The sequence below is a fragment of the Dromaius novaehollandiae genome, chromosome 1 (assembly GCF_036370855.1).
Source record: "Dromaius novaehollandiae isolate bDroNov1 chromosome 1, bDroNov1.hap1, whole genome shotgun sequence".
Taxonomy (NCBI): domain Eukaryota; kingdom Metazoa; phylum Chordata; class Aves; order Casuariiformes; family Dromaiidae; genus Dromaius; species Dromaius novaehollandiae.
In genome coordinates, this window is record NC_088098.1 from 79,638,002 (window position 1) to 79,709,814 (window position 71,813).

A 71,813-nucleotide genomic window follows, 5' to 3' on the forward strand; every position below is an offset into this window, starting at 1 on the left:
ATGTTTGGTCTAAGTCTAGGCTCCCTCTGCCATTGATCACAAAGGAAACCTGAATAAAACCCTTTGACTGGATTTCTAACTTTGATGGCTAAATTTGTCCAAAATGAACGTTGCCATTTCTTTATGCATTTTCAAAACAAGACTCTGACTTTTGATTGCAAAATGGAATATTTTATTTAACACTGACCTAGAAAACAAGCAAAGGTGTTAAATAACCTCAGCACAAAGTCACATACTGTAAAGTGAAAGACTGAGATTGCTTCACCTGGTTATAACAAGAATCCTATGCTTCCTATTCTGCACTACAATAAGTGATTGTTGAGCTGGGGAGGGTTGGGGTTTAGTTGGCTATGTGACCCTCCTCTTTCTTTTCATACTTTGCTCCCATGTGAGCATTTAGTTTTCTAAAGGAAGGCTCTTTATTTTCTTTCCCTTATTTAGATCCTCTATCGTTTTATAATCTTCTTTGGTGTGCTCATTGCCAATTTGTGGTATCTTCCTGTTTCTGGATATCTCTCCCACACCCCTCAGCACAGGCATGCAGACACCGCATCCTGTTCCATCAAAGAAACCATACAAGTCTAATCTTTGTCACAGAGCTAAACCATCCCTCCTTGTAATCCCTGGATAGTCACACCTTTCAGCAGCATCTTGGTTGCATCTCCTAATCTCACGCTCCCCTCCATGTGAGAAAGGGTTTTTTTCTGCTAAAAAGAATGCAGAACATGCAACAATGAAAATTTCTCACCCCAGTTGCTCTGCAAAGTATCCTAATGCAGCCATGTAGATTCCCTTTACTTTCTCCCTCTCCCCTCAACTTTAATTCTACCTTTGGGTCACCGCCTAGAGGGTCCAAAGTCTATCAGTTTTGATATCTCTGTACTGTCCTAGCCTTGAAATATCACCTTACATTACCTTAGCCCTCAGTCCCGCCTAATGCCCCCAGCACAGCGTCTCAAGCCTCTCTTTGGCAGATAATATTTTAAAAGTTGGTATTGTATTACATAATTCACAAAAGAAACCAGAAATATACTTGCTGTCTACTGCAGGACTGCCAAGATAGTAACCTGGGATCCAAGAAATCTGTATGCAGTCTGATCGATTTAAGCTCTGTCCCTGAAATTCAGATCAGATGTCCCTCCTGCGTTACTCATCTACCCTGGGAGCACTTGTCTCAGTAGATTAGTACAAATGGGCTGTTCTAGGCTTTTCTGGCAATAGGAGTAAACTACAACCTCCCTCAAAATCCACAGGCCTAGGCTATGTTTTATAGTGGATTTTGCAACTAGGCAAATTGGAGATGAGCTGCACAAACCATTTCCTGGCAGAACTGGATGGCTGCTAGGGCCCTTTGTTTTTCATATCATTACTCTGAAAGGTCTTAGTGAGGACAGCACATGGTGTTCCTTCCTCCTTCACACACTTCCACCAAGGGTGTAGTGTGTGGAGCATAGCCTCAGTTCAGAATCACTCAGCAGGAGAGCCTACACATTGCTGCTCCTACCACGAGAGCTCTTTTCATGTGCCCCAGTAGCTTCCTCTTAAAACCATGGGACTGAGACTCACCAACACATTCCCAACAGACTTGCCAACAGTCATGACAACAGACAATGGGGTAGCACACTCAGGGTTCATTTCAGCATTTGTAACATAAGGGCAAGTTAGTCAGAAGAAACCCTTTTCCTTTGTGAGCAGAGTCAGCCAGCATTCACCTGCTCACAGGATTACTGGGTGGGAGGTAAACGCTTTGCTGATCTTTTTGGATGCACAGCACAAAACAGCTCATAAAAATCTTGTGGGATGAATATGGGGGTGGCCTAGTATCTGTTTCACTGGGGCAGGGTGCCAGGATATATTATATAAAGTGTTGATTTTTCCCACCTGTCAAATTGGACATAGGAGAGCAGTCATTTTCCACTCCTCCTTTTTGGCAACAGGCCCAGCCTTACACTCCTACATATAAGCTGGACCCCTTGTTCCAGGACAGCTGCCCATGGGATCAGCAAAAAACAGAAACTACGCTAGTGCTAAGGATGGTGGCAGATCTCTTCTCAAGGATCAAGGGTATCCACCTCCTCTTGTTCATCCCATGCCTTTGTTCTGGCCAACCTGCACCTCCATTGCTGCGTTTCTCCAGCTTCCTGGGTCCTTCCAACATGGTCTACCTCCGCTGGGACCATGATGAACAGGAGATGATGACCTTTGAGCTGCAGGTCCATACGACTGGCTGGGTGGCATTTGGGTTCAGCCCTCATGGAGAGTTACCTGGATCTGACGTTGTGATTGGAGGTGTCTTCCCTAATGGCAGCATCTATTTTTCTGTAAGTTCAAAAGGCTTCCTCTGCTTCCCCATTTGCCAATGTCATGCTCTAAGTATATTGGCTTAAAAGCAGATAGGCTCAACTGGCTGAAGATAGGTGTCTAGGGCATTTGGGATGCTTAGGCTGCGTGGCCTCCAACTGAGAGTGCAGAAGGGCCCAGGTCTTGTGTCATGTCTGCTACCCCCGTGGAGTTATCTCAGATACTCTAAGGTATCCCAGATGGCACTAGATGTTGTTGTTCAGGCAAATAAACTGAGCCTGTCTGCAGGTCAAAACCACAGACAGAACCAATTAGATATGACTGAGGCAATCACCTACCATGAGGCTAGAGGACACTCCCAGAAGTATAACTTCTGCTTCATCCAAACCATAGGTCAGTTCATCCAGAAGTTTGATGTGAAATGCCTACATTTTTCTTTATGAAATCTCTTGATAGGCTAGCTATAATTCAGGAAAATGACAGCCAATACAGTTTGCCCTGTACAGATTTTGGGGATAAAAAAATAGTTTTAATTTCTCTCTTCCACTCACTCCCTCAACTGTCATGATTTTGAGTAGAAACCTGCAGCTCAAGTGTACCAGGTTTGTGGTTGAGCTTTGCAAAGTGGACGAGGTCTCCTTGGGGGTAGCTCTGACTTCAAAGCAGTGAGTGGGAGTTCTCCTACCTAAGTATAGATGTTTAAAAGTCAGGTATCTGGTTTAAGGTGGTTATCTGGGTTTCCTCAGTAGTCAGTTGAGGGATGTGTTCACCTCCAAAGGTTGCTTCCTCCTGACTGTATTAAGTGTCTCCCTTAGGAATGGGATAGGATATACTTGAGACATGGCTCTATCTTTCCACTGACTGAAGGCAACAACTAAGGATAGATGCCTAATGTTAAACAGCTGATATTTAAGAGAACAGAATGCTACTGAGGGTGCTGAATGAGAAATGATTTGGATCTTTAAACATGCAAGAGAAATAGTCAGTTTAATATTATCCAGACACAGGAAGAAAATGAGTTTACACTGATGAAATGTTTGCAGCTTACTGGGTTTTTATGTTGTTCAGCTGGGTTTAATTCTTTATTCAGCAGAAAAGCAAAATGAGTTCTTGCCTGAAAAAAATCTCCCTTGGTGCATTTCTAATGTGAGTTAAGTATGGAGGGTAAGAGGTAGCTAGACTCACTTATTTTTCATTGGTGGGTTGTAAAACTTCTGTTGTAATATCCAGAGTTTTGGAATCTTTTGGGGATTGTGACATAGACAGTGAATTTTGTGGGGGTGACTGAAGCTACAGAAAAAAATATATGAGCAGTTTAGAAGAAACAGTTGCTTGTTCTTTATTTTTGACTAATGATTAAAAAAAAAGTGATTTCAGGTAAAACCAAAGCACTTAATTTTGTCCTAAAGAGAAAAACCTACAATGAGAAATTGAAGCATTTGGTTTCAAAATTATTAAAATGAGACATTCCATCATTTTCAGATGAAGCATTTAACAATTTTAATGTTTTTCTGCATTGGTAGCTGAAACTCTTTGGTTAAATTAAAAAATCATTTTTCCCCCACAAAAGTTCCAGTTTTATTCAACTTTATTATATATCAGAAAATATCTCCCAATTATTTAGGTTGTAGACATTCAAGTAAGCAAGCAAGCACATTAATTAATACACAAATCTACATTTGCTTACTAGGCTGTGTATCACTGTCACTGAACCCATGGTACATTTTTAAGGGAAAATATGTTAGTCACTGAAGATGGACTTTGTGGGTGATTTTTTGTTTGTGCGTCTTCCTTCTACCCCTCCCCTTGCCATCCTTGGTTGCCATCCTCTATACTGCAAACATAAAAAAATCATTATCTGAGTAAAGATCAATGGGATCGAGAAAAACTAGCCAAAAGGTTTGTTTCACAGAAGTTTTTTTCAGATTAGCGTTTACTGCCTTCCTCTTTCCTAAGGTATATTTAATTTTAAAGATTTTATTGGTTTTAAAATAACTAATTTTCAGACTGTCTTTGAATTTTGTTCTTTGAATGAAAGCACGTTGAAGAAGAATTAGAAAACAAAAGATGTATTCTCAGACCATGCTGTCTACCTTTGTAATTGAAGCACTTGGGTTAGAGAAAAATTGATCAGAGTATTCTGACAGTCCAAAGCTGTGGCTGAATTCAAGGAGAAAAAAGAATGTCCGAGAAAATACTAAGAAATTCAGCAAAAGCTGTAAACAGGTTTTGAAATCATCACTCCAAGGAGCAGAAATGAGAGGAGAAAATGCCAGAAAGAATTTCACATAAAAATATTCTTTCTTCAAGAACACACTGGGAAAACTTTTCTACTCTCATTATCTTTCCAAAGTCGAGTTCTGTAACAAAACTTTTCAGTGCAGCACTTAGCAGCATATTAGGGATATGTTTGCTGTATTTTATTTCAGATCTCTCTTAGAGAGATTTTCATTTCATTTGCAACTATTGCCTTCTTATTTCTCTGGTCATTTGAACCCCTTTGCCACAAAAACATGATGTGATCTCAGTCAGTGAACCTAGAGTTTTACTCCTTTTTATACAGTCCTGCCTTTTTGTCTTGTACTTTCATAGCGGCAATTATTGCACTCCGTTGTGTTCCCAAGGAGATTTCTACAGGAAATAGACCTTTAGATGCTTTTCAAACACTGCCTCATATTTCTGCACCTTTTTCCTGAGTAACGATTGCATTTGATGACCTCAATCATGTCTTATTTTACCTATAGAAATAAGTGTTTATCTTTTTCCAGATGGTATGGAAAATCTAGCCAACAGAGGTAAAATAGAAACTTTGGGATGCCCAGAACATTTTATTTGAACTAGTTGTTTTTCAAGAGCGCTCAGTTTACTTCCCACTCTGTGTAGCTGAGCTAGATGTGCTAAAATGCCTCAGCCTGTGTCAGGTCACTCTCACTCAGGGAGCCAGGATGACCAGAGCCCATCCTCTAGGTGATGGGACGTAGTAGTTGCTGTTACCTTGAGCAGCTGGATATGGTAAGCATTGGATGTGACTTCTTTTTGGTGGGTTTGTGGAAATTAGCAGTGAAAGCAGAGGTGCTTTTTCATGAAAGGAATACTTTGATAATTATTCAATTCCTGTGAGCAATATTTAGAAATCTGACTTTTCAGTCTGTAGAAAGTTTCCTCTCCTCTCTATTGCCTTTACCACCGTTCTTTTTCCAGGATTGTCATGTTGTAGATGAGGCCACCCTTGAGGAAGATGAGAGCCAGGACTACCAACTGCTGTCACTGACAGAGGATGAGACCTTCACCACCATGCTGTTCACACGCCAGCTCCAGACATGTGACCTGAATGACCTGGATATCACAGTAAGAAAGCAGACTGATCAAGAAAATTTCAAAAAAACCCTGTTCTTATGTCTCACTGTATTCCCATATCCTCCAGTTCAGATATGATAACGACAAGCTTTTCTCACAACAGTACAATACCAAGAATTTATAGAAAAATACAGAAACATATTGCCACATTTATAATCTCAAGGGCATTATATTGATATTTTCTTACCATGTCGTCCATCAAAGAATTGGGAAGATGTAAATCTCAAAATTTTCTGAAGCTTGAATACGACTCTTCAAAACTGTGCTTGTTTCTCTGGCTATCACTTGTTTGCCACATATAAGCAGACAATCTAATACTGGAGATGAAGTTTTTCATTTACCCAAAGTCAGTACTTTGGTGAGAATTGTGTCTGGGAAATTCAGAGTGGTTTCAGAATTTTGGTCCTTATCTCTTGGAAGAGCTTCATGTTGATCCCGAATGACATTAAAAGCTTGGCCAACGCAAAATGTTTTTTTAAGACAGTGACCTTCCAAATATGAGGAAAAAAATTGCTTTGTCAGAGTATTCAAGCACACTGGACACTGACATAGTTTCAGAGCTCTGCATGTTTAGATACTGTGCACTGTTTCACCTTTACTTCAGGGATCTCTGTGTATATCAGCAATATCCAAGGCTTAGGCCTCTCAGAAATCTTCTCATCGTAGAAAGCTATCAGGTTGGTTAAGCATGAATTCACCTTCATAAATCCATGCTGATTACTCTCAATCCCTTTCTTGTTCTTCACATGTCTGGAAATGGTTTCCAGGATTAGTTGCTCCACCACCTTCCCAGGGATACAGGTAAGGCTGACTTGCCTGTAGATCACCAGAGCCTCCTTCTTGCCCTTCTTGATGATAGAGGTGACACTTGCTATCTTCCAGTCATCAGGAACCTCTCCTGATCACCATGACCTTTCAAAGATAATCGAGAGTGGCCTTGCAATGACATTTGCCAGTTCCCTCAGCACTCATGGGTGCATGCCATCAGGGCCTATGGACTTGTGTATGTCCAGCTTGTTTAAGGATTCCCTAACCCAATCCTCCTCCACTGGGGGTGTGTTCTTTTCTTCAGACTTTCCCTCTGGTCTCCAGGGCCTAGAATTTCTGAAGGCCAAAACATTTAAATCTGTATCAAAACATTTAAACACAAAGTGCTGCAGGTTCTGAAAACTTTATCAAATCCCTTGCAGTTTTTTTCTGTCTTTCTTCCATTTCACGCACCACCATTTATATATCCTGCATGTGTGTATATGCATTCTCTAAATAAGTGTATGAAATGACAGTGGGTAAAGCTTTGCTAGAGTCTTTTCCCATCAGCACCCCCTGCTTCAAAAAAAGCTGTTACGTCTGTGTCTGGACAAGAGGGATCTTGTGTGTTGCACTGCTTGCTTTCTGTTGTGTGCTCTGGTGTAATGTCTGAGTGTCTGAGTATAACTACCTGTACCAAATATGCACATCTATAGTATGTTTAAGCAACTTTTAACTGCATATGGTTAGTAAATATTGTGTTTTAATAAGTATGCAGCGATATAAGGCATGTGTTGTGGGGTGAATGCATGTACGTATGGTTGATGGGAAGAAATGAAGGGGATTTTCCAGTGAAACATTCTCATTACAGATGGACACAGCACGCCTCATTACTGCGTTTGGCACTGATGACACAATTCAGTTCTTTAAAGGCCAAAGGTTTTCCAAATCTCTTTTCTTGATGAGGTACAGAGGCACATCTGACTCAACTGACCCCAAAATGTTCTTCACCTATGACCTGAGGCTGGACAATGTAAGTATTGGACAAGAGCTTTGTCTTGCCTGTTAAAAACTTTTTCCTCCTGCTGCCTTTCTTTGCAGAACTGATTATGCCCACGCTGGAGGTTTGGGTTGCACAGGTTGAAAAATGGCCATGACTGATCTTGGAAATATGCAAGTAGAGCAGAAATGAAATGGGAAGGCATGGGCTTGTGTGGAAGATAAAGGGTTTCTTTGTTAAGAAAATACTATATGCTACAACCTGTTCCTTTGACTAGAATTTAGGGAGCAAAACATGGGTTGTGATGCTATTGAATTGTGGTACAATTATCAATTCAAGCATGCGTGTATACAGCTCTAGTGTTTCATCCATATAGACCCATTTTGAAATATCTGTAACATACTGAAGATATTCACTGATTCCCATCTTAGTATCATGGCAACAACATGATATCACAGAAAACAGAAATGCTGCAAGTACGTCAGGAACAAGACTTAGTCAGCTCCCAGACTTTACTTCTGAGTGGTGCCCACTTGGAGATGTGTATAGTTGCACCAAAGTCCTGGAGCAGAAGAACACTGTGGAGCTCTATCTGTGTAGAACAGATCTGGCTTTAAGACTTCAGGACTTTCTATTATGCAGAAGGCAGAACCTCTCATGATTGAGGATGAAAGTATTGATGCTCCCTATGTCCCAAACTGTGTCACATCCATGGCAGACAGAGAGAGAATATATGACATCAGTGGTGGCACTTGAACACAGACAGCCGAATGAGTAGCCAGGGCAATTCATGGCATGCCTAATTCTGGAGACTCAGTAACTCTTCCTCAGCAAATACTCTGTCCATGGTCGGCTCTGAGGAACAACCTACCATTCTGGTGATGGTTAGAGAAGGACAGAGCATCTCAGAAAAAGGAAGGTACCCATTTGTGCTCTGCTTGTGACTCCAGAGAACTGGCAGTCAAAAAAAAATTGATGGAATGTGATGGAGGTTTCCCACAATCAATTTGCATTATAAAAGGCAAATTAGTAATCCAATTCCCTTTTGGAAAAATACAGAAAAAAATTAAATAGAAAAGAATTTAAGATCTGATGAAGCTGACAAATGTATTTCCCTTTCACCAGAATAGAACCTCATCTTCTTGATCCTTTAATCTTTTCTTTCTTGCTACCAAAAACCAATCAGTCCTTGCTAAATGCATCATCCTCCTCTGGAGGACGTGCATCCATCCTCCTGACTGGAGGACATGAGTCTCGATCTATGTTCCATTCTGCTTGGACTTGCCCCCTTTTGGGTTCTTGGCTCTCATATGCACATTGTTGGATTGCCAGGGGAACCTTTATGTGACTCATGTATCTCTGTTTTTTTTCCAGTTTGCTGTTCCTGCTGAAGAAACTAAGTATGCCTGTACCTTTATCCCACTGCCCATGGTCAAACAGAAACACCACATCTACAAGGTAGACTGCTAGGTGACAGCCTCCTGTCCCTTTACTGGGGAAAAACAGGGCAGGGCAGAAATGCTACTTGAATTCTGCTTGCAAGTCTGTCTTTTACAACATTTTTGAACTGTCTTTCACTGCCCCTGGGATGAGCCAGTTAATTTGTCCACCTTGTGTGGAGACATACTCTCTGTCTTGTGTCTGACTTTGGAAGCATCGTTGTCTATAGGTGCATCACACCTGAAGGAACCTTGCTACAAGTCTGACACCTCTCAATGTAGTGACTCAGACCACGTTACCTATAGATATCAACAAGAACAGAAGAAGCCTCCAGAATTTTCTGCATTTGAAAAGAACGCAAAGACTTTTGCTATTGTCCTTGGAAATTGCCAGAAAAAGGCAAAACTAACAATTTCTGCAGTCCAGTTTTCGTAATAAAATGTGCAAAATCAAGGAACAAAGAAAAAAAACAGGATTTTTCCATGGCAAGTCCAGCTTATTTCTGAAGATAAATTTACTCCAAGGTCAAATAACTCTTCTTAGTTTTGCAGGCTCTGAAGGTTTAAAAATAGACGTTCCACTGAAGTGACATAAGGCAAAATTTCAGGAGCAAGAATTTACATGGGCTGAAAAAGTAAGAATTTGAAAGTCAGTCCTACAGAACAAACTAAGGAGTTTTATTCAGCTCTAGTGGTAAACATCAGGATTTGGGGATCTGATCTCACCAGTGCTGGTGAAAAGTTCAGTGATTAATGAACAGATTCAGGTTATTTACCGGCTTATTTTCAACTATCTTGGTAATAGTTGTTTTGGCACAACTGAGGGGGCAATGAATTATAGCGGACCTGAGATCAAGGTCCCTTCAGCTGCATTGCAGCCAAGAAAATGCTGTATGAAGTAAATTAATTACATTCCTAGTCTGGAATCGCACTGCCCAGCATAAAAGGTCAAACAGACATCCCTGTTATTCTGGTTGAGGGAAGGTGTTTTAGGGGAAAATGCAAATCCATTCTGGGATAATAGACTCTGCTGGGTACATACTGAAATGAAGAGATAAACAACCATCTTCAATCTACCATCTTGCAAATCAGACTGTAGCTGTTTGCCCAAGCGCCTATCCTTGGAAATTGCTAGCAAAAGGCAAAACTAACAATTGCCCTGTTCTTCCTGGTTGCCAGGAAATAAATATTTTAGGATTGAAAATAACTTTTTTTGATTCTGTTTCTTGGTTACAGTTCGAACCTGTAATAACACCCCACAACATAACTTTGATTCATCACATTCTGGTTTATGCCTGTGGCAATGCCAGTGTGTTACCCAGTGGCATAGATGATTGCTATGGAGCTGATCCAGATTTTGCCCTGTGCTCTCAGGTGCTTGTGGGCTGGGCTGTTGGGGGAGAGGTGAGTGTGAAAGGTTCGTTCCATCTCCTGTTTCTTGTTATGTCACACGCTAAGGCTATCATTTTGATCTTTTATAGCATTGCCATTCATTTCACAAAATGCTCCTTGTGCTGGTACCATACAAGAGGAAGAAGTTTACCTACTTGCCTTATCTTCTTTTCTGTCTCTGCCTGTTTTTCAGCATAATAAAATTAAAAGTTCTGTTAAACTGATGCTTCTGATTAAGTGGCCTAGTTAGTAGCCAGAGCTGCACAAATTTTAGCATCTGTCTTGTGATGCTCATTCTGCCTTTTAAGGCAAAATGTATTTTGTATTTCTATAGTATGCATGTACATGGGGAGGGAGAGACAAAGGAGATGAGTTTTAGCTGAAGCCCTTAGACTCATTTTATTCAGATTATGCAGTGCCAGTGCTGATATGAAATTTGCTGCAAGAATGTACATATGCTTTATATACATTTCATATTAAATACAGTATAAAAGTAAAAATGAAACCAATCAAAATGATAAAGGAAAAATAAAATTTCAAAATTCTTCCTTATTCCAATTCAAAGAGAAAAGAAATGTAAATGGCAGTATTTACTACAACATTCTGGTTTGTAACAATATCTAGTTAAATATTCACAGATGCATGAAAATCAAAACTTCTTTTTTTTGTAAATTTCCATTGTCTCTCAATAATAAAACAGAGGAGAGTTAAAAAATAACTGCTCGATATAATTATGTTCCTCTTCTTCCCTTTCCACAAGTCCTATCAATTTCCGGATGAAGCTGCATTCTCCATAGGGACACCTTTGGATCCTCAATACATCCGACTGGAAATCCACTACAGCAATTCTGACTTGTTACCAGGTGGGTAATATCGATCAGTTGTTTGACGAAGAACAGCCTAAGGATCAAAATCTCAAACCTCACCTACATACCTATTAGAAACCAGCTACTGCATGAAATCCTTCTTTAGGATATATTGCTTAGCACAAGCTTCAGGATAGTAAGACAAAACTGTCGGGGGCTCCCATTCAGCAGGGAACTTTAACTCTGAAAACACAGATAGTTCTACCTGTATAGGTTAGACATGGCTTGTTGTAGAAAACCTGAGCACATCTACCTGCTGTGACACTAGAGGGTATGTGGGAGTGTTAGGGGAATGTCAGGGAAACATGGACATGATGGAAAAGAATAGCAGAGTTGGAAGGGACAGAGTGGCTGAGGGAGAAGTAATATATCAAGGGTGAGGATGGAGCCTGGAGAATGTAATACACCACTTCTGTGACTTTCAGCACTCTCTTCCTATGACGGATTGTGAAGGTTGCCACCATGGTATTTGTTATCATTTTACTGAAGGAGAAACAGAAGCATGGCATGGGAACTATCTAAGACTATGACCAGGACTAGATCCAGATGCACTGTGAGTGAAGATGCACTCCCAGAAGATGTGAGACCCTGCACCTTGCATGACTGTGAGATGGCATTACAGTGCATCATACCACTGAGGGTAGGAGAGCTTAGGCTTCCTGCAAATCCATGCCTGATCACAACAGAGTTGGGAAATGGTAACTGTATGTGTTGCTACTTCAGGCCTCAGTTCTAATAAATAGCTAATGTCCCTTCCTGAAGAAAGACAGGGAAGTATCCAGAGTCAGAGCAACAAGACCTATCTGGAGGCCCAGGGATAGGAAGAGGGCAGAGATAAGATGGAGATATAAAACAGGAAGTGCAGGTGACTCAGAGTGCAAATATGAACCAGACAAGCTGATACATATAGGGTGCTAACAGTCAAGCTGGGAATATCTAGATGCTGAGGAAAGAAGAGATGGGGACCTGTCTGGGTGTTGGGAATGATGAGGATTCAGACATGCAGAGAATGAATGGAAAGCTGAGAAGCATGTGAGACAGAGATGTTACTGGAAAAGCTGTTGAAGGAGCATTCATATTTGTTTTAAAGGTTTGATTGACAGCTCAGGGGTACGAATCTACTACACGCCGGAGCTACGGAAATATGATGTGGGGACTCTGCAAACAGGCATCTTCATTTTCCCTGTACATTTCATCCCTCCTGGAGCAGAATCCTACAGATCTTATGGCCTTTGCAATACTAGCCAGTTTGATGAAGTGAGTATGGGGAAATCCTTCTTGACCTTTCCCACTTCAGACCTTCATCTTGCTCTAGAAACAGTCAAAATCAGTTTGGTGCAGGATACCATATTAGCCTCCATTTCCACATGCTGCAAAATGAATACCTACTGAATATGACTGTTCAAGAGAGAGACAAGATTTGGCAGGGCAGGCAGTGGTCAAGGTCATTAACAGAGCTGTGTGGTCATGTCAGAACCACGACACAAACACCAATTCACCCCATTTAAGTGGAAGGGGAAAAAAAAAAAAACAAAGGAAGCAGAGACTTCTAAAGACCCCCAAGGGAGTCTATTACACCACATGTAAGAAGCCCTTGTCCTACCATAGGTGTGTAGGATGGCAGGTGTTAGGCTAGGAGGATGTGGTGCCAGCTCTCAGGTCAAGAAGGTATCTCTAGAGCAGAGATTTAACATCTCTCTAAAAACAACCAAGAGGCTGCTAAGTATAATCAGGCTGGTGGCCTGCATGACCCAGGGGTTCCTCCCCTCCAGGCCTGCTAGATGTGAGGCTGACACTTTTCTCCATTCCCAGGCCCAGACCCTGCTGAGGCTGGGGGCAAATTTCAAAGACACAGACACCCTCTGCCCCACAACACACACATAGAGCAGTCTCAGCCAGCCACAACCAGACCAACACAGATAGGAGAGCAGTATGGTCACCCAACAGTGCCAACATAAGCATGGACAACACAAACAGTCCAGTTCTGTTCCTTCTTGCTGGCTAATCAGGCTTAAATTTCACTAGCGGAGGAGACACACTGACTTACTGAGCTCCCATACTTACTCACATCTGTGGGTCTCTCCCATCTCTGGCCCAGACCATAAATCCTTCCAGCATCTGTGCCCAGACCCTGGATTCTTTATGCAGTCTCTGGCCTGGACCTTGGGTTTTTCCAGATTTTGGTGTCCTCCTACTTGCGAGCTAGTGCAGCTTGAAGTTTCCTAGTGCACCACCCTGCCCCACCCCAAATACATGGACACAAACACACATATACACAGAATAGAGAGCATGCTTGCACAGGAAAGAGTTGGGAGTAGAGTTTAACAGTAAGATAGTATAGACTGCAGCAATCTGGCATAGGGCTTGGGTAGACAAGCTTACTGACCAGCAGTCTGCTTAACAACTGGCCTCTTCTACTCCTTTCTCCATTTTCCCATGTTTATTCCTCTCTTTCCCCACCTTTGATCTTTATCCCATAATAAATTTTATACATTCCCACAATTCACTTAAAACATCCCATAAGTTTTACACAGTCCCAGAATCCCCCTTGAACACCACATAATAAGTTTATTCCTTCCTAAGAGACCTGGGGTAATCTTGTTTTTCTTCTTATCAGTTACAAAGATTCTCTCAGCACCTCTTCAGGGTTACACATGGGTGGTTCCTTTAATGGCCCATCAATCAGTCTTAAGATTTCTGCTCTTGCTTTTTCCGGCTCTCTTGTATCTTAACTTTTTGATTTTTTCTGTTCAATAGCTGCTCCCAAGATATCCATGCAGTATCCAGCATGAGGTATCACAAACTCAGACACTTGTGTCAGGGTACCTAGAGCAAGATAAGCTGACATTTACAGACATGTCCATCAGACTCTGGATTCCATGGGCAGGCCTAAGATGTAGTGCTGAACCCTGACTGGCAGTCTTTGAACTTCCCCATTTTGCATTGCAGATGAATGGGACGCCAGTTCCGGAGCTGCACGTGTTTGCGTACCTCCTTCACACCCACCTGTCTGGCAGAGGAGTGAAAGCTGCCCAATACCGGTAAGAAAAGCAAACTCTGGGGATCAGTCCCTGCCTCCTGGGCTGGAATGGCTGAGGATCATGTTCCTGGGCTAGTCTCCATTTGTCTGTCAGCGTAGAAGACTTTGGCTGGGAATCAGGACTGTCTGAACTGCAGTACAAAGAGCTGCCAGTTCAGTGGAGAGTAAGACTGTGCCTATACAGTTAAATAAAGCAGGTCCAGGCAGTAAGCTCAAGCACTGGACTGCTGCTTATCCACACTGGTCACTCCTAGAAAATGCCTTTACATGGAGCTGGCCCTGCAAGTCAGACACAGCCTGATGAGGCAGGCCCAGTCCTAGGGACTGCATGTGCCCATTCCCATGGGCTGCATGGGCAAAACTATGACAGGTTTGGCTTCCTCCACAGTCCTCCCACACTAAAGACTTCAGCACACCTATGCACCCCCTGATCACACCCCAGCCCATGAAACACATATTCTCAGTTTCAAGCTATGAAGGCAGCAATGCATGGCTTGCAGAATAACATTTGAACACTACTTCAGCCACTTTGAACTGGAAAATAAACAAGAGATAACAAATAATTGCAACTTAGGCCAAAGAGTTATCACACAGGTCCAAGTGCTTGCTAGGATAAGAGGCCTGTCTCCTTATTAGGTTTCTAGTTTCAGAATAACCCGGCAAGGGACAAGAATCACACTAACAGCCAGTAAGAGTGAGGCAGGCACTTACTCACCTGCCACTTAGTCAGAGAACAATCTGTGGCACTATTTTATTTAGCAATATGGGTGCCAGAGAGGTTGCAACTACACCCTCCTAGAGTGCTTACGGTGACACCTTCAAGATCAAATTCCTTGATGACTTGCACTGCATTGTTGGTGCACTCTCCAGGATGTCATGTGAATCCCATCTGGAATGGCAAGGGGAAACTTTGGCATTGACTGTCCCCTGTAGCATTCTCTGGGAGTCTCCCTTGGGCAGTCTGCTCGTTCCACACATAGGAACACTTTTGGTTTGAACAACTCAAATCCTGCAACATATTGCACAAGATGTGGCCCCACTTGGCTGTGCTGTCACCTCCAATCCCCAGACCCTTGCGCTGTCTCATACACTGCCTCACATACTGACTCTTTGCAGAAATTCCACACATATTGGACTGATCATGCAGCCACAGAAGGAACCTGAATTGCATTGCAGGCAAGCTGCAGAAGACAGGAGAGTGCCTGGCCCGCAAAACCAATGCAGAGCTGTCTAGTCTAGCAGGGCAGATCTTACCTAGTTTGGCCTATGAGCACACATACAAAATATCATTCAGAATAATCTAGATTGTTCTGAAGTGGCACACCTGCCCTTGTAGATGCACTTTCACAAATATCCTAAAACACCCATGGGCACCCTACACTCAGACATGCTTTACACATGCTGGCCCCAACCATTCCTCATTGTCTGCCAAAGGCCAGCCTGCCAGTTCCCTGGCCTGCTGTGTCTCGGCCTTTGCCAAGACCACTTCTTAGGAATGAGTAAGTGTTAGCTCAGATCACATTCTCTTGCTCCTAGATGTCCTTCTTGGGGATGGTATTTGGCATGGGCAATTGGATTCCAGAACGCTAGGCAATGCAGAGGACTGCAGCCTTAGTGCTGGCCTCACTTTGAGCATGCCTCTCTAGCCACTCCACAGGCATGCTAAAGAAAGGGGCCAAGAGACTAGATGATCCTTCAAAGGCAACCTCAGAAAAATGGAAATAACAAAATTTTCTGATGAATATTTTCCCATCTCTGGCCAGTGGCATCGGCAAAGTAGCAGCCTCTGCAGCCTGTTACATGCCAAAGGGAGGGAAAATGTTTCAAGAACCTCAGCAAATACACTTGGCCTGCTGTAACTGGACCAAAGACAGGGGGATTTTGTAACTCAAAAGGTGCATTGTGAATATGTCCATCTCCCCACACGTGGTCCCCTATACCTGTCTGTGTCCCTCAGGAATAGCATATTATAGCTTGCATCTGTGGTTGTTTCCTGGCTAAGGGGCAAAGGACACATCAATAAAACCTATTAGCTTCAAAATCATATCTCAGTTTCAATGCTAGTAATCTCCAGCCCAAATAGGCCTTACACTTGAATTACTATGCTAGATAGCAAGAGAAGGGGAGTGAGTCCTCTAACTTGCTAGTTAGCACCTTCCAGATGCATATACCCACCAGCAGGGAGTGATACAATCCGAAGAGGTACTCTTGGGCTTCAGAAGAATATGGAAGATCCTGGCAGTTTACCAGGAATCACTTCAGGTCTGTCTAGAGAGGACTAGACTGACAGTTCAATTTATTTAGTATGAGCATTTATCTGGGAAAAGATTTTTACAGACTTTACCTTGCTTGGACCATGTCCTGAAGCCACCTCAAGCAGACTCCAGACCAGAAGGTCAAGTGTTTGAAATACCTTCTGAATAGACATGATCCAGGCATAGGCAGAGGTTGGGGTGGCTATTTTTTCAGGGATTTTCCCAGTAGCACATATAACGTCTGTGTTGCTCTCAGTCACTTGCACAGTTAGTGGAGCCTCCAAACTCTTTGGAGGTTGACCTGGGCAGCAGAGAGCAGACTGGGGTCTTATTTCTAGCAATGTAGGGCCTTTCTGTGGTAGACTCTGTCTGAGAGTTTTTCTCTGGATGGTGTTCTTTCTGGAGCCTTTGACTCTGGGCCTTGGTAACACAGCCCTGTTTCCTTTTTAGGGGCTTAGTTTCAGGATAGCCCAATGTGGAACAAGAGTCACACAGACAGTATGAGCAAGGGAGGTAAAGCTATTTTGTTCCACACAACAGTAATAGTTTTTGGCTCCTGCTCTTCAGGCAAATCACATGGTACACATAAACTGTATGTTACATGACATAGCATCTTGTTTCTTGACTTAGTGCCCTGAGATGCTCCCCATCTCTCTACCATCACCTCCACTGTGGCATTCAGATACTGCTGAAATTTGCCTAGTCCATGCTATGCCTGTAGTACTCTTTTTAAGAAAAGGCATTAAAGTCCTCAGACATATGGCAGGGCAATGCTGGAGGGATCCTACAGAGACTGCCTTATGCTATGCAGACCATGAGGTAAAGGTTCAGACAAACCCTGAAAGAGCAGTGTGGAAGATGCCAGTGCAGACTTTTGTGAAGTCTGGCCTTCAAGCCAGGTTTATTCCTCTCCAAGTCACTTTTGCTAAAAGGCAAGGCTGAATAACAGTGTGAGCCCATCAGTTCACCTGCTTTAGAGCTGCCAGGAGTCACAAAGTTGGCCTAGCACAAGCAAGCAGGGTCTGTGACAGCTACTAGACAGGCTTTTCCATGGGTGCTACAAGGGTAGCACTGGGCTAGATGCCTTGCTCTGATGATGACCTAGGTGTTCTTCGCAGCGTGCAGTGTGGATCTACCTAGGAAGGTCTAAGAACCTGTAACAGGGATTGGAGAGGTGGTGCTCAAGCCTGAGACTCCCTCAGGAATGGTATCACAAAGTATAGAAGTGGGAAGGACAAATTTACATATGATACATATGCACCTGCAAGGGAGAGCCTCATGGGCCTCCCAACTCCACTGCAGTAGAGTTCGAGAGTCTTTTGATGAGGGAGGTTCTAATGCGAGTGTTAGAGTTCTTATTTCTGGAATCCTAGATTGTCATCCAAAAGGCCAAAGTTTCAAGGCACGATGATTAGTGCGATATAAAAAGTTCTGATTTAGATTCCAAGGCAAAGAGGCTTGGGCATGAATTTTGAAATGTGTGCTTTGGGACTGACTAGTCACTAGAAATACATTCCATGCATTATGGCAAAAAAGAAATCAGGTAGGATTTCCGGAGTAGATTTTTCTATTTTCTGGGTTTTTTTGTCCAGGAACCAGTTATTCCATACCCCTCCATGCAAACACTGTAACTTTCTCCCCTTCTTCATCTTTACCAGGAATGGTGAGCAGCTGGGGATCATCTGTGAGGACAATAAGTATGACTTCACACTGCAGGAGATTCGGGACATGAAGGAAATCCTCACAATCAAACCAGTATGTTCCTCCTCTGGAATATAACTGTGGACTGGCAGATTGGGGAAATGGTTAGTGTCAGAGATATCGGAACACACTGACACATTCTTTCCTTCATTCTATTTTAGATTTTGTCCTATTGTTTTCACATAGTTTCCTGGTTCCACATGTTGGATGTGGTTGTTTTGTGTGCTTTACCTGTACAGTTCTGACAGTGTGATCTACTGTGTTCCCTAGGGGGATGAGATCCTGGTGGAATGTAGATTTCAGACACTGGATCGGTCAGGGATTACTTTCGTAAGTTTGCTTTTCTACCTACAAATTATCCATTGCATTTAAAATTAGTTTATCAATCACCATTAAAATCTTTTGGGCAGACAGGTCTCTGTTTCTCAGCCAAACACAGCACTGGCAAAAACTTCTTGGGTCAGTCAAACGCATCCTGAGGCATGCCTCCCACGGTTGCTCCAGAGCTGGAGAGCAGCTCTCCAGCAAGCTCCTCCTCCTACAGGCTTGTGAACAGACCCCAAGGCAATCTTACACCTAACAATATATAAGCTAACTCTTGTCTAAAGCTTCAAGCACAAATAGTGAAACTTGCAGCTGCACTGGCTGAACATCTAGATTTAGCAGACAGGCTGAGGTCAAATACAGAAGCTGACCTAAGCCAAATCTGATTTGGACTTCTCAAAATGTAAAGATATTCTTTTCAGTTCTTCTTGTTCAGATCTCAGCCATCTGTTTAGTTATGATCTTTTATGTTTATGATCATGTAGCACATGAACTAAGCCTCACACTGACTTATTTTAGAGAAAATGCCATGCAGAGGAGTTAACAATGCAATTGCAACTAAAAATATGCACAAGATACTGAGTTTCAACTTGAAGAGGATTCCAGAGTTTGTATCCACAGAGAGTGATATTGCTCGATTGGCTGGCCTCATTCCAAAAATAGGGATCAACTGACAAATGCTTATCTGGATGTAGCTTTCAGATAATTCTCTGGCTGTTTTAGTCGAACTTTGCAAAGTTTCAGATTTGGGGATCCCGTAGATTGAAATATAAATATGGTAGTCTCCCTGAACAGAAGAATAAGTAGGTTTAGATTACAAAGACCACAGAGCAGCCTGTTTATCAGACCATTGGGAGGATCCATTGATTTTCTCTGTATCTAACTCTTAGACAAACAAATAGATACATCTTTTTCACTACACAGGAGAGGCGGGACACAATGAGAAGAATATTTCTCCTCATTGTGTCTCAGTAGACCTCTGAGTCATTATTGTGTTTTTGCAGGGTGGGCCGAGCACCATGAATGAGATGTGCCTTGCATTCCTCTTCTACTACCCTCGTAACAACATCTCCAGTTGTATGGGCTACCCTGACATTTTGTATATTGCACACGTACTCAAGCAGGAGGCCTCAGAGTGAGTCCTGAATCAAAAATGTTTCTCAGGGTTGCAGAGTTAAATGTAGCTATGAAGAATGATAAATGGAAAAGACATGAAAATAAGATATTGCTGATGGGGAAGATATGGTCACATACCTGAAACTGTCAAATTAAACTCCCTTGTTGCAGGAATTTATCAACTGTGATACCTTACCAGCCTTTTTTCCTTTATCTTTTTTTTCCCCTTCCTTTCTTTTTTCTGCTTTCCTCATCTCACTGTTTGTGTTCTCTGATTCCCCGTTGTCCCTTACCTTCTCTCCAGTACAGTGGAAGGAATGATGGCCATGGACTTTGTTGACTGGGACAATGAGACCATCAAAATTGCAGAGAAAGCAGCCAAGGAAGCAGATCAAGTAGTTGTAATTAAAACAATTAATGTAAGTGTCCCCTTCTGAGCAGTTTGTGGTTGGGGAAATAGAGTCAGCTCTGAAGTTCTGAGAATAAAGCACACTTGAGAGATAGAGCCAGCACCCAGCACCTCGGATGACACCAACTGCTCAGAGCTTATCCATGACTATAGGAATTGAAAGAGATGACCTGAATTATGAAGTCCTTTCTCTTGGGCTGCAATTGCTACCAACTGTCCAACAGAAATTTAGTCATCAGTTAGCCTTGAACTAACAGAAAAAAGCTCTTGCATCTTGGTAATGTAACAGCGCTTAACGGGTGATCCTGTTGGGAGGGCATTTTTGACACAGGGTTATCACAAGGCAAGAAAATAGTGCTGAAGGTCCCTCAGGTGATGTGTACAGAAAAGGAGTTAGGATAAGCCAGAAAGTCCACAAACATACCTTTCTGGCTTTTATCTGTCTAACTGCATTTCAGTGCATCAGACTGATAACCTACTCACATTACAGATAAATCAGGGGAAAAAAAAATCTTAAACTTGATAAAGGATCAAAATTCCATCTTCCACTCCTCTCTCAGAGAAATTCCCTGCTGTCAGATTAGAGACCCAAGTCCTGACAAGAAAATTGACAAAAAGACATTCAAAACTTGCAGTCTATTCCAGGGTCTGTTGGCTCCCACCTTAATTAAAAACAGAACATATAATTTTATTTTTTCTTCTTTCCTTTCATTCCCAGGAACTGCAGAAAAGTGAGAGAGGTCTAATCAGAGACATTATTATTCCAGAGCGGGCTGCCTGTCACAATATTTCAGAAAACCTCTCACTGTCAGATCTGAGGGCTGCCACAAACCTTCGTTTGGCTGCAGTGCACAGGTCTGAGTCATCGACCACCAAAGAGATGGCTTCACTTTCTCTACTTTCTCTCACACAGCTGGTGTTTGCTTGGCTTATCTTGTCCTCTGAGCTTAAGATGTAAAAGGTAGACTACCAGCACAGATCACCAGCCGGCTGATGAAGTTCCTACAGTTACTAACTGGTAGCAGGGTATTCCAGTTCTGATGGCCCTAGGACTATCAGGCCTTTCGAAGATATTTATGTGAAAGAAAATTCTCTCGCTTTGACAGAAATAGGTTCAACAGGCATTGGCATTTATTTTAGTTTCATAAAAAATACTTTCTAGTATAATTTGTTCTGAAATCAGAAAAGCAATGTACTATAGTGCAGTGAAGACAGGAATACAAGGGCCTCTCTTTAGTAGCTGCTGATGTAAGAAAAATAAAATAGAAATCCAGAACTTTCATAGATAGGCTACTACCCTGTATTTACTCTCTGACGTTTCAGTAATCTAGTCTCAAGCTATAAACATACTCCCTGTAATTAGGGCAGTATAGAAAACTAGGCTCCTTACTTATTCAAACATTCTAATTGCTAATCCAAATAATGCATTTGATTCTAAAAATAGTCCTGCCATATCCAGCAGCTTCAAAAGAGAAGGGCCTTGCAGACATTGGCATAGAATTTACCTGCTGATTGCCATGTAATAATGAGGCAATGTCTGGGTGTTTATTGAATCACAGATCTGATATATGGTCAATGTGTAAAGCTACAGAACCTTCAAGAATCCTAGGCCTTGGGATTAAATATATGGTTAGTCTATCATGCTGGGGTTTTTTTTTCTGTTTTCCTTTCTAATTGTATATGGATTTTTTTTTTTTTTGCAATGTGACTTCTGAGGACCTGTGATTCTGAAATTAAATTCAGTGTTGCTCCAACTTCAACACTGTCATGATTTTATACAAAGCAGGATAGGACTACCCAAAAAATCCATCAAAATGTTCTTCATAAACCAAGACCAATTTGCATAGAATGTTTTATTATAAAAAATTGTTGATATTTTATTATGAAAAGCACAATTTTTCTTTCTGTTCTTTTCCTTCCTTTTTCTCAAAAGTTCTTTTTTCAATAGAAACATTTCAGTTAAAAGAAGAACTTTTTATATAAAATGTTTTGTTTTTTTTTTTTTATAATATATCCTGGGGCAGACTATCATTCAGAACACAATCTTTTTATTATCAACTCACAATGTTCCTCTGGAAGTTTTTAGAGGCAAGAACTGAGCAAAAAGTATTCCATAAAGACATGAAACATCTATTGTATGCGTCATGAAGCACAAGAATAACATCTTTACAAAACCCTGCCGATCTATTTCATTCTTTTAACAAAAATCCTCCTTTTTACATACCATTACGTTTCTTCTTGCAAGGCAGGAGTTCAAAAGTGTCTGTCCTGCAAGGAATTTCCCACGCTTTTTGAGTTCCTAAATAACACTTCCTGAGTAAAAAGAAAGAGAAACAAAAGAGAAAACACTACATCCATATTTCTTGCATTCATTTAAGGTTTGACATTTTTCATGTGTTTCTTAAACAGGTGACACAAGCTTGTGGCTTGAGGAGACAAGAAGCATCTGAATAATGAGGCAAATCAAACTGAGGAATGGAGGTCACATGGGGTCTTGGCTTGGTTATTTTGTATGACTTCCCACTTGTACTCATTTGCACATTGATACTGGTAGTTCAACATAAAAAGTCACGTACACGAATGAATTCACAGAAAGCAGGCTAAGTACTTCAAGACACTGAGACAACTGACTCTGAAAGATTTCATGGCCAGAGCAAGCTACTTAGTTTCACTAGATTGATGATGTATACTGAGATGCTGCACAGGAGCTAGAATAGCTTCATCGCATGGCACAGCTGAATGTGAATGGCATAATATGGCCTGGCTACTTTTTGACTTCCCATTTTGCAAGCCACCATTGCATCCATAGTAGGTTCAGACTTCCTGAGAGCATGGCTGATAGGAGAGCAGAACAAAATTAAGAATCAGTTAAAACTAATGCTCCCTTTCCTATTTCACAAAATTCTTTCATTCTGTGAACAGCACCCACATGAATCGAAGAAGTTTTTCTATATTGATAGATCATATTAACAGACCGTATACAATCAGTGCAAACTCTTCAGCTGCAGGGACATAGACCCAAGTAAAACAGGGAAACTCTTTAAAAGGCAAAGAGGGCAAAGAAGATTACAGTGCAGAAGTAGAATGCATTACACAAGTAGAGCACATAGGGAAGAAAAGGCCAAACGACAAAAAGTAATTAAGTGTTCTTTCTCGCTGCTTCCTGCTTGGTTCAGTAACCTTTCCAGACTTCTGCTGTTACTTGCAGCTGTGCACCAGCCTGTCATGAAAACAGATCTCTCTCTTTGCACCATGTCTTTCATCCTCCTCTTCAGGGTCTGTCTTTAACAGTCCTTGCAAGAACCAGCCTCCCAGAATAAGTCTTAGTTTTTCATGACATACACATGTGTAATAACTCTTAACTCCCTCTTCTTAAACTTGCACAACCCGCCTTCACATCTTTACTTCCTCATTTTATATCCCAAAATGGAGGTCAGAATGGATCTGAACAGAGTTCGGGAGGAGATCAGGGCCTCATCAGTACTTCCTGTTTTATGAAAGGGCGTATTGTGTTTGATGCAACCTCTCATCCATACATTGAGATGGGGAGGATTACAGATTCGCCTATTTTTATATTTTATTTGGTTCCTGTTATCATATAAGCTACTGTCACTTCCCCATATTTGCCTCACAGAGTTTTAGTGAAATGCTGATCCTCACCAAAGCAGCTGTCATAGCCATTAATGATTTAGTCAGTTTGATTCCTCGCCTTTCCAAAAATCTCCTCCTGTGATAGCTCTGCTATAGGTCTGTCTCTGTTAGGAAGGCTTCAGTCTTGATGACATTCACTGCAATGCAGATGTGCATCTCCATGGGTACCACTAAGTGATCAGTGAACAGATTATTGTAAGGCAGCTCCTTTCATATACTTCTACTAATAACATCCATGATTGTTAAAAGTAGAGATTTTCTGTGTTAATTGTTAATGCAGAGCACTATTTCGTGTGAGTTCTCCAGCCGAGTCACATTTTTTCTATGAAGATCATCACAAAATTCCATCCTGCATATCATGGACAAGCAGACATTCCTCGCCGACATCTCACCCTGGCACAAATGCCACCAAATTCATTTTTCCTGTCATGTATCAATTTTATGAAATAACAGTTTTACAAAACCTGAACAATTTTGGTGGGTTTTTTTTTCAATGCATTCATGAGAATGAGGAGAGCAAATATGATGATACCTGTGCTTTTTGCCACCATACTGACTCATCCAAATTTAAAGTTTCAGATTTCAAGTTTCAACACATTCTCTCCCCACTTTCCACAAGGCACACTCTCTGTTTATTTTGACAATAATTAGTACACCACGTAAAAACTCCCGTGGACTTAAAAGTAAGCATCATGAAACAGAGTGATTAGAAGGATAGCTAACCACACAGAGTGGATTCATTCATCACTAGGTTGGTGAATGTTTATTAGCTATTAATAATCTTAACTGAAGCTGAAGCATAGACAGAAAAAAATCATTTGCCTTGAAGGCAAGCTCAGAAAGAGAATTCATGCCTCTAGACATCCAGAGCTGTATCCCAAATAAAACTTGTATTACCAAGATCACTATGTTGTGGTTAGTAACATGATCTTAATTCTCACTAAATAATTTCCCCTTTAAATTCTTATGGGAATATATCACATTCATTCTCATTCACAGTGTAGCCAAGTCATGGCAAGGCCAGTATTAGTGAGTTCCACAGTCCCACATTCATCTTCCTTTGAACTTAATAAAAAGAGGGGGCTTCTCCAGGCAGATCTATTTGCCTTCAGAGCAAAAACTAAATCTGTCATTTTCAGCTGTGCTTTTGAATGCTTGCTCCCTGTGATGTGCTGTGAGCTTTTATACCCTGCTTCCTGGTCCTGAGTTCTCAAACACTGTACTTTTATTTCTTCCTATTTTAAGTAATAAGGTCTGCCCTTTCAAAATACATGGGGAGACTTGGAAACCAAAAAGACTAATAATCCTAGACTCACTTCACTATACAGGTGACTGCATCAGGGCCACAACCTTACGTTTAACAAGCTGCCATCAAAAGATCAATAACAACAAGGCTTCCCCTCTCATTGCTAGTTTCTATATGACAAAACAGAAAGAAGTAAGAACTTCCCTCTTGAGGGCAGAGAGGCAAGTGAACTATGAGTCATTCTCAAGCTACACTACCATTTTCACAGCAACAAGGAACAAAAAAGGGAGCAGAGGGAGGGAAAAGGATGTCAGAAAATCTCACTTATGCTGGCTTGAATGTGGCTGAATTAAACAGGTCAAGACTACAGAAGGACACTGATATCCCAGGTAGGTCAATCTGTCTGTTCTGAGCTTTGTGTTCTTCAACCTTCCTCCCATATGTTTTGAGAGAGAGGAAGTGCTGTGGAGCACCAAATCCCCCCAAAAGGATGAAGGAGATTTGGGAGAGAGAGCTGTGAAACTTGTGCAGGTAGGTGTCCATGTAACTTTTTTACCAATATAGAGGGGAACGTTATAATGTCTACTTTTCATTTGTTAAGGGGTGTGTGTGTGTGCAGTGAAGGTGGGGGGGAGCAGTCTTTAGTGAGCTTAAGAGTAAATTCTAACAATTTAGCAGATTACTCCACACCATTTGGTCCTGAACCAAGCATGTTCTCACATAGCAGACACTGATTCTTACAGCAAATTGATAATGGTTTTGAGTTCCAAATGTTTTTGTCGTTTGAAGCAGTGTTATGTGTAGCCTGGTTCTTCTTACAGAGTATAGCAGGCATTACTTGGGGATTTTTTCTTCTCCATCTTGTCTGTACACACTACTTGTTTAATAAATCTGGCATGCAAAGTTTCATGGTCAGATTTAGTTTGATTTAGTATAAATGTTTTTCAAAATTCTGACCTAAACCTTATCTTGCTTTAAAGCAGTAGAAATTGTTCCATAAACTTTTGCACCATTTTTGCTACATCTGCATAAAATTGCATCCCAAAATAATAGACATTGTATACCTTATCTCTGCATTTCATTCTCTTTTTCCTTCCCTTTCTTTTTAACTTTCCTAACTCTTTGACAGAAATAGTAGTACCTATTTCTTGCCATCCTGTGCCTTTCTTCTATCTAAAGTGTGATCCTTTGCCATCCATTTTGAGTTTCTACTGCTCCAAGAAACACTGTTTCCATCACCTCTTTTAACAGATTACTCCACAAATTGCCTTGCAGCTACAATAGATGCTACCGATGAAAATTTCCATTTTCTTTATAATTTAATGAATGTACTCCTACTTACAGCTTTTATACAGTTTTTAATAGCATTTATCTGTTTCTCTATTTGTGCCTTTCTGGAAGACTCTTATCAGCTCTTTACCTGTGTACATTTATGTATTTGTGCGCTGTATCTCCCAGTGAGTATACATATCAAATCAAGGAGCCCAAATACTGTGTTCTGTCTTCTGTTGTTTTTCCTCCAGTTTGCTGTTCTCTCTTTGACACTGGATTCCTTGGGATGCAATATTTCCAAAGGAAATTCATTAGCATTCAAGCTAATAGGGGATGTTAACTCTGGTGATAGGAATGAAGGGGTTCAATGCTGTGTATCAGGATGACTTTGAATGTTTTATAAAATTGCCACATCATGCGCCTCACTTTTTACCCCCTTTTCATGTGTCCCTCCCCTTCCTTCTTTCCTCATATGCTTTCTTCTGTACACTGTATTTATTACTTTCAAATGCTAGGGTAGTTCTCACTACTCTCACCATTTTGTAGTTACTGGTAACCCCTTCGAATTTAGTATGATCTGTAGTTTTCAGTTGCGCCTCTATATTGTAGCCCTTGTTACCACTCACATGCAGATGTAAGTTGGAAAAGACAATCAGACAACATTACACATTTTCCTCCACTTCTATTTATAATTAAAATACCATGTATTTCTGTGTGTGCTGGGGTCCATGTCTCCTCTGTTACTGTCTGCACTGAACTGAAGATAAAACAGTTTTTTTGCTGTCTGTAACAGGTACTCTGAAGTTTAAATGCAATGGACAATAATATTACTGCGGCACAGTTGAACACAATCAATAAATTACATCAGTTGCTGCCATACGTTTATCATTTCTTATAATTTCAGATGTTTTTGTTGCACTTGAGCTGTTCTTCTTTATTCTGTGGGAGTTTTTTACTTGTTTTTAGGTTGTGTATATGCAGAAGTGAAAGTTAAATCCCTAGACACAAGTGCTGTAGCTAGCTACAAGGCACATGGTGAGTTTTTTGCTATTTGCTAAACTGATCTGAATTTAAACAACGAAAAGAAAAGATTCCATTCCTTATTTTCCCCAAATATATTGATATAAAGACTTATGGGAGACAAAAAGATATGGATATCTGCTTTATTTAGCCAGAGCAGAGGGCAGTTGTTTTGCTGGTTATATGCAACTAAATATTTGTTGGTTTCACTGGCATAAGAACACAAGGCTGTTTTGCGCCAGACCAAGCAACCACCTAGCCCAGCACCCTGTCTGTCTCCAACAGTGGGCATCAGTGAACAGCTAGGGATGAGTAAGAAGAGGATAGGCATATATGATATTCCCCCTAATATTGTCACGTATGTCCAACGACTCACTCAGGGATTTCCTGAGATGGATGTGTTTCTACTAACTTACTCTCAGTTGATTTCTCTTCTACAAACTTGTCCAGTCTTCCCTTGAGTCAATATATATCCTTAGTTTCCACAACATCTCTTGGCACAGGGGTTTATGGTTCTGCTACACATCACATGAAGAACTCGCTGCTTTTTTTTGTTCTGAGCTGGCCTCCTACTAGCTTCATTTGATGCTCACTGGAAGAGAGAGTAAGCAGCTGAACCCTATCCAAGGTCTCCATTACACTCAGGATTTTATGGGCAGCCTCTTCTAGGTCATCTCTTTTCCAGACTGAAGAGTCCTAGTTTACCCAGTTATTCCTTGCTTCCCTCCTCTGAACCTTTTCCCATATGCTCTTTGAAACAAGGGTAGCAGAACTTCATGCAGCATTCAAGTGGCAGACTGAACATCTGTGAATTTTGTCCATTCCTGAATGATTCTAAACGTGTTACCTGATTTTTTTTTTTTGACCATTATGGAGCACTGAACTGATGTTTTCATGGATCCAAAGAACCCACTGCCAGGTCATCTCAGAGCCCATCATTTTATGTGTGAAGTTGGGACCACTGATGCCAACTTCTACGCATGTACCTCAGTGTATATTTATCTCCACTAAACCTTATCTGCTATTATGTTGCCCAGCTGCTCAGCCTGCCAAGGAATTACAGAATTCTGGGCAATCTGCTTTTGTATTTGGCACCCTGGATATCCATATGTCATCAGCAAATCCTCACAGCACTGCACACCCTGTTCCAGATTGTTTAGGAACCGGTTGAGTAGCAGATCCCAGCACAGGCCCCTGGGAAATTCCACTGGTGACTTTCTTCTATTACAAGAACTGATGATTGAATCCTTCCCTCTGATCCCTGGTTTTTAACCAATTATTTATCCATGCCAGGACCTTCCCCCTTTGCCATGGCTCATTTGCCTTTGCTGAAGGACGTCATCAAAAGCCATTTGAAACCCAGACAAATCACCCTTATTCATGTGCTAGTTCACCCCTCCAGAGCTCAAAGAAGTTGTAGTTCTCAGCTGTAGCTCTCTGAACTCAAAGAAGTTCCTGTACAAAAGCCCTACTGAATCTTTCAGGTTGGTCATATTTATTCAGTTGTTCGCTAGCTCCATGTTTCGTTATAGTTCCCACTATGTTCACTGGTACACCCGCCAGGATAACAAGCCTGAAGTTCACAGATCTCCTCTGGAGCCCTGTTTATTTATTTATTTTTAATTCACAAATGATGTGTTACCTTCCAGCCTGTGGGTGCAAAGGCAGCTTTAAGAGTGGAGTTACAAAACAGCATTAGTAATTCAGTGTTCTAAAATAGGAGATCTACCCAGTTCTTACTCAGTCAGCACTGATGTGAAGGATTGCTTTGGCTTTTCTGCTATGTCCTTATCTTCTGAGTGCTTCCTGGATACCCTGATCATCCACTGGCTTACAGATCTCCAGCAAGGCATCTTGCTCTTAATATGTTTGAAGACAGGTTTAGTAGTAATTCTGATGCCTTCTGCCTCTTAAGTTTTCTTTTGTCTAATTGTGTTTTTTTAATATTTAATCTTTAATCCCCCAAGATTTCTGTTACTTTCTATTTTCTTCATTTGGTGACTACAGCTTTGGAAAGATTCCTTCTTATTCCTAATGATCTGTTCCTGATAGCTCTGTCAGACTTCTTTTACTTCTCCTTAACCCTTTTTTAGTAAGTGGCTTGTATCAGCCATGTGTGGCTAGTATGATATCCTTTAGTAAGATATCCTCTGCCTATAAGCATTTCCTTCTCTCTTAGCAGTCCTATTTAGCTTCCATTTAATAAGCTTTCTCTCCTTTATGTAGTTCTGCTCTTTTACCCATTAGTACTCCATCTTTCCTATACCTTTTGTATTCTGGTACTATGAGGACTCTCTGCCCCTTATCCACTTCCCAGAGTACCTAGCATGTTTGGGTGCTATTAAGTTACTAAGCACAGGTGGCCAGGGCCATTTGCAAAGCATTAGAACATTCTGTCTGGCTTAAGGATGCAAATCTAGAAGGCCACAGATCTGTTGTAGGTCCTGTGTGACATCTTCCAGACTCAGGCAGATATGTCAGATACCTGAGGTTATCTCAGATGGCACCAGACAGCCATTTTTAGGCACCTGAGCCCTGAGTGTCTTAGTCTAAGATTGGACATTCCAGATCTTCCCATCTTAATTGTCAGATTCCTGGTACAAGCATAGAAGCAGGTGTTCCATAGCTTTGGTTTTCTTCTTAACACTCTATTAAAATCATAGTCTGTTTTCCATTTTCTACCTCACTACTCTCGCTCTCTGACCTTTCCTTCTCTTGAAGATACCTCTGACATTCTGTACTGCTCTTCAGCCCCTGTCTGCTTCTGCTTCTTCATTTTAAAAGTTATTAAAAGCCTTCCAGATTTTAAGTTCAGCACCTTGGCTTCATTAAGTCTGTTCCTGGTTAAGATGAAGTATCCTTTTTGGGCATTCTGCATCGGAAGTGTCCCAAATTCCTGAAGAATCATAAACTGGGATCCTTACCCCATCTTCTCAGCCAAAAGCCTTATCACTTCTCCCTCCAGGCCTGCATGGGGCTTTGGGACTGTTTCAGGAATTTCCACCTTAGAATTCCTGCTCATCAACTTCCTTTCTACAGGCTTCCATTCTGCCACTAAAACTTCTCTCTACATTTCCCAGTCTTGTTGGTAGCCACACTATATCTATACTATACCCTATACTAGTAGCAAGGTGTGAGTAGGCCTAGAGTAAGTTTCGGGAGGGGAGGAAGGTGAAACGGGGATGTGTTGTGAGGCTGGGCTCGGCATTTGGAGGCAAGCATGGCATGCCCAGAGCTCTTGCTTGTGAGCCCTGTTTGGTGAGGGAGGCATTTGAGCATGGTGGCACTCCTAGTAGTAAGCTGTGAGTAGGCCTGGTGTAAGTTTTGAGAGGGGAGGAAGGCAAGCAGGGCACATGTTCCAGGGCACAGATCAACATGCTGATTTTCCTGCACGTATGAAATAGGTTTGTTGATTAGTGGAATCAAAATGTTTTCAGAGTGGAATCACTTGCTGACAAAACCTCCTCAGGCAGAAAACCTGACAGGACACTGTTCCTGTGCACTTTCTTCACCATTCCTTGCAAAGACTGGTTTAAAATCAGTCTAGTTTACTACTATATCAAGGACGACAACTTCTTAGTATTTTACTAATTCAATTAGTAATGCAAAGTAGGACTGAAAACGAGGTTACCAAGCAAGCAAGCACACAGGACACACTAGACGTTGGTTGCAGTTAGGATGAAGATTCAGGATGGCATTTTCCTTTATGTAAAATAATTTACTTCATAGAGCTAGGGGTAGTATCAAGAATAACATCAGTTTGTTCTTCAGGTCCCACTGGTCAAGCAGACATGATAAACAGCAAAGACGGCAGAAGGGGTAAGTAAATACTCTAGCAGAAATGTGAAGCAGGAAAGCTCTCCTTTACCTTCTAATTCAATGTCTGATGAGTCCAGTCAGCCATGGAACATATTATATGTCCTTCTTGGAACTGCCAATGCTGTAGAGTATCCACTCTACAGCAGCCAGTATCCACTGAGGTGGCAGACTAATGAATAGTTCAAGGATCTCTTTGAAAATCTTGAACAGAAAATCCTTAAGGGATAATAAGGGACATAAGGTCAAAACAGGGAAAAAAAAAAAAGTTCAATTGCTCTGGAAAATGAGCTATGTTGGGTAGTATCATGTGACAGGACCTTTATCTAGCAGACTGACTTGGTTTTACTTCCACAGTATTTTGAGAGGGTGGATAAGTAGCGTAGAGAGCACTATTCTAGTATTAACTGCAGCAGAATTTAACCAAGTATTCTAGGCAATGGCAGAAGGGTTCAGGTTGAACACCTGTCCTGGAAAAAACTGAGTCTACATTATATCACAAGAAGAACAAGCATTAGGAGGGACAGCACTGAGGGGTTTTGCATAACTTGGAAGGGTCCTCTCAGTTTGAGCCTGAAGAGAAAACATGAGGGGAGTCTTTTCTTAAACTTTGAAGACAAAGGTTTCCTCTCCTAGTTGTTCTTCTAATATTTGTCTTTTCTGTCTGTCTGTAGGTAAAAGCTGTTTCTCCAGAACATGTGTTGCTGTATTGATTGCTATGATAGTGTTCCTCCTCCTGGCCTTAGGGTTGGGGCTGATACTGATGTGTAAGTTCTGCTAAAAATATCAATAGCGTAATTTGTTTTTGACTCTCACCCAGTGGCTGAGATCTAAGTCATGACATCCAAAACCAATAGCAATAAAAGGCTAGTTTGAAGGCAAAGGAAAGTAGTTTTTAGCAAAGCGTGGCCATGAGAGGGAATCTCTAAAGGAGTTGAATGGTTTGAAATTTTAAAATTACAGAAGAAAAGCCAAAAACCCAAGGATCAAAACTGACAGCATTGAAACAATAAATCATTTATTTTGCAAATGTTTTGGAAAAAACAACAAGTAAAAATAGGATAATGTTTATTAGAATTATGATTGTTATCCATGAGAGTATGTGCAAGAGATGATCTTGTATTATACCACCAAGAGGTGCATAACACCAAAAATCTCTAAATAAATATGAAAGAAGGCACATTTGAAAGAGGTAGCTAAGTCACAACTTAAACAGATTTGCTTTCGTTTTACTCTAATAAAGGCCTAGTACTACCCTCTCTGCATATATATGATTGAGTTCATAACAATCTTTGAACTAAGTAAAAATATTTCTTTTTAAAAATAAAACATTCTTATCTCTTATGTCCACTAGACAAAACAAATTTTAATAGGGCCACATAGTACCTTCCTTTGAGAATTTTCAAGGAATCATTTTTAAATTTCAGATGTGGTTGCGTGTTTCTTTGTATTCTTTGATAGCTGAACAAACTTTAGAGTTTTCCACAATCAATTGCTCAATCACAACCAAGGACCAGAGTTTGCCATCTACTCAAAGATGTACTTGAAAAAACTCTTTGTAAAGACATGCGATAAACCTTGAACCATGAAATGATTAAAACTTGGAAAAAAAAGAGTTGGGGGAGTGGTCAAAGATTATTTGTTTAAGGCAAAGAGTAAAGGACAGAGGTCTGATAGTGCTCTTACCCTTATAAAAAGTAAAATACCTCAAGAAAGGCAAAATTTAAAAAAACCTCACTATAACAAGGTTAAATTACAAGCATTTAGTAGAGTTTTAAATCAGGAGTTGAATGAGTATTCATTAGACTTTGATTCAGATCTGGCTTCAGTCATAGTTACTGTGTTCCTTTCAGTCCTACCTCAACATACCAGAAAAATATGCCAAAGAAACTTGAGTTACTGGGACAAATCAAATCAAATCAAATTGTTTTTCAATCTCAAGTGAAAAATGTTGTCATATTGGCTGTTTATTTAATTCTAAGTTTTAATTTTATATGAGGTTGACTTTTGATTTTGTTTTGCCAAATAAACAGTTCTAAATGAACAACTTGTTTAAATAAACTAAACTAGCACCTCATGATATTATTCCATCATAGTAGAGCTCTGCACGGAAACTTAGGACAGAATGAATTTTTCATTTCTTTTGATGACAGCAATTTTAGTCAGTTCAGCTTGACCAGAAATTTTTACAAAGTTCGTAGTAGTGTAAGATTATTTTCTTTCTTCTTGATAGAAAATTAATCTGTTTGTAAATTAAAACATTGTCCCTGCAATTCATGTCCCGGTCCTTCAAGAATAGGCAGGTCTAACTTCAATTCAAACATTATTTGAATTAACTTTTGCCTTCTTATAGTTCTTTTCTGAAACCAGGAGATGATATCCAGCATCAAGATATAACACATACATAAATATATGCATGAAAAAGATAAAATTTCAAACTGACATTTATGTTTTATTTTTCACTGTTGCTCTAGGGATTCAGTGAAAGACAAATAAAGCCTTAATGTTTCCAATTAGCATATCAATAAAGCAGCATAAAGATCACAGTGTTAGGTTGTTCAAATTAGAAAACTGGTATAGTTGCTTGCTAGGTTTCAGTGCCTTTGAAATGCCTTCAGCAATGTTGCTTTCCGAATCTCTCGAGCAGGTTTCAGGTATAGATGACAATATCTTCTGAGAAAGTCTTGAGTCCCCATTTGTGTGTTGTAAACTGATTTCCATCTGGTAGGAGAACTAGTGGGGTGTTGTTTGTTTTTGTAATGCATACCAGTATGTTTTCATTTTTAATTTTTCACAGAAATATATGCTTTAAAATTATACTAGGTATTATGCATATTGTATATCAGGGACTTCAGGGAATCCATACAAACAGCACTTCAAGTGTACACCCAAGGGCTCAGAGTGTAATGCAAAACCAACTTTTTCATCTACTAAAATAAAATAGTGCTTTATATTTGTTCGTATTACATTTTTGAGAACTTTTCCTGAAGTTTAAATTTTTTCCCCTTCTTCTAAACATCATCATTTCTCATCTTCCTGATCCTTATTATTTCTGTAACGATTATCTGTTTTAATACTCTATACTCTAAATATTCTAAAATGAGTATTTTATCATATATTTCACTGTATATAAACTTGTATAACGTGTCTTTCCTTGAATTTTTGATACTGATATCTGAAAAAACAACTTCTCCTACACTAAGATATCAGTAGTTCACCCTAAAAGGAACAGGGTAAATCATATAATTCAGTCTCAGCAAAATTAGACTTCCATTAACCTCCTTTTGATGTCTTCCTGAATTGCAAATTATAGAGTAGAAATAGTATCATGCACTGCCAGCATTTGCTGTAAGTTTAGGCCCCAAATGTAGGGGGCCATCAGCTCTGTAAAATCCTGAGATCTCCTTGAAGTTCCATGATTTTCAAACCAACGTTTTTGTGACAGTGAAACTTCCTTCTTGCAACTCTAAAAGTTGAGTTCTTGCTTGTTATCAGGGAAGGAGATGTAGATTAGCACAGCTCCCAAGGCAGTGTGCTTTCCTAGTCTTTAGTGGCTTTTACAGTTCATACTTCAACTATTTGTATTAGTTACTGTTATGGTAGTGGTTAAATTTGACCTCTATTTCTCTGAAAGTGATCTTTCCAACACCAGAGTCTAGAACTGCAGAACAGAGGAATTTGGTCCAATGACTCTGTTTTATGGGAAAGCAAATATAATTATTTCCCAAATTATTTCCCAAAATAATACTGATAAATCTCAGTTATTTCCCTTTGCTCACTGATGATTACTGTCTCGTATCACTGTCTGGCTCTAGACTTAGTGAAGGAGTTGATTAATTATTTATACCGAAATTAGGATTCATTTAAGACACTGTTTGGTTTGGAATCTCTGAAAATCCTTGAAACTAGTGTCTCTTCTAGACATTTTTGGTAGTAGTATTTCTTAAACCATCATGTTCTATCTTCGGACATAACTGAATCAAGATATCTGGGGAGAAGTGATATATTTTATGAAACCAGTGTATAATTTTTTTTTCTTTGTGACTGCCATAGGGCTAAAAGTTACCCCATTTTGGCCATGAAGACTTCTCTGAGATGGAGTTGGTAAAAAAAATTGCCCACATATTAAAAGATGATCAGATTGATTCTCACAAGAAGTAAAAGTTAGTTGAGTAAAAAGTATTCTCTTTCCTTAAAATGTTTGCCTTTCTAGTATTCCTTGTTTCTTGGGGAAATAAATACCTTTCTTCAGTGTTATTTTCTGACAAGATTGCAGTCAAGACATAAATGCTCCCAAGGAATTTTGTCAATGAAAATTTGGCTACAGAGAATGTATTGGAAGAGGAGACACTACATTTATGATAAAATAAGCTATCTTTGCTAGAGGTATGATAAAATAACCCTTTTTTGCTAGAGGTGAGTACAAAGCAAAAATGGATTCTCTGTAACAGAGGCACTGATCTCTCCTGCACACTAGTTACTTCTTGTTGGCTTAGTTATGACTATGTTTTGGTGGGCCAAACACCTTCACAGCTATTGTTCCCACTGTACTGCAGATCTTGGACCTGCAGGGAAGTATCGGAACTGGGGAAGTGGTGCTGCTCCACGAAGAGCTCAGGAGTGCCACCTCCCTTCTTGACAGCTGCAGTGTGCAAGCTCTGGGCTAGTAATCCATCTTCTCACTACCAATTTGCAAAGTTCAGAAGCGGTTGGGTGTCTGCTCACCTAACTGCCACTCCACTCCTTCTCCCTCATCTTCCTTTTAAGCTTACTGCTTTAAACAAAGTCCTTCCTTTATTATTATGTTTCTTTTATTATTTGTCTGAAGTATGAAGCTTGCAGAGATGTCAGTTCTTTCATGCTCCATGGTGTTCTGGTACAACTTTCTTAAAGTTTTCTTTAATTCATTTTTTTTCTAATTTTTTGTTTGTAAGTAATTTATCTATTCTGGTTTCAAGTGTAGGAACTCTACCCCTAAATGTTTTACTGTATTATTTCCTTACAGCTGTTATTCATCTATTCATTGTTCAACCCCAAATAATCTCAAAAATGCCTCCTTGTGCTTAGTTCTGGACAATTTAATAACTCTGAGTGATGTCTGAACTGCAGGCTTTCAAGGTGCTCAAAATTCTTGGGGGTTTCCAAAACTGATAACAACAAAGGCCTAAGCAGTCATGAAAAATACACAAAAATCACATAACCCTCTCTAGTAAACTCAGCACAAGTTCAGCCCGTCTGAGGCCTCAACCACCTTCCTTACCCTCCTGAAAACATTTCTTTTTTCATTTTTTCTCTGATAGATTCATACAGTCTAGCTAGTCATTGGATGATAAAAATAAGCTTATAAGCCTCTCTCCACAGTCCCCTTTTTGGATGCTTGCTCTCATAATGGTCAATAAGCAGAGACAGCTCCCTCCTGTTGAGCATTTCCATTAATATTCTGAAGTGATACTCACAGACGAGTCTTATGTTTTTCAGTTTTAAGGACTCAGAAGCCTCCTGCAGAACAAGAATCTCCCATAGGCAGTATGTCAGAAGAAAGAGGTAAAGCAAGTATATTTCAGCCTTGGTATCTGTATTAAAACGTATATTGAACACTATTGTTTCATTCTGGTCTAGGGGAGCAACACTGTTAGATCAGCTTCCAGATGGCTCACAGGTTTGCTCTGCCTGAGTATCTCACCCCATTTGGATTCAGGGTAGGAGCAGTGACAGCAGCTCCTAGCTGAATGGAAGTATGCTTAACCAAGAACAGCTTAGCCTGAGCACTAATTTCTCATGGATGCCTATTGATTCTTACTGCTATAGTTATGAATACACGATACATCACATTTTTGTGGCTACTTGGAAATCAGGCTCTTTGGAAATCTTGTCCATAGTATGTTACCACAGTCAGGTGTTTTGTTTGTTTGTTTGTTTGTTTTTGTTTCCAGTGGAGGAGCAGAAAAATGAGGAGTAGGTACTGTTTGTGGGGTGGTGGTGGAGGGTTCTCACCTGCTGCAGGGTATCTAGAGAACTTTGACAGATATAGTAAAATGGTCAACCATTCACAGCAGAAATTGTCATCTTATTTCCAGCCCTTCCAAACACAGGCAGCCCACCTCACTCAGAAACATTTTCTACCACCTCTGAAGAGACGATAGGTATGTAATAGTCCATCATTCAAAACCCAGTTTTCAGATTGCTTTTTCAGGGGCATTCTAGATTCTGTTCAGGAAAACAAACAAACAAACAAAAAACCTGTCATCTCAGAAATAAAAGACCTTATTCTGTACAATCATATGATGAGCGCTCAAAGCCAAGTAGGGACTTTACACATTTTCATTTTCTTTAAAACTAGTGCTTGGTCAGCACTGCATTATTGCTTCAAGAGGAGAGCGAACTGATCAGCTCCCTCCCTGCATGCTAGTGCAGAGGAACCAGTGACTGAGTTGAACATGTATATGTGGACATGAATATAAAATTCCCTTTGGTATCATAGCATTACAGTGAATATGATGGATCAATGTGCTCATACTGCTTTCTCAAATGCCCCTCTATTCTTACCATTTTAACTGTGTAATTCCCTTTTGCTATTTAGGATGTGTTGGATAAGCAGCTGAACTATCACATAGTCTCTTTTTCACTGTACCATATTCCCCTTTGCAGGTCTCATTCTTTGTTCCTCCCAGTATGCTGCCTGGCCATGGACAGAAATGTTCTTTCTGAGTAACATCAGTATTGCCATATTTTGCAGCAGGCAAATAAGAGGCTTGAAAACTGAAAGCTGCTTTTTCCCCCAACGTTTTCTCTTTACTTCCCAAGCAAAGGTTCAAAAGGCTACATTATGTTATCTGTGATTTTACTGCTCTGGCTCATCCCTAGTGACTCTTGGGCTGATATTAAATACAGAAAATGGCAGGGACCCTGCTGGTCCAGTGACAGTTATGAGCAGAACTGAACAGGTAGTTTCCTGGCTCTAAATTACTTTTTTATCTTTCTTTTATGATGGGATACTCTCACTAGAATGAGCACGTATTTGTCCACCCCTGTTCTTTCCTCTTGCAGGCTGCCCCTCAGGTTGGATAAGAAACAGGAAGAAATGCTACTTCTTTTCTCAGAGCAGGGTCATAAAAGACTGGGACACCTACCGCCAGGAATGTAAGGAAATAGATTCAGACCTGGTGATCATCAACAACAGGGAAGAACTGGTGAGATCTAAATTCATGGAGCTGCTTATAGGATTGCTTGACTTTTATGCCAAAGGGTTATGAGTTAGAGTTGTGTCTTCTCATGTTATATGCCTTTGGGGGCCCATAAGCCACTGCCAGTAATAGACCAAGCTTCTCTGTAAGGTGGCAAAGACCTTCACAATAAGATGCATCTTGTGCTTGAAGTCTTGCATGTGGAAGCTTCTCTCCTCAGGCATGCTCCCGAGGGAAGGAGCAAACTCTCTTCCCACCTGACTTCTGTTTTAAATGCATTTAACACACAAACCGAGACCAAGAAAACTAAACAGACATTTTTGTCAGAGAATGGCTTTGAACAAAACTGAAAAAGCCTTCCCATCACAATCATAATAAGAAAATCTCCAACTAGCGAGTCACATCTGGATAACTGCAATGCTTTAACAGTACCATGGGTATAGTCTTCTAGTGAGTCCATTGCTAAGACCCCTAGGAAGCAGGATGAGATTAAGAAAGAACTTTTCTAAATAGAAGAATTCAGTCTTTGAAGCTGTGGAAAGATATGGTGTGGCTGGATTCACACCATTTATTTTCTTTTGGATATTTAGCACTGAGCTTTCTGTGCACCTCTTCTGAAGAAAAAGTAATTTGAATGTATTGCCACTGTTCATTTCCTTTCTAGGAGTATCTTTTTTCAAAATCAAAAGGCCATTACTATTTACTTGGTCTCAAGTATTCCGGCAGTGAGAGGAAATGGAAGTGGATTAATGGTACAGAACACCGCACAGACATGTAAGCTTACTTCAGCAAGTCACTGGGACGAACATCTGGAAACAGTCACAAAGACTCCAGGGCAAACAACAGAGCCTGCCGGAGAGTGCAAACAAAATCAGGGACTGCGAGTTGTAGCAACGTAATTCCTTGAGATTCAGGTGCCAAGTACTACCCTGTGACTGTTCAAAGGAGCATGCCAGTGGGTTAACAGGAACACTGGCATGTTGAATCAGGAGGGGATGGGAGGACACATCTGAGCTGTAGTTCTGCTGGGGAAGAGGCATCTGCCTAGATGGACTTCTGGTGGGGAAGGAAAGATATATCAGACAGGTAGGAGAGATTGTCTGATCTCAGCACCAATAAATGGAGGGTACCAGAGAAGGGAAGGTCTTTGGATGGGAAAGCTTAGCCCAGATATCTTTGTTGAGGACTGGGGAAGAGAATTAAGGAATGGGAGGGGGAGTCTTCTGTAAGGCAGCCTCCAGTCCCACTGTCAATGAAACACCTTAGTAGCAAGGCCAGGTACCTCTCTGTCTTTCATGGAAGCGACATTGATTGTCTTGCAACAGTCTTTTTTCATCAAGCTGAATCAGGAATGCAACTAAATCTGAATTTCTCTCCCTGTTCAGATTTAAAATAGCAGGAAAGATGACCGACTACTTCTGCACTGTCATTGGATTTGACCAAGTAGCAACTGCATCTTGCAATGGATCCTCAACAACACAAAATATGTGTGAAAAAGCTGCAAATATTTCAGCTCTCCCAAAAATGGCAGAAACAGAGACATAAGCAAGAGGTCTAGGCTGGAATCTTACCCTTATCTTCCTGTAGGAACATTGCGTGGGATTTGTTTCACTTAGCTTTTGCTGCCTTAAATACCTAGTCTAAGCAAGTCTGACTGGCTCCCTTTAGAGTCACCTTGCCAAGCTTAGCACTCTTTCCTTAGATAGGTGTCCAAGACTGGATGGATCACTCTCTAGAGGAGCTTGCATTTGCACTCTATAGGAGCCTGGATGACTTGCTCTCACTAGATGTCTGGCTTTTAGGTGGCTACCATTAGGTGAGATGAGTCCTGCCTCAGTGGTAGGTGTGATCACAGACAGGTCCTGTATCTCACAGACATATGCATATATACTCACACACCCACTGTCCTGCTTATGCACAAGGAGATACTTCTAAGTATTGCCATAGAGTGGCCTTCACTGCAGCCACAAGTGAAGGTTAACATGTATTTATGTTTTGGATCCTGCAGGCAAGTGTAACCACACTCATGCCCATGTATAACAGACATGATTGACCAGTCAAATGTGTGTGTATAAGCCTTACCCTCCCTTACCCTTAAAGACCTCCTCTGTTAAAAAACACAGTTGATCCACATCCTGTGGGGCTAAAATGTGATTTCCACCAGAAGTGAGATGATCCTACACTGTAAATCTGTGCATAAAATCACCAGCAATCCTGTGCAGGTGAGGGAAAGTGTGTCATATTTAGTGCCAGCCCTGATGACAAAGTGCTCTGGACGAGGAGCAGTAGGGATCACCAGAATCTGAAAAACAGAGCCAGAATTGCACCAACAAAAACAGCTCAACTGCACCAGAAAATAATCAAACTGAGAAAAGAGATGACTGTGAAGAAGTTGGTGAGAGGTGTGAGAGTGACCTACAGGAAATAAGAACGCAGCAGATTGACCTGTTTTTTCAGGATAGTTATCAGTGAAGAAAATCATGCCAGAAGTTTTTTCCTGCACTGAAATGTGACAGCAAGCAGCAGCAGCTGGTGGTACCAGTGGAGTAGAGTAGTGACTAGCAAAGAGTGAACATAACCAGAGCTCTTCCGATGTTCTTCCTTGGGATCCTGGGGCTTGTGTGACTCCAAGGATTAGAGTTTCACAATCTCCTTTGAACACTGTGAGGCAGAATCACTCCTACTTCAAATGTTACCATGGTCACGTCATGGCTCTCTTCTGCATCTGCAGGATGGAGAAAGCTCTGTGAATTCCTTAATAAAGTGATAGTGATGTCATGCTTGCACACAGGAATTTTTTGTTTGCTTGTTTGACCAAATAATTGTTACTTTCCAAATGTTGTAGGCAAGGCCAGTGAAAAATGCAATCATGCAGGAAACGGTCTCACGTTCTGACATGAAAGTATGCTGTAGACAATACTTCTCAGTGATCCTACTCATCAGAACTCATCTGAAGTATATTTGTAGTTCCCTCACTGACCTGTAGTCTCCAAAGTAAGAATGCAGAAGTGTAATGCAAAAATTTCAATGGCAGAAACCAGAATCTAAACTACTATTTGAGAAGAAACGGGTTATCAGTAAGCTAGGCTGGAGGGGCTGTTTGTTTATTCTCAGTTTACTGAGATGGAGCTATATGCTTTGTTACTGAGCAGCATGGAAGAGGGCTGCCCTTCTATTTTCATATTTCAGCTGCTGTGCTTTGGTCAGGTGAGGCTTAGTGAAGGAGGCAGGGAAAACCCCTTCCCTGGCAGCAGCTGGACCTGGAGGGAGTTTGGAGGCTTCATCAAGCAGCAGATCCAAGCAGCTAAGCATCAGGAAGCTGCCCTAGGGCCACAGTGGGACTGCATGAAGTCCATCCAAACCAGAAAGCCGTGAAAGGTTGCAGAACTGAGGGGCGATCCCTGCTTACAAGGAAATAGTAAACAAGGGGGGAAGTTTGATTTAAAGTGGCTCATAGAATTATAGCCGTGTTATGAGCAAAATCCCTTCAGTTTAGATATGCCCTTGTCAAGCCTGTGTTTTTCACACTCTTGTCACATTGCCTCTGATAAAGGGACTAACCGAGCGAATGAGGGTACTCACAATGCAAAAGTAGCCCTAGGAAAGTGTGTCCTTGACTAAGTGCACCATGTTCATTCTCAGCCAAAGATGCATGGACAAAGATACAAAGACACTCAAAGTATAAAACCAAAGCATATTGTATATATGGGCAGCAGCTATGTAGGCATGAAAAGCAGCACAATTCAATGTACAACCAATTAAGCTCTGCCTGCTTTCCATTTTAAGGACGTGCCATTCAGAACAGAAGAAAAAGCCAATCTTTTCTTTTCTGCTGCTTCAACTGCTGAAGCGTGGGGAGAGCCATGGGACAACAAGGACACTAAAGGAAGGCAAGGTTCATACACACAGGTTTTCTGGGAGGGTGCGGAGGGTTTTGGGGGGTTTTTTGGTTTGTTTTTTCCTAGTCTCTGTAGCTTCATTCTGGAGCATGCTGAGCCCATACTGAATCTTGGGAAATGAATTTAATAAACTCTGTGTCTCTAATGAGCATGTGCAGACTGAGATATAGGGAGGCTATATTTAGGGGAACAGGGTGATTTTGCCATTAAATTTCAACTTCCTGTGTCTGGAGATGCTATGAAGTTTCAGTGACATGGCTGTGTACATATATATATACACACTCTAACATAATTAAAAATGTACTTTTTCCCCCCTTTTCCACATTAGAAATAGCTGAATTATTGAACTGAGAATGAAACAATAGGCATTACTGTTTAGTCAATCTACAAAAAATGCAAAAAAAAGAATGTTTCTAAAAGTATATGTTGATATTAGCTTACTTTTAAAAGGCTAATTTTGATCTCTAACCTGCAACTTTCTTTCTTAAGGCTTTCTTGGACTCCAGTGCTCAGAGGTAGTGCAAAGACTGCTAAACTGCCACTGGTGATCACCACACAGCACACCGCTGAGCAGGCACAGCCACACTCCTCATGCAGAGCCAGTATGAAGTCTCTTCATTAACTGATCCACAAATACATGATCCAGAGCTGCCTCTTTAATGAACCCAGTATAGATATGCAGATATGGCCACTTCCCAAAAGAATAGGCTAAACTAGGAAAAGTTGCAGTTTGACACCTGATAGCTACTGTTTTGTTGACATGTAGAGAAAATGGGAAAGAACAAGAGAAATCCGATTTTCAAAAGCAGAAATCATGCTGGCTAAATTCAGTCACGTATCAATGACATCCAGGGATGATATTAAGGATAAGTAGCCCATTGCCTAACTCTGCTGAAATACTGCAAACTAGAGAGGTCAAGGAGCACATCTTCAAATGAAATATCTGTTATCTGCTTCATTAACTGTTCTATAACAATCTCTAAGTTTCTAGAACACATAGTATTTTACTGAATAAGTAGGAAGATAACAAGACACACAGAAAATAACTTACACTGGTATTTCCAGCAGCAATTTCAATTCAGCTACACTTTGTGCACCGCAAATAGCATTTTATTGGCTTATGCTAATAACACTCTGTAAAGGACAGTCCATTGTTATGGACTGAACACACAGTGCATCTAAGGACATGCTATTCTTCCATTTCCCAACCTACTGCATTTAGTAGTTTTTCCTCACTGTGGCAACATTAAACATTGCACTGAATCACAGAATCACAGGATGGCTGAGGTTGGAAGGGTCCTCTGGACATCATCTAGTCCAACCCCCCTGCTCAGGCAGGGTCACCTAGAGCATGTCGCTCAGGATCATGTCCAGGCGGGTTTTCAATATCTCCAGGGAAGGAGACTCCACAACCTCTTTGGGCAACGTATGCCAGCGCTCTGTCACCCTCACAGTAAACAAGTTTTTCCTCATATTCAGATGGAACTTCCTGTGTTTCAGTTTGTGCCCATTGCCTCTTCTCCTGTTGCTGGGCACCACTAAGAAGAGTCTGGCTCCATCCTCTTGACACCCTCCCTTTAGATATTTGTATACATTGACAAGATCCCCGCTCAGTCTTCTCTTCTCCAGGCTGAACAGTCCCAGCTCTCTCAGCCTTTCCTCATAAGAGAGATGCTCCAGTACCCTAATCATCTTTGTAGCCCTTTGCTGGACTCTCTCCAGTAGTGCCATGTCTCTCTTGCACTGGGGAGCCCAGAAACAGAGGACTAGCACACACTTCTAAGAGTTCTGGCTGTGCCTGGAATAGGAAAGATGTGTCCGTCTCACAGCAAACACACTGATGTGACCCATGTAGGTAACTCTGCCTTCTGAGAGTACCTGTGATCATATGTGCCTTGTACAGCATGCATCTTTGGGGAGCAGCTCATGGGAAGACAGACTGTATCTCAAAATGACTGTGTCTGCTCCAGCTCTCCCTCTGCTGCCCTCTGGGGACTCCATCCCCAGCAACCTGGTTCAGCAGCATTACCAGAGTTTACAGCTGGTGTTTTAAGGAAAACCAGCAGCAGTTTCAGGCTTCTGTAAGACAGCAGAGTATAATTCACAGCAATCCAGTAGTTGCTACATGAGCAGCAGGAGTCCTGGCAGATGTGTGAAAGTTAGGCTCTTTTGGGATGCAGGGCCTTCAGCAGCTGTTACTGTATCTTGGATGCAGGAAGCAGATTTGGAGCATGAATAGGTCTATTTGTTATTCAATTTATTTTCATAAGATTAAACTCATTAATTACAGAAAATTCAGTGTAAGTATTGCCATTTGAGAATGTTTGAGATGAGACACAAGTAATGGCATCGCTTTCTTTTTTGGCAGGGGAGCATGGAGAGAGCCACTTCTCTGAGAAAGCATGAGGCTGAAGTGGTAAGAAGTCTTACCTGGGCTATTTAGAGGAAGGTTTATGGAGTTAAAGAGTAATCACCACCTATCCTACCTGAATTATAGGATCTGTGGAAGGGGGGAGGTATAGGAAGGGAACTGCAAGGAGAGCTGCTGTGTCCTGCACTGCTACGGGGTAGCGCTGAGGGAGCAACTGCCCTGCCACATTTGGTGACTGTATCTACTTACAGCAAACGATGAATTCAACAGACGCCTTATACTATACAACCAAATGGAAATTAACACATAAAATGTGTAAGCATCTGAGATTCCAGAGGACCCTTCTTGGTCACAAGCCTTTGCCAGCAGCAATTACTGTCTAGGTATTTCTGTGACATCTGATCATTCCAGTTTCCTTTACTAATTACAAAGAAACTTCACCCAGGCTTTTTTAAAGAGTCAGTAAAGATTATATGTGACTCTGATGAGGCAAGAGCACCTTCTGCTTGCTGTCACATGAAACTTTTTCTACAACAGGGCTTCTGGAGGATCATGGACTGCTAGGGACAAATGACCAGCTAACATTCCCCAAATACCTCTCTGACAGATATTGTCTGTTCCTTATATAGAGGCAACTATGGACTGCTGGATTCACCTCAGTAATATGGACAGTTTTCAAATGAATTTTGAAGGAAAAGAAAGGCCCATGGTCAACTTATTGTCCCCCAGGACCCCCAGGTCCTTCTCTGCAGGGCTGCTTTCCAGCAGGTCAACTCCCAACATGTACTGCTGCCTGGGGTTATTCCTGCCTAGGTGCAGGACCCTGCAGTTGCCTTTGTTGAACTTCATGAGGTTCCTCTCTGCCGAACTCTCCAGCCTGTCTCTCCAGCCCTCTGGTGTATCAGCCACTCCTCCCGATTTTGTATCATCAGCAAACTTGCCCAGGGTGCACTCTGTCCCTTCATCCAGGCCATTGATGAATAAGTTGAACAAGACTGGACCCCGTATTGACCCCTGGGGGACACTGATAGCTACAAGCCTCCAACTAGACTCTGCACTGCTTCTCACAACCCTCTGAGCTCTGCCTTTCAGCCAGTTCTCAGTCCACCTCACTGTCTGTTCATCTAGCCTGTACTTCCTGAGCTTACCTATGAGGATGTTATGGGAGACAGTGTCAAAAGCCTTACTGAAGTCAAGGTAGACAACATCCACTGCTCTCCCCTCATCTTCCCAGCTAGTCATCCCATCGTAGAAGGCTGTCAGATTGGTTAAGCATGATTTCCCCTTGGTGAATCCATGCTGACTACTCCTGATCACCTTCTTGTCCTTTACGTGCTTTGAGATGGCATCCAGGATGAGCTTTTCCATCACCTTTCCGGGGACGGAAGTGAGGCTGACTGGCCTGTAGTTCCCTGGGTCCTCCTTCTTGCCCTTTTTGAAGACTGGAATGACGTTGGTTTTCTTCCAGTCCTCAGGCACCTCTCCTGATACCCATGACCTTTCAAAGATGATTGAGAGTGGCTTTGCAATGACATCAGCCAGTTCCCTCAGCATTTGTGGGTGCATCCCATTGGGGCCCATGGATTTGTGGGTGTCAAGTTTGCCTAAATGATCTCTAACCTGATCCTCTTCGACGAAGGGAAAGTCTTTCTTCCTCCAGACTTTTTCTTTTGTCTCCAGGGTCTGGGATTCCTGAGGGCTGGCCTTAGCAATAGGGACTGAAGCAAAGAAGGCATTCAGTAACTCTGCCTTCTCAGTATCCTTCGTCACCAGGGCACCCACCCCATTCAGCTGCGGGCCCACATTTTCCCTAGTCATAGAACCCAAAACCCTGTTGCCAATGTTATAAGACAACCTGGAAGCTCAGAAAGAATGTTCATACTTTTTAAACTAGGCAGATTAGGATAACCTCTATCTCTATTTTCTGAAAAGAAGCATTCTTTAATCAAGGGCATCCTAGAACTGCTAAAGCCCTAAAAGAAACATTAAATGAAAATGTTTTATTTCTAGGTACATATTGTCAATTTGGCAAAAGAACTGGAGGTCCATGTATCCCTAACTGAACTGTCCTCATTATAATACAAAAAATCACGCCCATAGGTCAAAAAGACCCGTGCCCTGAGCATGCGTAGTAGTGAAATGGTGTGTAAGCAAAATTATAATTGTATGTAAATCACTAACCAATCAGTGTAAAAGGGAAAGTTGCAAACCTTGCAATTTGTTTGTACAACTGCTACTTGAAAAGCCAGGGGGGTGTGCTTGATTTGTGGGAAACCACCGAGCACCCAGGCTTGCGCATCTCTGAAATAGATAAGCAAATGTTTCTCCTGAGTGTGTAATTATTGGCTTATTGCACACTGGGCAACAAATCCACTTTTTGGACAACACCAACACCAGCGGTGCAGCCAGTTGTTAACTTGGAAAATCCGTCTACTCCTCTTCCCAACCTTCCCACTCACTGGCAGGACTGAGGAGAAAATGACCTGGGCTCCCAGACCCTTGACCACCATCCCCAGAGCTCTGAAATCCTGTTTGATGGTTTCCAATTTGTACTTTCCATTTATTTGAAGGTAATATTAATAGTAAGCCAGAAGAGAAAATCACTTTAAGATTTAACAATCATAGTAATTCCTTCAGCATTTTTTCTCAATGTTTATGGAATATTCAGTTGCTTTGCAAGCCTAGTTGATGTGTCAGAACTTTGATGCAATTATAATCCCTTTCTGTATGGGTATACTAGCTAGCAGAGTTCTCTCGTTTTTCAGACATACTTGTGTGCAGGCAGTCATACCCAGGCTTTAGATCTTGAGTGGATGTTTATATTTCCTTTACATTACTGACTCAGGCATCTAATTTTTAGAGAAGAGTTCGTGTCCAGGCACAGCCTGGTGCTTTACAGCTCCTGGTGGCTAGCTTAAAGTATTTGACATCCTATTCTAATGCACCCAGTTCTTTTTGTGTGCTGTGTGGGGAGTTGTGGTGCTCTGGCTAAAACTGGAAGCCAAGGACCTGCTATGTAAGTACTTCAGTACCCTGTAATTTCTGCAATGTACAGGGAAGCACAGTTCAGATCTACACAGGTCAGCACTGCCCAGATGTAAATATTCACAGGATGCACTATGAGGATGCATTTACGCAGTCTGAAGGCAATTTAACCATGGCAGCATAGGACTCTATTTTAATTAGTCCTTTCTATACTGGACAATTTAGCTGCTGCTTCAGCTAAAGCTTTAGCTTTTGAAGCTAGCTGAGGCTTTGACTGTACATGATAAAGCAGGGTTCTGGATTCGACTCTTAGGTGCAGCTTTGTTACTTGCGTCTTGTTTACTAGTGATAATGGTGGACAGATTGGTTGCAGAAGCTTTGGGCAGGCACTGTGCATTCTTTGTGTTGTCTGTGAGTCAGCACAGATGCTGGACTCTGTATGTCAGTTCAGTGGTCTGAAAAACCACTAAAAGTATTTAAAAAGGAAAAACTGGCATTTAAACACAATGCAAAAGTAAGTGAATGAAATTATATGATAGAGCTGACAGTGTGTGTGTCATTGCTAGTTCTGTACCATTACAATGCTGTTGGTAGTATCCTAAGAGATGATTCTTTGCAACACAGGTAGCTGCACTACTTGACACTGTCATATGTTGTTGAATTTGCTGCTGAAAAGCCCCAACCATTCCTCACACAAGGAAATGGTCCAGAAAGTGGAATTACAGGATAGTTGTATAGCAGTCTTTTATTCTTGATCTCTCTGTCATTTGCAAGGAAAAATTAGCAATACACTAAAAATGGAAGAAAAAAATCACAGACTGATGAAAATATGGACAATATCATTATATAGCTTTTGTGGATCTGGGACTTTGATCATACAATGCTGGAATATGCATTATCTACATAGATGCTGCAAAGCAGGGTCGTAGGTGGTTCCTTATAATTGAAATGACTAAAATGCATGAGAGAATTTATTTCATGTGTAACTGAAACCTCATTGCATGTAGAACATTGGTCAGTGCAGGGAGAACAGGGCAGTGGGAGACATCAGAACAGATGTTACTAACCCTCATATACCTTATCTCTTGGTCTGAAAACTTATTCCATATATTTGCTCTTCTGCCTACAAAGTGCAGACACAGCATACATGATTTCCCTCTAATAAAATAATTTACCTTCAAATAATATTTAAAATTCCTAATTCAATAATTCCCCAGTGCTTCACATCAAACAAAGCACCTAATCTTGCCATGTGTTAACTCTCTCAACTGGGAATGGGAGTGCACTTTATCATACCATGGGTACCAAACATGAGATTTTTGGAATCCAAGTCGATTGTAGTTAGAGCTTTTGCAGAGTCAGCATAATTTCTCAGCTTGTCAGAGGTGGTGGTCCTGGTTTCTTTACTGTCCCAAATGGGCTAGCAGCACTATCGCATCTAAAGCTGAGAAAGAATAAGCAACCAGTAAAGATGACAGAACTGTTTGAGACACCTTACTCCGTCATCTCTTGTCAGAATCCAAGCTCACCCAGACAGCCCGTCAGTATGACTGCTTGCCGCTGCTGGCTTTCAGTCTGCTGAAGCAGCTCAAAATATTCCAGAGATCACAGCTAACTGACAGAAAGACAATTGTTCTGAACATCCCATTCACAGTATTTTTTCTTTCCTGTTGCTGAGGGCAACTAGTAGAGTTATTTGGAAACTACAGTGTTATTACTGTTCATAAAACAAAATCCAATCTCTGCCTCCCAAAGTCAATTAATTTTAGAAAATTTTAGTCAGAATCTCAGACTAACTTTAAGAAAATACATAAATATGCTAGTAGAGGGATAGTTCATATATTATTTCTTGCTATTCTAGCAGCACCTGATGATTCACTGCATCTCTTTATACTACCTTGTCTACCTAGCTGTGATGGTTTCAGAGTTGGAAAGAAGCAATAAAGAGGTACAGAGAGAATAGGAGGTGGAAGCAGGGATGAAGGTTCACCAGACAGATTATACTAAGCTTTGTCGTAAACACTGAATGAACACAGTAAGAAACAGGGAGTCAAGGGTGCACATACTGTGTGCACAAGGCTGGACACAGATGGATCCATTAGGGTACACTGGGAGGAAAAAATGCCATGAGTATTTTGGCAAGAATCACAGTCAAGGAAATTAAAGTTTTAGGAGGAAACAGTGAATAAAACCACATCTTTAGAAGTCCCCTAGAAACTACTGTATACAAGTAACTAAGCAGCAAGGTAGTGGCTACTAACAAAAAGCAAGTACAGCAGGAAGTGGACGAATAGCAGCCAAACCAGCACTGTACACAGAGCAGAATGGGGAGGGGAAAAAAAAAGAAAAAAGATAGGGAAGGGGATTCATGCTTTTGTCTTTTTATGCCAAAAGCTCTCTGGATAGAGATCTTTGCTCTTACACGTCTGAACTGCTCATCTGCTTTGGATGCAGCATTTCTGTGTTTCCATTCGAAGCATCAAGCAAAGCCCACTTCAGGTACTCTCATAGCATGGTATTTATTTTCTGCAAGCAGTTTTGGACTTTTGCAAGAACTGCATTTTGATTGTCCAAGTGCACAGTACAACTTGTTTCCCACCTATCTGAGTTACTGTCTTGAAGCTTTACCTACCCAGCCTATGCAGCTGTCATAGAGTCAGATGATGAAAAGAACTTTTAGGTAAAGTTTGCAGGAGAAATAGTGTAGAAGTGATTTATGTCTAGCTGAGTGCAAAAACAGCAAAATGAAAAATGAGGTTTTTTTTCTTTTACCATGGAGTCTGTCATCTCACTGCTACAGTTTGTATTTAGCTATGCATTTGGCTGATTTAGCAAATAACAGTCTGATAGGTGAGGAAAAAAAAGGGAAATTACTGGAAATAAAATTTGACAGGAATAAACTACAGCAGCATCTCACTGAACAACAGAGAATTTGCAGGACCCACCTACTGTTTTAGAAGAAGTTCAGTCAAATGGATTCAAATGCAGGTGAAGTACAAGAAAGGAAATTCAAGAAGGGAATTCTGTGCTCTCCAAGCATGCAGAGATGCCCAGGCCATGTGAAGGAAAACCAAAAAAACCTAGGGAATCCATGTACTGTATTGTTTAAGCTGATGCCAGTGCTTTGAGAGATTCCAGTGGGAAGATTACATCAAGTTAGTTCCTTGCATCTCTTTGTGGGAGGAAGGATGCAAGGAACCATCCCTTCCTTTTTTGGGGTGTTTTGGGGCATGAATCCATGTCTTAGAGATATACAGTCTACAGTAACAATTTTGTATTTAGGAATGTGCAATTCAGCTTGTGTTACATAGCTTCTGTTTGAATCCTATTATGAAGAAGAAGAAAAATGGGAATGAATTGTTTGCGAAGATCTGTTTTGTGGAAGGCTAAGATCTGTAGTAGTTTTGACTTATTTTCTGTTAAGGAGAAAAATCAGAAAGCCAGTCTTTACTGAATGGAGAAGAAGAAATGAAGAAGAAAGCAAGGTGATTTGTTTCTGGCTTTAACCAGATGTGCTAGTATCCCCTGCCAAAGTGCTTATCAAAACTAAATGGCGATCTGTCCCATCACTGCCATTTCTCCCTCCAGTTCAGTAGCAAGTGTGTATATTCTGAAGTCTTATTTTCTCTGGCAGATAAAAATGGAAAAATACTATATATTTCACTGAGCCTTCCCATTAGTTTAGTTCATATCAATATAAAAGTGCACAACTATGAAAATTCAACTTCATTTTGAAAGTGTTTTCCTCAAAAGATAGAACTGCACATGAGTGTATATATTGCAGGTATGATCTATTGCAATGCATTGCATAAATGCATGTTTACACACATATACTTCTGCCAGTAAGTCTTAAGAGTTGCATTAATTGCGTAACTCCCATGGAAGATAAGAGAAAGAACAAAATCTATATTCATTGATCTGTATTGAAGTTATTTTTAATATGGAATAATAATACTGTTTCTTGACAAAATGATTAATGATACCAAAAATGCATATGTTGAAACAAAACCACAAAAAAAGGTGTAAATAGTCATACTGTTAGTAATGATTCAGTTATCACTGCTGAGATATAGGAGTGGAATACAAAGGCAGAGCAGGGAGTTGGGCTTCTCTGAAAGATAACTGCCTTCAGGCCACACTAGCCTGGGTGCTTGCACCTGGGTGTCCATGGCCTGCCTCCTTCTGCTTTTTTATCAGCTCAGGACTCAGATACCTGGACACCTTTCACTGTCCCTCTCCTCTTGCCACCCATGATCTAGCCTTGACCCCATACCCCTTCCTTTCTGGTTGCTCCCCCCAGCTGGTAGTTGTCTGTTCTCCTCATGTTTCTCCCTGCTTTTGCCCCCTGAGAGTATGGCACTTTGGGTAGGGTTAGGAAAGTCCCTGACCCCAGAAAGAGAGTAACTGGAGATCCCAGTGATGCTCTGTCTGTGCCTGGGGCTACTTCCCTGTAAGTCTGGTGTGGAGAAGCCCAAACTGTCCTTGTGATGCTGTTTTCAGAGCTCAGTGCCCTCCTCTCCAGCATATCTTGGAGGAGGAGGTAAGAGAGATGAGTTCCCTGTGGGCAGAGGCTGAGCTTTATAAACCAGAAAATATCAAAAGTTTGTTTTCTTGCCAAGTTCTCTCCCCTTCTGTTACAAAATCTAAACCTCCTCACTCATGACAGTGAGGTCAGATTAATTCAAACCACCAACCCCAGAGCTAAATGGGCAGCTGACTGTCTTCCTGTCTCTCTTCCTCCTGGCTGCTGGCAGAGAGCACAGGGAAACTCCCGTCCTCCCTGGTCTTTGTCTCACCTCCTGCCACCCAGTGAGTAGATGCTTCCTCCTCCCAGTGCAGCTGTCCTTCAACAGCAGTGGTTTGCAGTCCGGAGGGCCTAGATTGGAGTGCTGCAGGGAAAAGCCCCACATGTTGTCTGCAGGGTGAGCAGAAAATGTTCCCTAAGGCCTCAGCTGCTCCTCCAAAGCGTAGGTAGAAGGCGTGTGCTAGCTGAAGTGTCTGGGCAAATTGCAAAGTTGGGGACAAGCAACAGAGGTAATCTCATCAGGCAGGTGCTGCGCACCATGCAGAGTTTATTTTCTTCTTGAATGTCTCCAATATGCCCGCTCCTATACTGGAAGTGGGAGGTGGGAGGGACAGAGGAGGCAGCAATGCAGTTGTCCCCTGCAGAGGCTGGAAGAAGCAAAAGTATCGAACGCTCAGAGACTCAGTGAGACTGCAATACAGACCCAAGTATCAACCAAAAGACTCTTGAGAGCAAAGAGGGCTCTTGCTCAGGCTCCTGTCTCTCTGCTGAAGCTGGCAGGTGTGTGTAGTTTCAGTTTCACACCCTCCAGTAAGCTCAACAGAGGGAATTGTTTTTTTCTCCACCCTGGAGGGAAGGGCAAGCAAAGGAGAAGAGGGTGGAGAACGTAGTGAGCTGGCAGAAGAGATACTGAAGAGGCCTGAGATGTTCAGGAGTGCCATGCACTGTTCATGATGAGGAGTCCTCAGCAAGCTGTCCCATATTTTATCTGGGTGCTGGACTTCCAGTTCTTTGTGAGATGAGAATATTCGGCATTAGAAGAGCTCAGCTGGTATTTGTAATTTTGGCACCCCTTATTTCTCTTTGATATCATAAAGCAAAGTTGCCTGAAATTTTGCATGCTATATAATTTGTGAGAAGTAAAGTTTTCTAAGACTAGTGAGACCTTGGATGACACTGGAGCAAAATAGAGTGGCAGTACCTGAGGCTTAATATACACTCATTTTCCATGGGGAATTGGCATGTTGCACTGCTGTTTCAGAGAGGTCAATGTATTCTCCCCACAGCTTCCCCAGTGTGGATGGATGGTGCCATAGCTTCAGAGAGATTTTTTGCCCCAAGAACAAAAGTCCACACTGCAGTCAGATCTGGTTCTTAAAAAGGGCTCCAAGGAAAACTGTCTGACTCCTTCTTATCTTGCATAGCTAGGCTGAAGTGAGGTGTGGTCTGTCTGAGAAAGCTGAGCTGTGGACCACAGGATATTTTCTTGCAGTCTGCAGAAAGCTAAATGCAGAGAGTTGCTGCATATATGGCACTAGCTTTGCATCTTGCTTAACCCTGCTGATAATATCAAAAGCAGTTAATGATATAGTCTATGCTTTCCTAATACTAAATCCCAGGTAGATAATAATGGTATTAGTGACTAAGGAATTTTGTTGTTGTAAGTGCTTGGATGGAATACATGGTCATAGTTTCTTAGCATTACTATAGTGACTACACTCCTGATTATCATTACTTCTCATTACTATAGTAATTTAATTAAAATTCTAGCTAGATGAAAAACTTTTACTCCCAGAAATAATCCCACTGGGCTAAATTAAAGTATGAATCAGTGCTCACCAATGTGACAGAAGTTTCCAGCAAGGACTTGAACTAAAGCCAGGAACTGATCCAGATGCTTGATGCCCCAATTCCTGAACTGAGACCCAGTCACCAATATCAGTGCTTCTGTCAATGCAAAAACACTAAGTGCACAGACACATAGTGTAGCCCAGGAAGAGAAAGGCATGGACAGGCAAAATGGCATGCCTTCAGTAGGCAGAACAGTTTGGAAAAAGATGCCATTACACTTCTATCTGTTTTTATGCAGCAAAACTTCATCATTTGTGCTTTCTTGGTTTGCTTTTGCAGCAGACTCACCAGAAAGAATGATGGATTTCAAAGAAGAAATTAAACCCATTTCAGATGCATGTGTTAGTGAGATCAGCTCTGCTTTATCTGCAAGAGCAGGAATGACAGATCTTCAGGGACCACAGGCATTCCCTGAGCTGCCTGCACTGGCAACCCATGAGACTCACCACATCTTCGTCAGTTATAGCACCACCGATTCAGCCTAAGCGAGGAACCTTTTCCAGAGCTTAGAGGCCATGCTTCCCAAACTGAAGGCCTGTTACCGTAAGAGGGACTTCCTCCCAGCTAAAGCCATAATTGAAAGCATGGTTGAATGCATCCTAGGAAGCCAGAAGATTATCTTAGTCCTCAGTCCTGACTTTGTTCAGAGCAGGTAGTGCCTTCCAGAAGGCAATCTGTCAGTCTTCCAAGACTGTATAGAAAGAAAAACCAGTGATCCCCATGATGTTGGTGCCCTGTTTTCTGCCTCTGCACCTCACCATTTGACTTACCTTGACACCAGTGATGTCCACTTTTTGGATAAAGTTATCAAGGTTATTTGCACTCCCAACCGTCACATGAAGAATGCCACTGTAGTTCCTTACAGCTGTCCATCCCTCTACAATGGGAAATCCCTGCTGGCCTTACCTGCAGTGAATGATCAGCTAATTCCAAAATGGAGAGGAGGCACATCCAGTGAGGCACCACCTGACCAGCTGAGCATAGTCTGTGAAGATAGTGAGGCCTACAGGAAGGCCATCCAGATGATTAATGAGGTATCCTCTAGGGCATCATCTTGTACGTTATTCAGTAGTATCCTTATGATACTTGCCTCCATTTTAGGCTTACAATTGTCTGTTGCCATCATCTCATTTACTGATCAGGACTCTTCTGATTCCTATACAGTTTTCCTTGTCTGTATTATGGTGTTTGCAATCCTGTCTACCTCTTCTATGATTGGTAACTGGATCTACAACTATAATATCAAATCAGCTGATGAGCAACTTCTGAGATGTCCCAAACTGCTGGTGAGCCAACTTGCTGCTGATAAAGAATTCCCTGCTGATCTGCTGTGATTCCTGAGTGAAGCTCCAGTTAGTCTACATCTCCATCGAGGGGTGCAGACAGCACTTCTTGGAGACTTTTGGAGAGGGAGAACCCTCTGCTGAAGAGTTCCAGAGAGCCTTGCACTATTTCTCCTCTGATTATGCCTGTTGTGCAGCCAAGAGGCCTTTCTACTTCTCATGCTCAAGGACTGCACCTGAGCACTGGGATAAAGGGCCCTGTTTCTGCCAGTTTGTTTCCCACTGCTTGGAGAAAGGGTCCTGGTACTGGAATAGTGATTATCAGCCAGATAAAAGAGAATTGTAATTAGATTAGATACTGAAGATCTTATACTCTGAGCACTAGGCCAGATAGGTATGCAGTAGGCACTGCTTACTCTCACCAGTTCTTCTTTCATGACAAAAAGACCTCTGGGTAGCAGGAAGGAAAAGGGATTCTCTTCTATTTTCACTTGACCACCAAAGAAGTTGGGAAGTCAAGTGGCTGTGGCCAAAATGTCTCTAGTGTAAACGGGAAAGGAAAAAGGCTTATCTTCATCTACTGAGGTAACTACACTTATGTAAAGCACTGAGGAGATACTGCAAGCTACCATAAGGCAAAGGTTAGGGGAAAAAGAAGTGTAAACCACAAAGCAGTTGGCAGTGCAGACTTTTAGGCACACTACAGAGGGCTAGCTAGAGACTAACACAGGAAAAATGCTCCCCAGGGAATCTTATAACTGTTTTTCCCCTCCATTTCAGACTTATTTGCAGGGGAGGTAAAATGAGTCAGAGAGAAAGCTGGCTGATTTACTGTCTCTTGCGTACATGTTCTATATTGTATCTCCTTTAATTAATCATCATTGTAGATTTTACAAAATACAGATGGAACCCAGGCTTACCTCCAGGTCCTGTCATCCGTAGGGAATTGTCTTGTTGTGAGGGTGGGGAAGGAAGAAAAAGAGCACTTGTGAAAAGCGCAGTAGTGGGTGGGGATGAACTGCAGTGGAACCACCTGAGACCCTTAGGTATTCTAGAAAAGTCATCCCTTCTGGAGAGCAAACACCTTTAGACGTATGCCACCTGTCATGTGCCCCTTTCCACATTGCTTGGAGAGCTCCAGGGACAGCAGCTGGGAGCTATGGTGGTCTATCAGGAGGAGGAATCTCTGACTTGCCTTTTCAGGGCTCAATGACATTTTTAGTCGATACAGAATATTTTTCCAGGATGATTTCTGGCTACAACAAGATATTCCTTCTCTTTTCTGCAACTCAGTGACTCCTGTAAAATGCAGTGCTGGGTTACTTTTAAATACTAGTATACAAAGCATATGTATGGGTATATAAGGTACAGGAAAAGGGAAGGGATTTTACACAAGGGCTTGACTTACTATGGCAGGTAAAGGGTCTTAAGATACTACTGAGTGAAGGCTGGGGCAGTTGCACTGATATGCTGCTACTGTTGGGCACGACAGGTCATGCAACTTCTCAGACCAAAATTGCTCTCTCTACTGAGCGTTGAGGTGAGGCCCAGACATTTAATCATGTTGTGCCCATTCCTGCTGCTGACCACTCCAGGGCAGAAATAATATTGAGACATCTTTCCAGGCACATCTTATAGAGATTTGGCTGTGAGAGTACAGATATGAAGCACTTTTCTGGGTAGGTGATGGCTCAGGTACCAGCACCTTGTACTTACGCTGCACTAGTTGCTATTCAACTCTATTCATACTTTTTTGGCATGTTCAGTTTAACAGGCAACACTTTATAGCAATGGTGGTTTATTCTGTTTTGTAGCTGTTTGTCTTTGATGACTTGAGCTTTGTATACAGGAGACAAATACTTTAAAGTTCTTTATATTAAACCATACAAAGATACAGTAGCTTTCAGGTTTCCCATTTGATTTTGAAACAACATTAATTGCTAGGATTAAGCCTTTCTGAGATGTCAAAACTGTGCAGAATATTTTTGTACAGATACTTTTACACAGAACACATTTTAGAGCTCAAAAATCAAATATAATTTTGACTGACTCACTGGTCAACTTTTAACCTGGAATGACCAAAGTAATTTAGAACAAAAAGTAGGGCCAAATTCTGCTTAAGCACAGTGAACTTTATGAAGATATATTAGACATAAACCATGGCAACATTTGGTCCATAGTCTCTATTTAAGAATTTTTATAATAAAAGCTTATAACTAAATGCTTTGATAAAAATCAAGGGGAGAACATTATTCTTGGTTTGTTTGACTTACCTCTTTAATTTGTATTGCTCCTCAGGCTTCCTGAATGCCTAGAACAGGCAGAGGAAGAACAGAAGTATTTTTAATGGAAAGAAAAGTAAAGGCAAGATCTGCAGTTGCTCTTGCTGTGGTGTGCTGACCTCTTGTTTGTCTCTGGTCAAGGACATAAGGAAGATGGGAGACCTCCTTTATTGCCGAGATCATGTTATACGTTGACAGCTCTGGAGCATACTTCTCTTTTCTGTATCCTCTTGTTCAGTGCAGATAGCAAGTAACAAGTTCACAGCCTTCAGGTTACAGGTCAATGGAGCATGGAGAATCTATGTGAAACTGATTTCTGTCTACTTTTAACAGCTTTCCTTGGAAATGCTGCACCTCTGTCTCCTTGTCTCCTCTGTGCTGCAGAATGACTCATAACTTGCTTGGCACTGTCTTGGTCTGTTTACAGCATCTCACCCAAAGTAACCAAGGGTCTGGCTGATTGAATTTTGCAGCCATGCTACAAACTACAGGTAAAAAATGGAGCTGAAGCTGCCTCTCCATTCTGGATCTCAAGGTCTGACCATAGGGCTATCTTCATACTTTGTTTTTAGCATAGTTTCAAGTGGCAGATATGTTTTTAAACAGTGATTAAACTTACTAGTTGGAAGTCAGTAGTGACTTTAATGAAGCAGCAGGATCCTTCTCACAGCCTCAGCTGCATTGACGTTGCTCTTGTAGACTCATTCATTTCTGTCTAAGCAGACTGCAGAACATTTTCTGAGCTAAAAGAGAATAACCTTGCACAGCAAAAGCAAATGCAAGCGTGGAATCATTCTTTACAGTGAAACAGTACTGGAACAGCACTGGTAGAGGAAAGGACCTTCCCACCAGAGGAGGAATCAATGATTATGATTTTCTTATCAAACATAACATCCCTTTGAAAATCAGGTCAGTGTGGAGATCAAACATGGTAACACTGCATTCTGTATATGATTGTTCAGACAACCAGTAGTCCCTAAAGGTACGATGAGTTAAATCTTACCCCAGAAATGGGCTTGTCAAAAAGAGCAGTTTCACCTTGCATGCTTCAGATTTGACTTTTATCCCTGTCTGCTTTGATGTCACACCTCCAACAGGCTAATGGGCCAGGGAGCAGGTTTCCTCCATAGTCACTTATATGTGTCTGTTATTCATCTCACCATTGGCTCAGCTACTACCTACCAGCTTGTGTTTGACCTGGGAGTGAAGGCACCGAACATGGAGAGTGCAGGGGGAGAAGACAGACACTCTCACATCTCCCACTTGGCTCCCTCCCTCCCTTGCCTCAGTGTGGCCACAGGTGAATACCTGACTTTATCTCCTAGTCTACTGACTGAAAAGGGGACCCATATTCTCCTTCTGCAGTTTTGCACTCTGAACAAATTGAGCAAATAATGTATACCTAAAATAAAGAAAAACCACCATATTTCAATTGAAAGGATGGAATGACTTTGACTACTCAAGTGTCTTGCTTTTGCTTTTACAAAATGTCCTTCCTTCTTTATATATATAAAAAAGGGGGTTTGTTTCATGTGTCTCCTACCACGGCATGTCTATAGCATTACGTATTCATCCTGTAGTTTCTCTTCAAGCAAGAAACAGAAATACAGTATGACACTGTTACATCCTAGCCCAGCTCTCTGCCTCGCCTATGCTGTTTGTGAGGTTTCTGTCCTCTTCTGGTGTGCATCTTTGCTGTAATCCCCTTCACTCACTGTGTTTAACATCTATCCATAAGGGCCCTGAATGCATCCTCCAGCCTCCTGCTGTTTTAGCTGCCCAGGCTCATGGCCAATGTGGAAAGAGCACTGTTGGTGACCTTGAAGAAAGCCGTTGTGAAGAAACCTAGAGGCCTCAGTGAGAGCTGACTTCCCCACCTTCTCCTGGGAGCTGTTTTAAGCTAACGGTCTTGCCTAAGCTACAGCTGCAGCTGCATCACAGCCATGCCTGTGCTTGTGCCTGTGCCTTGGCCATGTTGCTTGTTGATCTGGACCCCGACCCCGACATGTGGACTCACTTCCCAGCTTGACCTCAGACCTGCCTGCTCAGACCTACTATGGCAATCCCTAGGCTGTCTTCTGTTTTCAGTGCCCCATTTGTCTTTGGGAAGACACTGTTATCTCTATATTCTCAGGGTATAGCCGGAACCAGCTGCGGAAAACCTCAGCTTCTGATAGCCTTCATGGCTGGACTAACTCAGGCAATGTGCATGTTCTCTACTGTGAACTGGAACTAAGTTTTAGTTTTTATGCACATACGTAGGTAGTATACATGGAGCCATACCTGTTCATGCAGCTCTCTCACAAGTGTTAAAATCAGGTATCCTGTGCTTTTTTTTCTTTGTGCCTTCTTCAGGCTTAAGCTTAACAAGCTGTTGTTAGGTTCTGTCTTGCCAGCCTGCTGCACCAGTGCTGGGATCCTGTGAGAAGTCTGCTAAATCATCACCATAACATGACCTCCCTTTGCTAGCTATTTTTGACTGTGGAAATAGATAATATTTGATTCCCCTTTTGTGTAAAAAAACAAATGGCTTGTGCTGTTACTCTTGTTTTTTGATCTGTTTGCTTATTTTTTAACTCGAAATGCTGTAAGAGTAAAATCTGGTCTAAGGAAATTCTTCTGGAGTTCCCCTTGCAGTCAGAGAAAGGAGCAGGAGTCTTGTTCTGTCCCTAAAGAGCAGGGCTGGAAAGGTTCAAAATTGAACACAATTTTTCTCCTTCCAGCTGTCTTTTTCTGTTAAATGCATGTGAATAAAAATGGCAAGGATCAAACCATTTGAATAGTCAGAAATTATAAAATAATTTTCAACTTCAGTCATTGTGTATTTGTTTCCATGCATCTTCTGATATCACATAAGCTGCCAAGAAGACGAAGTGGAGAATGCCTGAACTTCAAATGAAAAGGTAAATTACCCTTGTATACATCTACAGAATGTTTATTCATAATGAAAACTTCATCATCAAACTTCATAAATACTTAACAAGAAAAAAGGGGCAACCTTTCTTTACCTTTTCCCTGTTCCCTTTTTGAGTTACATTTGAAACATTCTTCATCAACAACTTATCTATAAAGGATGATTTTATTAGTCAATGATTTTATTTAGGAAGCTTCCCACAGAATGTAGTGGACTGGCCAAAATCGGAAAGAAGAAATGATGGAGGAAAGGAAAAGAGGATCAGTACCCATTTCCATACTCTGTTGCTTCTGCTTCTACACAGTCAATTCAGAGACTTTTAACATAAGCCACTGGAATATGTGAGTCACTGTGTAGCCTTTGAGTTCCTCAGACTGTCATGGCATGAATATCTTGAGAAAAAGACATGCATAGCTGGGCCTGTGAACTGCAAAGAACTCCCATTTCAGTGCAAGCACTAGGAAAGAGGAAGAAGAGGCTGCCCAGCCCCAGAAATTTTCTGGGAAGAAAAGTAGAATACAAGAAACAGTGTTGTCAAAGACAACAAAAGTATAACCTCCAAGGTAGCTGAAAAATCACAAAAGCTCGTAGATCTCATGGATATTTTTCCTAGGCTATCTTCTCCTGAGGTCTTTTGGAGAACAACAGGCATTTCTAGATCTTTCTGGCTGCACAGAAATCCTTTGGATAAATATTCTTGTTTCTTAACTGTCTTTTTACTCAACATAGTCCTTCCTTAAATTCATTATTAAATACAATTTTAGTGACTTTTTGTAGTGAATGATAATGAATAACAATAATCATTAATTTTATGAATCAGCTTCAATGTGACCGTCCTCTAAGGACCAGCTTCATAAAGACTTGAGCAGTTCTGAAAACTGTTCATGTTCATAAGCACACAAAGTTGGTGGCCACAAATAATTGAATGTGACTAGAACACGCTTTAATGGCTGCTGAGAGACTTGCTGAAAAGTTGACTCCATTCAGTACAGTGCAGAGAAGTACCATGTGGAGAAGTGCTTATTTATAGATTGCTTGCAAAGTATTTGAAACATTCCAGGTCAATAGGCAAAAAAAGCTTGAACTGGTATGTGGTGTTTCCTGGATTAATTGTTGTTCTCAGGAAACCGGTACAAAACTTCTTGTTTCTTACCTATTGTGAGTACTGACATACCTGTATGGTTTTTAAATAGTTTATATTGCTTAGCTCTTCTAATACCTGATGCCATCTACACAAATGTAAAAAGGGGGACTCAAAGCACCCTGCACAATCCTGAGCAGGCACAAATACATATGATGCAGTTGGGTTTAGACAACATATCCCACACACGCAGATCTTCCAGATCTACTTCTTTGGCATACTGCAGAGAGGAGAGGCTGAACATTGCCTCAGTACATATATGCCAGTATATACATGCTCTTCTTATCTGTACACTTCTGCATTACTGAGTGGCTACATAACATTAAGGTGTTACTGGAATGTAAAAAGAATTGTATAACAGATACTTTCCAGGGCTTTCTGTCTTTCCTTGCATTGGTTTATTGAGGAATCAAGTGTATCAGGCCAAGATGACTGCTCAGTTATTAAGGATGGAAAAGTGAAAGCTGTGCCCTGCCAACAGTTAAAACAAGTGGGTTTGTAAGGTGATGATTAAATGACTCTTCTGTATCAGAACCCACATGGGGACATTGTTGGGTGGATGCTCAGACTAGAAATTTCCCTCCAGTTTCAGACATAAACGTAACTGTGAGTTGGGGCAAAAATAAAACGGGGAGAAACTCACACTGTATCTGCCAAGGGAAGTATGTGTTTCTCAATCATAATGAAAAGGAACTAAAATATGTATATATCCTGGTCTGTTTATATCTTTGTTGCATGACGAGTCTCAGACCACTGCAGGGATCATGAGCACTTCTCTGAATGCATTGGCATGAACAGTTGTTGGAAGATTTTCTTGGTAATTAAGAAACTCTGCCTACCACGTGGCCATCATTAAACCTGGAGTAAATTCTGCATCTCCTTACCTTTCCTCCCTCCCAGTCACGCAGCTGCATAACCACTAAACAGTGCAAGATGTGAACTAGGGACAGATATGATTGTAGTGTCACTAGACCAGCTCCAAAGATGTCTGGGCGTGGAGCAGAACCAGTCAAAGGAAAAAACAGTGCTCTGGGGACAGTGTGTGTTAAATAATCAGCTCACATTTTGCAAACACTCCCGCTGAATATGTAATCCAAAGTTTGGCATAATTCAGGGACTTTTTTTAATGAGAAGCAATGAGAAGCAGGCTGGGCATATGGCCAAAGCCCATCTGGAGCTTAATCTGGCGAGGGATGTCAAGAACAACAAGAAGGTCTTCTGTCAGTAACTCAGTAGCAAAAGGGGAAACGTGGATCTGCTGCCAAATTGGACAGGGGCCCTGGTGACGAAGGATACTGAGAAGGCAGAGTTACTGAATGCCTTCTTTGCTTCAGTCCCTATTGCTAAGGCCAGCCCTCAGGAATCCCAGACCCTGGAGACCAGGGAGAAAATCTGGAGGAAGAAAGACTTTCCCTTGGTGGAAGAGGATTGAGTTAGGGATCCCTTAAGCAAGCTGGACATACACAAGTCCATGGGCCCCGATGGGATGCACCCACGAATGCTGAGGAAGCTGGCTGATGTCATTGCAAAGCCACTCTCAATCATCTTTGAAAGGTCATGGGTATCAGGAGAGGTGCCTGAGGACTGGAAGAAAACCAACGTCATTCCAGTCTTCAAAAAGGGCAAGAAGGAGGACCCAGGGAACTACAGGCCAGTCAGCCTCACTTCCGTCCCCGGAAAGGTGATGGAAAAGCTCATCCTGGATGCCATCTCAAAGCACGTAAAGGACAAGAAGGTGATCAGGAGTAGTCAGCATGGATTCACCAAGGGGAAATCATGCTTAACCAATCTGACAGCCTTCTACGATGGGATGACTAGCTGGGAAGATGAGGGGAGAGCAGTGGATGTTGTCTACCTTGACTTCAGTAAGGCTTTTGACACTGTCTCCCATAACATCCTCATAGGTAAGCTCAGGAAGTACAGGCTAGATGAACAGACAGTGAGGTGGACTGAGAACTGGCTGAAAGGCAGAGCTCAGAGGGTTGTGAGAAGCAGTGCAGAGTCTAGTTGGAGGCTTGTAGCTATCAGTGTCCCCCAGGGGTCAATACGGGGTCCAGTCTTGTTCAACTTATTCATCAATGGCCTGGATGAAGGGACAGAGTGCACCCTGGGCAAGTTTGCTGATGATACAAAATCGGGAGGAGTGGCTGATACACCAGAGGGCTGTGCTGCCATCCAGAGGGACCTGGACAGGCTGGAGAGCTTGGCAGAGAGGAACCTCATGAAGTTCAACAAAGGCAACTGCAGGGTCCTGCACCTAGGCAGGAATAACCCCAGGCAGCAGTACATGTTGGGAGTTGACCTGCTGGAAAGCAGCCCTGCAGAGAAGGACCTGGGGGTCCTGGTGGGCGACAAGTTGACCGTGAGCCAGCAATGTGCCCTCGTGGCCAAGAAGGCAAATGGTCTCCTGGCCTGCATTAGGAAGAGTGTTGCCAGCAGGTCGAGGGAGGTGATCCTCTCCCTCTACTCAGCCCTGCTGAGGCCACATCTGGAGTACTGTGTCCAGTTCTGGGCTCCCCAGTGCAAGAGAGACATAGAGCTACTGGAGAGAGTCCAGCAGAGGGCTACAAAGATGACTAGGGGACTGGAGCATCTCTCATAGATGAGAAAAGGCTGAGAGAGCTGGGCCTGTTCAGCCTGGAAGAGAAAAGACTGAGGGGGGGGATCTTTTCAATGTGTGTAAGTATCTGAAGGGAGTGTGTAAACAGGATAGGGCCAGCCTCTTCTCAGCGCTGCCCAGTGATAGGATGAGAGGCAACGGGCACAAACTAAAAACACAGGAAGGTCCGCCAGAACACAAGAAAACATTTTTTTTAGTGTGAGGGTGACAGAGCACTGGCACATGTGGGCCAAAGAGGTTGTGGAGTCCATACCTTGGAGATACTCAAAAGCTGTCTGGACACAATCCTGGGCAATGTGCTCTTGGTGACCCTGCTTGAGAAGGGCGGCTGTTCTAGGTGATCTCCAGACGTCTCTTCCAAACTCAACCATTCTGTGATTCTGTGACAAACTTCAGGATTTCTGTGGTCTCTTTGACAAGGGGAATTTAAGATAACCACTTTGTTTTAATCTAAGAAAGGAGGCCATACTCCTTCATCCAATATTACAGACACCTGTCTTTATGCTAAACAAATTGTTTACATAGTCAGGAATAGTTTCAGATACACAACGCACAGGCTCAAACACACCACTCCTTAGGATTAGTAATCCATGGCTCTCATAGGCCTGGTGGAGGAACGGATCAGAAGCACAAAGTAAATCTCGTAAGCCTTTTCCCTAAGCTCACAGAACTAGCAAGACAGACAGGTATGGAATATGATGATACGGATTTCAAGCCTATGGTCAGTCACAGAGCTACTCTGTATCAAGCAGTAAGACTGCAAAGTCTCAACCCTGAAAATCTGTAAAAAGGATTCAGATTATTACTCAAGTAAAAGGCAGAGATAATCACTTAAATTATAATCTCTTTACCTAGATTACGGCAGCCAGTTTGTTCTTTTACTTCTGTTTTTTTTTCCGTTTTACAAGAGCATGATAACAGGTTTCTGAGCTACTCCCCTTGCTTTCAGAGGCCTGCAACTCAAAGAGAAAGAACAAAAAACATTGAATGCCTGCCACATTAAAGAACAAAACCTTTTCTGGATAACAGTAAAGAAGTGCTTCACTGCTGCACATCCACTAGCTTAGAGAAAAAAAGTGACATGGTGGGTGATATGCACATTGCCCAGCTTTAGAAAACAAACTTGGGTACCTAATTCCAGTTGTTAGTTGTCCTCTCCTTCTCTCCATGAGCTTGACAGTAAACCTACCAGTCTTTTCATTCCAGCTTCCCTAAGTAATTCAGCTAAATCAAAGTTTTTTCATAAGCCTGCAAGTTATAATGTTCCAGTCATAAGAACTACAGGCTGAAAAAGAGGCACATGTTCTACCAAAACCCACCATCTATTAGGTAAATGATGAAGGAAGTTCAGTAACTGCATTAAAAAGAATCTTACCACTTTTTCAGCTAGATAGTTTATTCCACCTTCTTCTATTCTAACAATCATCGCCTGACCCCAAACTTGCCGTTCTCCACACCAATATCGCAAAGGAGGAATGAGGCGCCGGCCACTACGGCTGCATCTTTCACCTCTCTTTTTCTTCGCAGGGTTTTGCACGTATGTCTCAGCTACAAATAGGGGCGGAAGACATGCGTGAGCTGTAGGAGGCTCAAATATATAAATATGCTTCCAAATACAGTATTGCAGTTTCCACCCACAGTGATGACAGCTAATAAGCACTGCAACTGAAAACTTCTCAGCAACTTCTCTGCTAATCTCACCTGATGATACTCTCATTTCTGCGCAGGTGAATGAAACAGGTGGATCCATCATCATCTTCCTCAAATTGATGTTACTAAAAGTTACTTTCTGACTGTACTTTCTGTAGCCTGGATCTGTATTCCGCCTTCCGGACCTTTCAGGGACAGGAGGGAGTAATGCTGAGCTACCATCCACGGTAAGTGAACTGTAAGGAAGTGGAAAAGGCACATAAACACTGTCTATGAGCAAATGTAGATTAAAGAAAAGAGAAGACAAAACAAAATAAAACCAAGAGACTTGTGAGTAGACTGGCAGGCTATGGAGAAGCATAGAAGCTAAAAATGCTAGGGAATTACACGTAACAAAGAAGGCATGTAAAGTGAAGCACAGTTTGGACACATTCTCCCCCTGTCCCTTGCACACAGAAAAGCATGGAGATCCACCTTCATTTTGTGACACCAGGACCCAGACAATTCCTCACTGGACCTGGATATCCCCTAGTGACCTGTACACACCCTTTTAACATACAGCTCAGACCATAGCTTGAGGCCAGGCAAAGACAATCTGGAAGTCACATTAGCATCATGATGTTTATTTACTTCATTTATGTTTCAAAATGCAAAGCAAAGCCTGCCTTTGGAATAACCACAATAAAAAGAACAGTGAGAAACAACTCCCCGACTACCTTTAATGGTACAGTCAGGAAGATCCTACTGACTCTTTAACAAATTTCCAAATTTCCTTACTTACACAGAAATTAAAGGGTGAAACTAATTGAAGTGGCTAAGAATATGGTTTCATGATAGGACATGAGCTAATTTAACTGCTCCCTGCTGCCAAAAAGAGGAGATTTCCTCCCCTTTTCTTGCCACTTACCTTCAGGCTGTTCTGGTTCCTAGGAAACTAATCAAAAAAAAGTAAGGTGAGTTTTTTTGTTCTTTTGTGTTAGTGAGCTGCAGTTTAGTGCAATCAGCTGAGTGACAGGGGAAGAGAGGGAACTACATGAGAACACAGGTGCTTACAAAGGAAGGGAAACTGGTTTTCTCATAGTGAGCTGGTACTTTGACTCACACATGTAACCAGAGCTATAGAGTATGGTTTTGTGGTAAGTTTTAGGCAGTGCCATTTATGAAAGCTTAAAAAGTTCTCAGCCTTCACCATTAGTCACACAGCCCTGCTCTTATGCCACCAGCACCAATAATTTTGCAGCCTGACCCAAATCTGGGAATCAAACCAGCTGAAACAGGGCAAGAGTTATTTTTCAGCTACCACTGAAAGTAGACAGCTGCATGATTTCATTGGAGAGGACACTAGGAAAGTGCAAATGAACGAAAGATGAGTCTAAGCCTCTATATCCAGACCTGCCACTGAAAAAAAATGCATGTTCGACCCAAAGCCATTCCTGTTCTTGCAGAACTGATTTCTAATGTTCTCATGAGATCACAATCTTGACAGTGCCAGTGACTCACAAAATCATCCTAAGGAAAACTAGATTCTATTCCTATTGCAAACAAAATTAAGCAAGGAAATCTATGCCAAAGGAACTGATTCACACCTATTAGTTTACCAAACTGTAACAGCTGAAGTCACAGCTGAACCCAAACAAGAAGCGAACAGAAGAATTTCTTGGTTCAATTGTCTTCTTACAAAACCCAAATATGTTAAAAGTACACAAAGAAGTAGAGCAGTACGCTTCAAAGAATTACAGACCCATCTAAGTAGGAAGGAAGCTCAGCAGGCCTCTAGTCCAACCTCCTGCTCAAAGCAGGTCACTCAGGGCCATGTCCAGTCAAGTTCTAAATATCTCCACAGATGGAGATCCCACAACAAGCTCCCTGTCTATATGTTTTATTTATTCAATACATGTTAAAGGATGACTTTGCCCCAGGACATTTCATGCCTCCCAGCTATAACTGCATAGCAGAGCACAAAGTGTTCCTACAGCCTTACCCTCACCATCTCAACCAGATCCACAAAAGGGAGTGCTGTTCAGCGGGTCGTCACTGGGAACTGACAAGTGATCCAATAGGTCACACCACCTCCACGCATGTTGCACTATCCATATCTCCAGAGACCCAAAGCCATACAGCAACAGGGCCTTGAACAGCAATTGTGCATCTCTCCAACAAGTTATTATAACTATCTTGCACATTTCTGATTTGACTGATATGGTAGGTCCCCCAGCAACAAAGCCACAAGTGTCTCCTTTGATTGTCTACAATTTTACCACTCTCCTGAGAATTACCAGGGCAGGCATGCAGGCAGCTGCAACTCTGCATGCATGCTCTCCTGGGCCAGGCTCCCAACTATATAGCTAGTTCTACTCTGCAAACACCTCACACACTAAAGGGAGGGTAGCAGGATTTAGGGCTGCAAAGGAATTGTGAAGGATAGGGTAGAAGTCTTTCTCCTGCTGTGTAACAGGCTGGAAAACAAACTGCTAAAAATTGAAGCAGACCCAAAGAGCATGCAACATGGCATTAGATGGGCATGCTGTAAATAAGGATGGGCTCCAGCCAGGCAGGAAGCGCAAGGTTGCACACTGCAAAGTCCTGAAAGCGCAGTGCAACCGCCACGAGACGAGGCCCCCAAAGCCTCCCCGGCCCCAGGCTCCCCGCCGTGCTATGCCCGCCCGGGAACCCTGGCCCTCCGCCGGCCCCGGTCCCACTCTGCGCTGCAGCCGCTCACCCGGACGAGCGGTGCCAACTGCGTCCGTCCTGGCTCAAGCGACGGTCGGCGGGGCGGCGCCCTGGGCCGGCACGGGTGCAGCGGCGGGACGGCGGCGAGGGCGAGCCGCCCGCCCGCACCGCCGCGCCGTGCCCCGTCGCCACGTGGCCCCAAGGCCTGCCGTGCCGCCGCGCCGCGCCGCGCCGGGCCTGCGCTCCTCGCCGCACTGGCTCCGCGACACTCCATGTCTGCGGAGCTCCCCCAACCTCCTGTCCGCCTCCCTGCGAGATGGCCGGCGGCTTTTTTGTGCAGTGCCCGGAGGGTTTCCTCGTTTTCACTATTCAGTGAATCCGTGAATGGCTCCAGTCCGTAATCAAAACAGGGAAAAATCCTATCTGACTTTGGGATGATTCTTCAGCAATTTTCACGCCTTGAAGCAGGTTAAGTATCTCTGCATTAGATCTAGGCAGTTTTCAGTCAACAACCCCCAGGCCAACTGGGTCCCTCTCACCTGTGGCTCCTTCCACCCGCTGCGGCAGGGGAACTACCACAGCGCCCTGTTGCAGCGGGACAGCGAATCCCTCTCGGAGCAAGGGCCTCGCAGGCTCCGGCTAACGGCGGCAAACCACGGCAGTCCCCACCCGCCCTTCCTCCCCCAGGCCGCGCACGTGGCTGCTCGTGGCGCCGTCGCCTAGCGGCCGAGCGGGAGAGGCTCTGCCCGAATCACAGGGGCAAGCGGGAAGTGCGGTGATTGTCGTAAAGCAGGCAAAGCTCTGCTCCTCAAGGAAAAAACGCATTCCTTGTGTAGTGGGGTCAGACCACTAGGCAGTCAGATCAGATCACTATTATTTACAAAACAGTTTTACAGAATACCCTCCATCTGGACTTACTGTAGCAGCTAATCATGGCCTTAGATTTATGACCATGAACAGAAATGGAGACTCCTGACAGGCTCACAGCAACAGCACAACCTCTCGAGCTGCATCTTGGAGTGGGCTGCAGTCTTAGAAGGGAGCTGTAAATCCTCACCAACTTTACCTTGATCCTACTTGCTTCGTAGTTGTTGTAATATTTCCTCAACGCCCAGACTATTATTATAACATAGTATCTATTGTGCATAGGGTGAGGTCACAATCTTTCTCTAAACAATCTTTCTCTAAACATGCATGTTTGCTGACAGAACCCTGACAGCCCTCATTCTGATCTCAGATTTACCTGACCAGGCTCTTTCCTTGTACTGATTTCTTTGACTATGCAGGGCCTCTTCCACATTTCTTAGATGCATGCTGCCAGGCCCTCTAACCTTTATTTTAGCTCTAAAAGATTTGAATTATCATGGACCAGATTTCTAGCTCTCTTTTAGTAAATTCTGATATGCCTGTAAGCTGACATCTATAGCAGACACCAGAGATGGGAAACCATACGGAAGCCTGCAGTACAACATGCACTACAAACAGGAGGGATGGCAATACCTATTCCTAATACAATGTGTTCTGCCTCTCAGATTTCCCTATCACTGGTTTTAGAGCCTGGTTGAGTTTTTCTAACCAGTCTGCCTCTCTGTGGATGGTAAGCAGAGGTTTTTAAAAGCATGCACTAAACTTCATGCATAAGTGAAACTGTGAAAATGTTTCTTGCTAGGAAGTCCCCCTGGATGAAGAACTTCAGACATTCATTTGCAACTGTCCTGGCATTGGCAGACTGCAAGGGTACAAGGTAAGGGTAGCAGAAAGGAATAATCTGTTACAGGCGGTATGTGCATATGAGCTGCTGAATTGTTTGGCCAGGCAATGTCCATCTCTCTGGATCTCCCGAAGTGTAGCCTCACTACAGATGAGGGCATAAGGAATCCTTGCAGAATTGGCCATTTGTCAGTCCAGTCCAGATCAGCAAAATATCATTGTGTTTATGCAGCTTGGCCAGAAATAAACATGTGAGTTGCCTTTGTTTTCTCTTATTCCCAGTGTCCAGAGCAAGGCACACCACCTCTCTGTGAAATTGGTCCTTAGAAGCATTTATACCATGATTTCATTGAGCTGGGCATTGAGGAAATACTACAACACTCTAAACTGCACAGCAAATAGGATCAAGGTAAAGTTGGAGAAGATTTACCATTCCCTTCTAAGACTGCAACACACTCCAAGATGCAAGTTAGAGGTTGTGCTCTTGCTGTGAACTTGTCTAGGGTTGCAATTGCCAATACTGTTTTCCAGTCACCTTCATCTTGAAGGAAGTCACCTTCAAGAACAGCTCCCTCCATGCCTTCTTACCCTGGACACAGCAACAGATAGATCAGCATTTTCAAAGGGGAAAGTGGATCCTTGATCATGGGATCAGCCACCTGATCAGTCTCCAGCTGTGTACTAGACAACATACAGTAATTTCCTGATCAGGCAAGCCGGGAGCTACTCACCATCAATGGTGATCCTAATAAAACTACCAAGATCAAATGTGCATGGGCTGACAGAAAGCATTATCAGCACAGAGCATCAAGCCATTCCTGAAGCGAAATCAGGTCTTCCAGGTTTGTTCACACTATATCTGCTAATCTGCATTGGCAGCATTAGACTGGACAAATATTTCACCTGGCACTTTTCTAGTCTGTAATGATTTTCTGTGAAGGGGCAGCTTTGCACACCACAGGAAAAAATATGGTGGGAGAAGGGGAACAGTGAGAGGCTGCCCTCAGTCTTGCTGTCCTTCCAGCCTTGGAGATGGGACACCCTTGGATCCAATTTGTCAGGGGAGTACTTGAAGCTGCCACTGTAGCCTTTAGTCTTTGTAACACTTACTGTAGCTGTTGCTTATATTAAGAAATCTGACTGTCCAATGACCATGACCACAGTGAAGATCTCACACATCACATCATATCCATTGCACGTTACTTTTTGGGCAAGTCTTTCTAAATTCCACCACTGGTAGCACAGCATCATAAAGAAGACAGACATGCCCATATTACATTATGAAATGCATATTGTTCAGTACACGAACATGCAGATAAGATGCAGCATGTGACTATTACCCCAGAATAAAGAACACAAAAACACTCTATGCAGCATACTTGAAATGTTTGCACGAATAATGTAATTATTTTTTATTGTCAAACGATTTTAAAACTGGAAAAGTAAGAAGACCCTGGGATATCTATGGATTGTTGATAATTACAGGATTCAAGTAAGGAATGTGAGAAGGGTCTTCTGGTTGGTAGAAGCTTCTTTAGCTATTTTCCTAATCAGTGAGATGAAGCAGAATTGATCTTATCTCTGCTGTGATGCTAGCGACTTAATGTAGGAAAAATGTTACCATGTTAAAGACTGAGGATGAGTCTTTCAGTGAGAACTGAAAGTAAGTTAAGCAAAGAATAACAAGGCAAATGGTGCTGATCATAAAAATCACTTATCTGAAACTGCGACATTTCAAACAATACAGATGAGGATAGATTTCAGTCCTCCTTAGCT

The 71,813-nt window shown here is 42.0% G+C and overlaps 2 protein-coding genes across 8 annotated transcripts; both read left to right on the forward strand.

The window, feature by feature from the left end:
* Positions 1-2,156: 2,156 nt before the first annotated feature.
* LOC112986808 (DBH-like monooxygenase protein 2) lies at positions 2,157-20,905 on the forward strand. The gene is made up of 12 exons (XM_026106277.2): positions 2,157-2,321; positions 5,503-5,649; positions 8,780-8,863; positions 10,081-10,248; positions 10,997-11,099; positions 12,193-12,359; positions 14,052-14,143; positions 18,056-18,152; positions 18,369-18,428; positions 19,427-19,557; positions 19,843-19,957; positions 20,666-20,905. Exons 1-12 carry the CDS (start codon positions 2,157-2,159, stop codon positions 20,903-20,905), a joined length of 1,569 nt encoding a protein of 522 aa, XP_025962062.2.
* Positions 20,906-25,061: 4,156 nt separating this feature from the next.
* LOC112986829 (killer cell lectin-like receptor subfamily B member 1) lies at positions 25,062-40,922 on the forward strand. Of its 7 annotated transcripts, XM_026106318.2 has the most exons (9): positions 25,062-25,233; positions 27,083-27,151; positions 30,908-30,955; positions 31,627-31,719; positions 36,431-36,496; positions 37,030-37,095; positions 38,000-38,142; positions 38,801-38,910; positions 39,522-40,922. In XM_026106318.2, exons 1-9 carry the CDS (start codon positions 25,077-25,079, stop codon positions 39,679-39,681), a joined length of 912 nt encoding a protein of 303 aa, XP_025962103.2. In that variant the 5' UTR covers positions 25,062-25,076; the 3' UTR covers positions 39,682-40,922. The 7 variants fall into 7 exon arrangements, with proteins under 7 accessions (XP_025962103.2, XP_064373863.1, XP_064373876.1 ...); XM_064517793.1 differs by lacking the exon at positions 37,030-37,095; XM_064517806.1 differs by lacking the exon at positions 31,627-31,719.
* The last annotated feature ends 30,891 nt before the right edge of the window (positions 40,923-71,813 follow it).

Bases quoted from the DNA above. Each gene is read 5' to 3' on its own strand.
- LOC112986808 (XM_026106277.2), top strand. From the start codon at position 2,157: ATGGTCTACCTCCGCTGGGACCATGATGAACAGGAGATGATGACCTTT. The intron at 8,864-10,080 runs GTAGACTGCTAG...TCTTGGTTACAG, and splicing joins AGAAACACCACATCTACAAG to TTCGAACCTGTAATAACACC. The intron at 14,144-18,055 runs GTAAGAAAAGCA...CATCTTTACCAG, and splicing joins GTGAAAGCTGCCCAATACCG to GAATGGTGAGCAGCTGGGGA.
- LOC112986829 (XM_026106318.2), top strand. From the start codon at position 25,077: ATGAGTCATTCTCAAGCTACACTACCATTTTCACAGCAACAAGGAACA. The intron at 36,497-37,029 runs GTAAAGCAAGTA...TCTTATTTCCAG, and splicing joins CAGTATGTCAGAAGAAAGAG to CCCTTCCAAACACAGGCAGC. The intron at 37,096-37,999 runs GTATGTAATAGT...TTCCTCTTGCAG, and splicing joins CACCTCTGAAGAGACGATAG to GCTGCCCCTCAGGTTGGATA.